At 56.0% G+C, this 69,798-nt stretch overlaps 2 protein-coding genes across 3 annotated transcripts in view; both read right to left on the bottom strand.

The window, feature by feature from the left end:
* Positions 1 to 2,332: 2,332 nt before the first annotated feature.
* Positions 2,333 to 46,746, bottom strand: Timp2 (TIMP metallopeptidase inhibitor 2). Its single transcript, XM_042667143.1, has 5 exons — positions 46,613 to 46,746; positions 12,657 to 12,757; positions 10,164 to 10,272; positions 6,271 to 6,395; positions 2,333 to 5,173 (listed from the first exon to the last, which is right to left on the bottom strand). Exons 1-5 carry the CDS (start codon positions 46,740 to 46,742, stop codon positions 4,976 to 4,978), a joined length of 663 nt encoding a protein of 220 aa, XP_042523077.1. The 5' UTR covers positions 46,743 to 46,746; the 3' UTR covers positions 2,333 to 4,975.
* Positions 46,747 to 69,527: 22,781 nt separating this feature from the next.
* The window catches only part of LOC122096591 (galectin 3 binding protein), a 5,239-nt gene continuing 4,968 nt past the window's right edge, over positions 69,528 to 69,798 (bottom strand). For both annotated transcript variants that reach the window (XM_042667144.1, XM_042667145.1), the window contains exon 4: positions 69,528 to 69,798. This exon is cut by the window's right edge and continues 1,074 nt beyond it. In XM_042667144.1, coding sequence (XP_042523078.1) covers positions 69,756 to 69,798 — 43 coding nt within the window. In that variant the 3' untranslated portion in view covers positions 69,528 to 69,755.

The following is a 69,798-nucleotide window of genomic DNA, read 5'->3' on the forward strand; positions in this document are numbered from 1 at the left end:
TGGCTGAAAGGGGCCCGCGGGCAGGAGAATAAAACCTTGGCTGCTTTGTTTCGGTTTGAATCCCAGCTCTGCCCTAATGAGTCTGTCGCTTTGGCGATTTCCCTTAATTTACCCAAGCCTTGGTTTCCTCATCTGAGGAAAAAGATCTGCATCTCTCCTCTTCTTCAGAGAACAAAACCGACACTTGCTACCATGGATATCAGAAACGAAGGTGGCCACTCTTACCAATACAGTGAGATTTCATCTTCATGGCCATCCCACCAAAGGGTTCATTTTACAGAGGGTGTTATTTTACAGATTAAAAACAACAACAAACAAAACCTGAGTGTGCAAGACCAGGTCTGCCAGGTTCCAAGTTCACACTGAGCTGAGATAGTCAGTTACTTATTTTGGGGGGAAAAGACAGGAATTGTTGGAAGCCCTCAAGTTTGCAAGTAACACCTGAAACCTAGAATTACGGTGGGAGGGGCTTTGACGCCCCCATCTCCACTGCCTAATTCCCTCACAGACAAAGTCCCCAACATGTTCACAGGGCCAAGTTGAACATCTTTTCATGTGCTCAACTCCAAAGGGCACCTGAGAATTGCAAATGAAAGCCACATTGAGGCCTGACAGGGCAGTGCACTACTGTGGTCCCATCACTCCAGAATCTGAGGAAGGAAAACCTCAAGTTCAAAGCCAGCCTGGGCTACATGGCTAGACCTCATCTCAAACAAAACACTCTAACCAAAATTAACTGTATTTGAACATACCTTGAGAAAAAGGTATGTTAACAGTAATACTGTCACCCAGAAGTTGCTTGGTTGGCTGCTAAGCCTGGAAGATTGAGGTAAAATGGACTCAGCCTTTCCTTCAATTTCATTGCCTTCATGAATGGCAGAAGATGTGTGGTAATCTCTGGATAGATCTTTTATTGCAGTTCTAATTGTAGATTACTCCCTTTTTCGACTTCTACATCAGTTGTGGCCCTTGGTCCCTAAGAGTTTGTTCATGCTAAGCCTCCCCAGCCCTGACAGTTTACAGTTAGTAGAAACTTCAAGATCCAACCCCTAGTCTTGCCACAGCTAGTGCATAACAGCCCTGTGATGGGCATCTCTGTGGTCCTGGGTTGCCAGATTCCAGAGAGAAACCCTCATCAGAGGTGCATACCTGTGTCATCTTCCCAATCCATGTCCACGGATCTGTTAGCATTGTTCCAGAAGCCTGGCGAAGGCAGAAGGGCCTGGCATGATCAAGGCCCTCACAGCACTGGTACCAAAATAAAGACCTCTTTCAATGGCCCAGCAGTTTTTTTCACATTTGATTTTGTTTAGTCTCAAAAGGAATCTCATTGGTGATGGTTCTCATTTGCTTGTACCAAGAGGAGTTCTGCAGGGCTAGTGGAGGCCAGGAGGGAGTGCCACATGCCAGGCTCACCCCCAGGCAAGCCCAGGAGCCCTGTGACCTGCTTCCACAAGAGTCAAACAGGAAGTAGTTTGCTGTTTTGTAATTTGCTGTAATAATTTGTACTTTTTTTCTTTTTGCTGGTCCTGGAGCTTGAACTCAGTGCCTGGGCACGGTCCCTGAGCTTCTTTTGCTCAAGGCTAGCGCGCTACCACTTGAGGCACAGCACCACTTCCGGCTTTTTCTGTTTATGTAGTGCTCAGGAATCCAACCCAGGGCTTCATGCATGCTAGGCAGGCACTCTACCACTAAGCCACCCTCCTAGCCCTGTGTTTGTTTAATATCCCTCTTGCACCATTGACTGGAAATACAATAGTAGTCAGTCATGTGGGTTTCCCTCCCCTTTCTGAGACCCATCATGACCAGCTAGGGCGTGTCCAGGCTCTGAAGAACCGCCCCAAGCTGCCAGCTGTTGGCTTGGGCTCCTAGGCTGAGGGTCCCTGCCTAGGTCCTGTAGGACTACCTTCAGCCCAAGGCCACTTGCGTCTTTCCCCAGAATTCACTGGGCTGGGATCCCTTCCCCACAAAGAACTTAAGTCACCAGGGTTTCCCCAATAGCCCAAGTTGGGTTACTTTTCTAAACCTTCTTCAGGCACCTTGGCCATGTAGCTGTGGGTTTACACCCTACCAAGTTTCTTTCCAAGAACCCTAAACTGTCAGGGGGTGGCTAGCAAGGCAGTTTTAGAACTGCCCTCTAGGGAGGCCATCTCCATTAGGGACGGTGCTGAGGGGAACTTCTAATTCTTGTTCTTCAGATGCACATTTACAGATGCGACCCTTCTGCAGGGAGGCTCACTGGAGGTGCTGGTGGTTGGGCCGGGCCTGGCACCAGCCTTTCATTCCTCAGCTAGAAGGTAGTGCATGACAAGCAGTCACACAAGAGCCCGGCTTCTCATTGATAATATTGTTTATTGTCGATTGACAGAGCGATCACTCAAAAATGATACAAAGCATGAGCGACAAGCGCAGTGTGCTTGTTGACTCTAAACAACTCTCACGTGTTCCCAGCACGGGGTGGGGGGGCCTCAGACTTCATATTCCAGCATGAATACATTGTTCTCCCCCTATCCACCAACAACAGAAAAAATCCGAACAAAAAACAAAATCAACAAAGCTTTAAATTATAGCAGTAAGCTCACAGATATTTCTTAATACTTATCAAGCAAAGATTTGGAAACAACTACAATGTAAACTTCATTTTAAATATTTTGAGTTGCTTGCATGATAAAAATAGAGGAGGAGGAGTGCTCAGAACGTATAAATTAAACAATGCCAAATGGAGACTGCTTCTTAGACTATATATTACAATTGTTGGCTGTGAAGGTATGGCGTGGCCAGCCTGGGCTGCTGCAGGCGTGGTGTCCTGATCTGTGGTTGCCTGTTTGCTTTCCACTCAGCATGGTTCTAAAACCAAGGTGCATGGATCAAATAGGAAGGCCATGTTTATGAACCAGCTGACTTTGTAATACTCTGAACCAGAGAACAAAAGATGGGAAGATACAAGCAAATGCTCAAAGAAGTGAAGGAAAAGATCGGAAGGGGCCCGCTGTCACAGGCCAGGGACCACACCACGCCTTCCACTGTGGGTCAAATGCTTCCACGATGCAGAGACCCTGTTTAAAAAGTGCAAGTCTAACACCTACCAAAGGTAATTCAAAAATAAAACAGCACAGGAATGATTACAGCGATGTCAAAAACAAAAAACAAAAACAACGAAACATCGAGGAAGTCAGCAGAAACAGGAGCAATTGTTACATGTGATCACCATATGGGAAGCAAACGGGGTGGGGTGTTCTATGGACCGGAGGGTCGGTGTGGTCTATATACTGAAATCACATGGACTGATCCATTATGACATCTTACCAACTCTAGGTCTCTGTACAGCATGAAAACTCCCTGGGGGTGGGGGTGGGCAGGGTTAGGGCCTGATTCCTGGATTTTCTCCCAGTCTCCTATGAGGGGAAGTCATCAGTTTCTATGCTGACCAGGTCCCGTGGTGCGGGGGGCTGTGCACCGCCCGGGGGGAGTCAGGAGTCTTATGGTGAGTTGCTTTGGGCAGGGTGGGGGGTGATCTGGAGATGGGGGTCGTTGCAAGGATTCTGCAGAAGGACCACTCCAAGCCTGTCCTCATCACTGCCGCGGCACCTGGACATCAGCGCCATGCGCGTGGGGGGCCTTGAAACAGTTTGTCTTTTCAACCCCAGTCAGAGGTAAAAAGAGATGATCGGAATTGTAATTGAGCAACCTCTCATGGTATTGGCATCAAAAGACCATCTTTAGGGGAGCTGTGGGTCCCCTGTTACCCGGAAGGTGTCTTTAAAAAAAAAAAAGTGGGTCATCACTGTGGCGATAGGAAATGGACATAGCCTGTTCTAACCTGCAACTCAGATCCTTACGCCTTCGGAAAATTCACCCTTAGAAACATGAGATGTCTTTTGAAACAGGCCACAGAATGCCGGGGGCTCAGAGAGAAGGCCCAGGGCCGACAGGGAGGCCTCCCCATCCTGCCTGGGCAGGCCTTACTACACTCCACTAAGACACTGGCAGAAAGCCACTCACAGAATAGTGACCATAAGGCTTAGAGGGAGGTGTCACTAAGCCTCTGGGGGCAGCGTCCACACACATGGGGGGGAGGGGGGGAGGAGGGGAAGAGGGGGATGGCTGCACACCACCAGGGGATAGCAGAGCCACGTGGCTCAATCCAGCCACTTGACGCCAGCTGGAAGCGGGGTGTGAGTGACTTGAGCTGCTTAGGCGTGAGCTACAAGGACAGCCAGCCCCTCGCCCGCCCCAGGGCCAGCCCTCAGCGTGGAGGCTATAGTTCCCCTCTAGGAGCTGTGACTCATGGGAGGAATGGGTCGAAAATGACTTGGCTGAAGGGGAAACCTGGTTCTCAAAGCCTCTAGTCTCCACCAGGCCTGAGGGAGGCTCCACCGGAGCCCTGCAGATGCACAGGTCTTGGCGGGTTCGGGGGGTGGGGGGCACTTCCAGGGTCACTCCCAGCTTGAGGGGGTCACGGATGCTGGGAGCCTGTGACGGGCGCGAAGGAGATGGAATGCACTTACAAGGGCCTGGGACTGTCACCCTAGGCCAAAGGGTTGGCCGCCGCCGCAGAAAGCAAGGGCCACGCCCCTCTCGGGAGGAGCAGGACCTGGTAGGCCTGCTACACAGTCTTGCAACGACCCTCAAACATTTCTGCAAAAATGCACATTTCCAGGCTTGGGGGACCCCCAAATGCTGCCTGCTTGGCATCTGGGAAAGCTGAACCCAAGGATAGAAGGCTGAGACACATGGTGCCCAGGTTGGCGGATGGAGGCGGTGTAGGAGGGACCTGTCCCCCCGCCCCCCAGACCCACAGCCATGTTTAGAGGAAAGGAGGGGTTGGGCAGAACCTCACTTGTGTGGGACCTACTCGGAAGATGATTTTTTTACTCATGCTGGTTGCAGGACGGGATGTCAGAGCTGGACCAGTCGAAACCCTTGGAGGCTTTTCAATCGGCCACAGGGGGGAGGGGGGGTGCTGTTGGCCCAATTATGGGTCCTCAATGTCAAGAAACTCCTGCTTGGGAGGCGCCGCCCCGCGGTACCACGCGCATGACCCATCGCTTCTCTTGATGCAGGCGAAGAACTTGGCCTGAAGCCCATTGATGTTCTTCTCTGTGACCCAGTCCATCCAGAGGCATTCATCCGGAGAGGAGATGTAGCAGGGGATCATGGGACAGCGTGTGATCTGGGGAGGGGACATACAGGCGGATTTAGTTGAGGACCAAGGAACAGGCAAGGGCCAAGGCTACTCCGGGGGCATCTCCAGAACCCAGCTGGGCCAGCCCAGGGCTTTTGGCCTTGCTGGCTCTATACGGTAGCAGGCAGTCTGCTCAAGGAGCTGGTGGTGGGAGAAGGCAGAAAGCCTAGGTGTCTACCTGGCTGGGGCTCTCTGCTTTCGGACATCTGGTCTACCTGCTCTACGAGTTAAGAAGGCATGACAGCAGCTACCCTAGCATTTCCTTGAGACAGAGGTGAGCTGAGTGAACTGCCAGGATTCTGCTTTCAAGCGTGAGCTCCAAGGTAATGAGCAAAGCATCCGCTTTAATGACGAAGCACAGCTAAGGCAGGCGTAACTACACAGCCAGGCCTTGGAATTCACGCCTCCCAGGAGCTAAGAGATGGGCAGGTGCTGGGCAAAAGGGAAGGAGACTTCCCAAATAGCTTCCCGTCATGCAGGACAGCTCCTGCTGGCAACTCCGGGTCCCACACTCACTCCTGGTGACATGTGTGTTACCAGCCACCCAGCGGTGCTTCCTCCCTTGTGGATGGGCGGGGTAGGGCAGTGCCCTGGAGGGGATCTCACCCTCCCTGGCCACACTGAGTGCTGAACCACCCCAGCTCTGCTCAGCTCAGTCACCGGGCAGACTGCAGGAAGGGAGGCAGGCACACCCGCTGTTCCCAACACACAGGGCTCAGGTGTGGAAACGTCTGGAATGTTGGTAGTATAATGCCTAGGGTGCCCTCTCACAAGGCACACAAATGTTTCCACTTGCGCATTTGTAGGGGGAAAAAACAACCAAGGGGGTCCATGTGCTTCCTTCAGACTTTCTTTTCCCGGAAAGGCTTTTCTTCCTAGTTGTGTGACACCTTCCAAATGTCCCTGGTCACAGATGCCACTCGAAGCTCTCAAGGCTGTAGCTGGGGAGCTAGAGGAGGTCCCGGGGAAGCCACACCTTCCCAGAGTGGAGGCCTAAATCGCACTCTAGTGAACGGAGGGGCTTTGGAAGCCAACGGTCCCAAAGCCCAGCTGTCCGCCCAAGTCCTGATGAACTGGGTGCTCACCTTGCACTCGCAGCCCATCTGGTACCTGTGGTTCAGGCTCTTCTTCTGGGTGGTACTCAGGGTGTCCCAGGGCACGATGAAGTCACACAGGGTGATGTGCATCTTGCCATCCCCCTCAGCCTTTCCTGTGGATGGAGGGGAATCTCTTAGCTCAGGGTCAGGTTGAGTTTTCCTCCCACCCTCCTCCACCTTTGGGCACATCTAAGGGCTACTGAGACTGATTCCAATATTACCTGTGACTGTTTATTCTGAGTCTTAAAATAATGCATATTTGCTGGGAGTGGGGGCACATGTCTGTAATCCTGGCGGTCAGGCGACTGAAGAAGGAGTATCGCAAGTCTAAGGCCAGGCGCATGGGCTACACAGGGAGACCTGTCTCAAAAACCCACGCATACGTGTGTGTGTATAGATATGCATGTATCTATACACACATGCACATGTGTATATGGTACATACAAGGTAGATTTATGTATGCATATATGTATATGTGTATATGTATATCATGTTTGTTGTAGAAACAACAAAAGAAAACCATGTGGCATATAGATCGTGTCATTTCCTGAGTTGTTTTTCTGTGTGTGTACCAGTACAGGGGCTTGAACTCAGTGTTTCTGCACTCTCGCTTGGCTTGCTTGCTCATGGCTGCTGCTCTACCACTTGAGCCATACCTCCAGTCTTGCATTTTGCTGGCTAGTTGGAAATAAGAGGAACTTTTCTCTCTGGGCTGGCTTGAACTGCAATCCTCAGGTCTCAGCCTCCTGAGAGGCTAAGATTACAGATGTGAGCCACTGACACCTGGCTTGTTTCTGCTTTATTTTACACTGAGTATTTATTCCAGTGGGCACCATTCCTCACTGGACGGTGAATGTGCATTTTTCTCGTTGAGGAAAGCACGTACTTGGAACTCTGAAACATTAAGGGCCTGCCCTCCATGCCCCTCCCGGGGCGCTGGGCGCTGCTGTCCCTATCTGTGGCTCAAGCTCCCAACTCTGCTCCTGCTGCTGATGTCATATCCACACCGAGCAGGAGGAAAAGAAGAGGAAGCGCACATTCCGGTGAATGGCGGCTGCCGGGTGATTTAAAAGCTCGCTCCCCCCAGCTGTGAGAGACCTCAGAGACGCATGGGCGAGCCCCATCCGCCCGCCCCAGCCTGGCGTGTGCCCTCAGCACAGGCTGCACAGAATCCACTAACAGAACTGTACCTCAGTGAAGCAACTGCTCCTCCATCACGAGTAAAAGACACTTGGACCCACGGGGGTCCCGTGGGGGAAGTGTGGATGGGTTTGGAGTGGGCACTATGACACACACGCTGCTGGGTGCACTGTCCCCGTGCAAACGCTGTGGCTTCATATTCTCCTCAATTCATCCTTGGATCAGTTAGATTTGTAAGACATTGCAGGTGAGGAGAGAATCAGAAGTGCTATTACTGTGGCATTTATTCTGAATTAGACAAATTGTATTTGGGTGACCTTCAACACTTGGAAAATAAATGTTTGGCACACACATGCGTGCATTCGTGCGCACGTGTGTGTGTGTGCACTGATACTAGGACTTGAACTCAGGACCAAGCACCGTCCTTTAGCTATTTGGCTCAAAGGTAGCACTCTATCATTTGAGCCATGCCTCTACTTCTGGCTTTCTGCTTATTAATTGGAGATGAGAGTCTCACACTTGTCTGCCTGGGCTGGCTTTGAACTATAGTACTCAGTCCTCCACCTCCTAAGTAGCTAGGATCACAGGTGTGAACCACCAGCGCCCAGTCGATACTTAGCCTTTAATTCTCTGGACATTTTTGGTGGGATCAGAGTAGAGAAGAAAGACACAAAACAGAAAGGTAGTGATTCTTTTCAGTATGCCCGTGTCTTCTGGAACTCCCTACCTGTTCACATAGACTGCAGCCTATTTCCTGCCCAGCCTGCTGGTCCCCATGATCACTGTCAGTCTGGCGCCGGTGACTTCTACTCACACCACTTAACTAGCATTCGTAACCCACTTTGTGCTGTCATTGCCATTCTTGTACCTTGGCTCCTTAACCAGACCTTACATATAAAGAGCAAGGGCTCTGTTATAACATGTTTATATATAGCATATATATATAGCACCTTGCACATAATAATTACTCAATAAAAGCTAACCAGTGATGAGTGTGCTTGCTCTAACAATTTTCTTCCTATTCTTCCTCTTTCTGCAGCTCCCCTTTGGGTCTTTGCCACCAAGTTAAGCTTCCCCAGAAAGCTGGCAAAGGCAACCCGTGGGGATGGAAGGCAGATGGAAACTTTTCCATGGCCCTGGCTCCCGGATGTTGTGTGTGGCACAAGCGTGCTGCAGGAGGACCCCCTGTAGTACACTTAAGACTTGGGCGCATCACATGACATGCCCATCTGTCCCAACAGTCTACTGATGTCTGTCTCAAAAGAAAAAGGAAATGAAGCAAAGCACGAGAGTCTTGGATACAGGAAAACAGGAATTAATTAAAATGTGTAACTAAGGGTAGCATGTTTACTCTTCCTTTCAGAGAGGAAGATGGCAGAAGGAAATTACAGGGCCAAATCTGTGAGCCTTCAGTGTGATCCTCTGGTGCCCCACTGGATATACGAAGCTGAGCCACTGGCCTAAGAGGATGTGGTCTACCTCGGGCCGCGCGGTCACTCGTGGGGCTGCAGCCAGAGCTGGCTGAGCGGTTTGCCGGGCCCCGTCATGTCTCACTAACCCAGGCTAGAAGGCCCCTCCTGACTCCAAAGAACCGCAATAGGTCCAGGCCTGATTCAGGAAACCTGCCAGGAAAGTCCAACCAAGTGATGATGGGTCCTGGTTCCCAGGAGAGCCTCACCCCTGCTCCCCAGCCCTCATGATGAAACAATGCCCTCATTGACCTCACCCCTGCCTGCCCCCCCAGGATGAGACAATGCACCCTCTCATTGACCTCACCCCTGCCTGCCCACCCCCACATGAGACAATGCACCCTCATTGACCTCACCCCTGCTCCCCCAGAATGAGACAATGCGCCCTCTCACTGGCCTCACCCCTGCTCCCACCCCCAGCCATGAGACAATGCGCGCTCATTGGAAGAGCGGCTGGCCCACCAGGCAGGCGGGCTCATCGCTGAGTTATCCCCAAGAATGGTTCTCCAGGAGAGAGAACCTCGAGCAATGGAGAACACTACCAAAGCAGTTATTTCTACCTATGGAAGGGCCTCTGTCCTTGGCGGCCCTTCTACTGGTGCCAAAGCTCGCCCAAGGACACCCCTGCATGCGGCAGCCCGCTACCCATCGGGGCGTGTTAGCTCATGGACGCAGCTTTACCACTGCATGCCTGGAAGATACAGGCGGTGCTGCATGGTGAACTGTCTTCTCACTGAGGCTGAGAGGAGTTAATGGGCCCAGGGGTGGGGCCAGCACAGGACTCCCAGGAAACCTCTGGCTGTGAAAGTGGAGGGTGGAGATCCCATAAGAGAGATACAGTAATGCCCACACAGCTATTGATATAACACGGTGCACCCCAAGTAAAGGAAACAGGAGCAATGACCCAGGGCACCTTGGGCTTCCCTCTGAACCAGGGCTCTCTCGCCTGACCTGCTTGTCTCTAGTGCTTGCCTCTAAGCCTGGGACAAACTTTTCCACCTCAGTTTTTCTTGTCTGTAAAATGGGAGCCGTGACAGCACCTTTGTAGCAGGGTACGCCTGGAAGGAGGCTCTGGACAAGATAGGCTAAGGCTGCTGCACTAGACTGAGGCTTTCTTGGGTTGGGCAGCTCTGCAGTTTGGACAAATGGCCTCTAGAGGGCAGCATGAGAAGCTGGAACCTTCGGGACGAGGGAGGAGGTGGAGAGCTGCAAATTGGTTTGTTAGAGACACTGAGTTCCGGCACCCAAAGCCCCAAGCCCCACGGGACACACCTGCAATGAGATATTCCTTCTTCCCTCCAACGTCCAGCGAGACCCCGCACACGGCTGAGGATGGGGCCGTGTAGATAAACTCTATGTCTTTCTCAGGTCCTTTGAACATCTGTAAAGGAAAGGGGGGTGTCAGCAGCGATGGGATTCTGTCCCCGGGGCATCTTGGTGCTGATCTCCCAGGGGACGCACAAGCGCCAGCCAGGCAGGTTAGACGGCCACTGTTCCTCCGCAGAGTCCTCACCATGCAGCATGGCAAATCTCAGCAGATGGGTGCAATACTGTTGGTGGGGGGAGGAAGGGGGAGGTTCTCAGACAACACGAGTCCCCCCCATGTCCAGGTGGTCATTTCAGAGGGGCTTGTGTAAGTCCTCATCGTGGAGGGCCATGACATTTGCATGTTAGAGAGAGAGAAACGTGTGTGTGACACGCGCACACATACCTGCATGTGTGCTGGGCACTGAACCCAGGGCCGTAAGCCCCTAAGCAACACCCTCAGCTATTTCCAAGATTTTTTTTTCTAACCATGTATCATATGAGCCTGGGTTGGCCTTGAACTCCCGATTCTTCTATCTCAGCCTCTGCAGGGCTGAGATACCCTGCTGACACAGTGCTTTGGCAGGAATCCTCAGAATTCCCTCAGAACTGGAATCTAACCCCAAGGTGCGGAATGTGAGCTCCACCCCTGGCATGGGGCCGGAGGGGGAGGGGAAGAGAGGGCAGATCCCAAGGACAAGAAGGTTTGTTTTTCAACATCTGGTTTATTTACAGCTATGTAGGAAGGCACCCATGCGCAGGTGAAGACAGGTGTCCATCAGCACCCTGGGGTGGGGTGGGGTAGGGACTATGTGTCCTGTTTTCTTTTTTTTTTCTTTCTTTCTTTTTTTGTTTTTTTGGTCGGTCATGGGGCCTGAAAGCTGTGCGTGGGCGCTGTCCCTCAGCTCTTCAGCTGAAGGCTAGCGCTCTACCACTTGAGTGTCAGCCCCACTTCTGGCTTTTTCTGCTTATGTGGTGCTGAGGAATCGAACCCAGGGCCTCATGCATGTGAGGCAAGCACTCTACCACTGAGCCACCTTCCCAGCCCCTATGTGTCCTGTTTTCTTTGAGAGTTTTTTGTTGTTGTTGTTTTTGTGTTTTTTTTCTTTTTTTTTTTTTTTTGTCGGTCGTGGGGCTTGAACTCTGGGCACTGTCCTTCAGCTCTTCAGCTCAAGGCTAGCACTCTACCACTTGAGCCACAGCGCCACTTCCGATTTTCTGGTGGTTCATCAGAGATAAGAATCTAACGGACTTTTCCTGCCCAGGCTGGCTTTGAACCGTGATCCTCAGATCTCAGCCTCCTGAGCAGCTATGATGACAGGCTTGAGCCAGGGGTGCCCAGCTCCTTTGAGAGTTTTGATAGGCAAACCCAACAGAAAGGAGCCAGGACAAATTTGCAAGTCCCCGAAAATTTGCAACCTCAGCATGCCTCACTGCAAGACCTCAGGGGTAGCAGCAGCTGTGGTCCAACAGACACAGGCCAGGAGACAGGACCCCCCACAGGACACCCCCTTAAAGCCCAGCCATCATGTCTGCACCGTCTGTGGCCTTCTGATACCAGGAATTTATTTTCTAGAGACTTGGGGGTTTTAGTAGGGTAACAAAATGCAACAGAGAGGGCTACAACCACTACCATGTTGCAAAGTTGTCTCTCTCTGCCAGTAGCTAGAACTTTCTTCTCTCTAAAACACCTAGTAAATGCTAATCAAAGTAGCGTCGAGCCTTATGCCGTTGGGTCTTGTCCTCACATGCTCTCTCTCTCTCTCTCTCTCAGACATAGATTTTTCCCCCCCTGCATGTTCCTGGACATGAATAATTCTCTGAAAAAGTAACACAATCTTGGGCCTGCAGCAGCTCCAACTCAGGCCATGTCTCATGGGTAAGGCACCTTCTCAGTAAGCAGCCCGCACGCAGCCCACAGCCCGCTGTGCCACAGCCCACCAGCGCGCATCTCCTAAGGAAGCTATCCCTGACCACGCCTACCCAGATCACACCTCCTCCCAGCCGGCCGTTGTCCCGCATCTGGGAGGCCAAGGCAGGAGTCTGATACAGTGAACTGTCTCAAGCAACAACAACAACAAAGACTTCTCCCCATGCCTCCTCCTCTTGGTTGAGAGCACGCCAGGCCAGGCAGGGCTGGGCATGGTGGCTGGGCACACTGGGCATCTTCTCTCACATCAGCCCCACCACAGCTCGGCCATAGAGAGGCTCACAGGACACCCCAGGGACGCGATGTGGCCTAGGTGACTGAGGCAGAGGCTTGTGCCTCTGATTTGTCACCCATCAGAACAAAAGGAACGTATTTCTAAAATAACAGAAAATCCTCAGGAACTCTATTTCTGCCCAGCTTTACAGGCTCTTCTGGATGACAGACCGGACATAGTTGCTTTTGATGGCACTGTGGACACCCCTCTTCCCTCCCCCCGCCCTGTCCCCTGGGATCCCGCAGCAATGCGTCACCTTTATCTGCTTGATCTCATACTGGATCCTCTTGATGGGGTTGCCGTAGATGTCATTCCCGGAGTCCACTTCCTTCTCGCTGACCGCTTTGGCCCTGATCACTGCAAAACACAGAGGTACCAGGATGCTGAGACATCTTGTAGACTCTGCCCAGTGGGCAAGGCACCCCGGCCTGTGGGAGGTAAAATGTAGAGAGCCCATCCCCTCCAAATGTGCCCAGTGGCCCCAGGCTAGCATAAGAGACCCCTCTCACCACTCAAATGCTTTGTGTGTGTGTGTGTACATGTGCCAGTCCTGGGTCTTGAACTTGGGGCCTAGGTGCTATCCCTGAGCTATTTTGCTCACATTTACTACTCTACCACTTGAGCCACAGCTCCACTTTCAGCTTTCTGGTGGTTCTTTGGAGATAAGAGTCTCATGGACTTTGCCACCCGGGCTGGCTTCAAACAGCGATCCTCAGATCTCAGCCTCCTGAGTAGCTAGGATGACAGGTGTGAGCTGCCCACACCCAGCTAAAGGCTTCTTCTTATCCTGGGATTCCTCAGCGAGAATCCTTTGCTGCTCAGCACCCCAACCAGAAGCAGCTCAGAGTCCCCCGCCCCTGTGGGGACAGCCACAGATCTGAGCAAGGCTCTTCTGTTTGAACGAGTGGGGCTCTTCCTCATTTGCTCTGACGCACATTTATTGGTGGCCGGTGAAGCAGGGATACAAATGGCCTGCCCTGCAGTCCTGCTCCAAGTCTATCCAGCTGCCGTCCTCTCTGCCCTCAAAGTTTTCCTGAATGAGGGCGTGCAGCTCAGTGGGGCAGAGCTTGTGTGAGGCTAGGGGGCCCGTGATCAGAACGCACACACACACACACACACACACACACACACACACACACACACACACACACACAGAGCTTGTGTGCTAGGGAGCCTGTGATCAACACACACACACACACACACACACACAGAGCTTGTGTGCTAGGGAGCCTGTGATCAACACACACACAGACACACACACACAGACACAGACACACAGACACACAGACACACACACACACGTTTCCCCAGAAAAGGCTGTATGGAGGAACAAACATGGTAGGAGGGGTGCTATGGGGTGGGCAGTGAATGTCATAATCAGGGAACCCACTGGGTTTGGGGAGGGTGGCTGGCAGACATAAGGGTCCGAGGCTGAGGAATGGAAGGCCAGGATCTCGTTGTGTGTCCTCACTCCGGGGGTTCACAGCCGGTGGCACATTCAGTCTCAATCCATGGCGTTCAAAGCTCTGCCCGGTGACCAGAAGTCACGTGTGGCTTTGGGGATCCGCCCAAGGCTTAGCTCTCATCACTTTCTCCCAGAGTGTGCTTGTCAGATACTCTGCCGTGCCGGATTCAGGACCCCATCCTGCCCAAGTCTGGTCACCGGGGCAGTGCATGCACGTTTGGGGGTATCATTACTTTTCTATAAGTTGTACCAGAACATCCTAAGTTCTTTTAATCTGTACCATTCCTTCAAATAAAGAAATTTGGTACCAAACAAACAAACAAACCAGCTCTGCCCTCCAAAGGCAGCGGGACAGGGTCACGTGAGGTGAGTGTTCCGCCACCAGCCACTCATCTCAACAGAGACAAGAGGAGGAGTCACGCTCAGAGAACGTCTCCTCCCAGGGTTCAGCTCCAGTTTCTTGGAAACTCCTGGCCCGGGCCGTCTTTTCCCACCGCAGCACGTGGGAGCTAGCCACATCTGCCTGGAGCCCTCACACCCCCGCTCCCCCCACCACAGCCCACGGCCCCACCCAGGCCCCAACCCCCATTCGCATTTCTTCTATGCTAAGTCCAGCCAAGGCCACAGCTCCCTGCGTCCCAGGCTGAGCTGTAGCTGGGAAAGCCACTGGACAGCCCACCCCAGAACGGAGCGCTCTGCCTTTGTTCCTATGAAAAGCCTTCGCCTAAAATCCAAGACCCTTTGCCACCTGGCATCAGCCAGCTGCCTGGGCTGCTGTCGGCCAGCAAGTTCCCTCCCAGCTCTTGCTGTCCCCTCATTTTATACACACAGAAATGTGTGTATATGCAGAAAATGATCTGCAATAGCCAGACGGCCATCTTTTCTCCCACGCAGTGGGGTTCGAGCGCCGAGGCTTTATAGAAGCCCCAAGGCCCACACCCATCTGTGTCTGTATATGAAAGAGGGGTTTCACGAATGGTATCTGACCTCCAGACAGCTTTTCCTGGACTTCACACTTAAGAACCATGTCTATACCTAAGGCTCGGCTTGGAGAGGTGGGGAGGGGCTTGCAGCGCTGGGCACAGCCCTCATGCAAACAGCATGGTGGGCAGAAGAGAGCAAACCCCATTCCCAGCCTTGCAGGTGAGGGATCTGGAAGCAGTGTCCAGCTGCTTGGGTACCCAGAGACCTGGTCTCAGCCCTGGCCAGCAACCCAAACAGACTCTCAGGGCCTGGAACGGAGCGGCTCCCTTGTTCAGCGTTGAGGCTACAGATTACAGTTTCCTTTTTCAAATGGTCAGAAAAGAAGAAACACAGCCAAAGTCCCAGGATACACTTGTGGGGTTAATAAGACTAGAAACAGAGGCCAGCAGCTCACAAGGAAGCAGCCAAAGTCCCAGGATACACTTGTGGGGTTAATAAGACTAGAAACAGAGGCCAGCAGAGGAAGCAGGGAGGGGGGTGGGGGGGAGGGGGGGAGATGGGAGGAGGGAGGGAGAGAAGGGCTGCCTCCATCTGTCCGTGGGGACCCAGAACACAGATTCTTTGGAGTTTCTATGAATTCTGGATGGAACCGTCTCCCCTTCTTTGCAAAATGGGGACTGAGAGAGACGAAGAACTGGTCCTCTGAAAACTTTCCCCAAAGCCTGGCCTCCTGGGGCGGGGGTGGGGGTGGGGAGAGAATGACTGGGGCCCTGGCACTGGGGGGCCGTGCACCTGCAGAGGAACAGCAGCTAGAAAAGGGGTTCAGGGTGGATGTTGCCCGTAGAGGCTTTGGCACCAGCCCTGGGCTGGGAGGAACCTCCAACCCAGACAGTACACAGTCAGATGGATGGGAAGATGGAGCGGCACGGTTTCCATGACAGGGGAGGGTAGGGAAGGAGGCAGAGAAGAAAGGAGGCTGCTTTACAGGAAGGCCGGCCTCCCCCAAGTCCCAGGCCACCTGCAGACCAGAGCTGGGGAACTACAAGACCCCAAGGCTCGGGAAGAAGTAAAACTGAGGCATGGTCGGGATGCCTGTTGTGTGCCGGGCGGGGCCGAAGCACTGACCATGCCCCCTGGCCAGAGTGGGCTGCTCGGTCCCACCCAAGGAGCTGGAGGTGAGTGGGAGGGAGGCTTTGTAAAAATGTCTGCTGGCTCCGTGCCCCCACACCATCCCCACCCCAGTGGCTCCGATTCTGCTTTTCCTTCTTTCCCTTCTGCTATTAACACAACATCTGGGTTTGAGATCAAGGGTGATACACTGGCTACTGGAATGCACAACCGTCAACTTAATTGAAAGCACACGCAACCGCAGGGCCCTCCCCCAGCCCCGGGCTGAGGACAGCGCATGGCGTCACTTCCCCTCACGAGGAGCCTGCACAAACAGCCCCAGTGCACCCGGCCAGAACGCGCATGGAAAAGAATGGCTGGCCGGGTGGAAAGTCCAGGTTGTGGAATGTGATGCGGAGGGGATGGGCTGTGGCCAAGCTCCCATCACAACGGCCCAGCGAGGACTAGCAGGGGGCTGGGCCGGCCCATGGCATCCTCACAGGGAGTGGATGGGACTTGCTGGAAACCTAGGGTGCCACCAGCTCATGCCATGGCCCAGGGCGGCTGGCGAATGCCATGCTCACCCAACTCCACCCATGATGGGGCTTGGCCAAGATGGCAGAGCGCCAGTGTCCTGGGCCTTCCTCCTGTATTCTCCTTCCTGTCTACTCCCTTGGCCACCAACACAGAGTGCTATGTTAAGACACCCACACCCACCCAACCCTCACCCCCACACACTTACATCTTTAGGAACACTACCATGGTGCCCAGGGAAAAGAAAAACATGCTGTTCTCTGGGAAATCTCATACACACTATGTGTAAACACACACACACACACACACACCAGCAGGGCACCAGAGGCTCACTCCTGTAATCCTAGCTACTCAGGAGGCTGAGATCTGAGGATCGAGGTTCAAAGCCAGCCCAGGCAGGAAAGTCTGTGAGACTCCTATCTCCAATGAACCACCAGAAAACCGGAAGTGGTGCTGTGGCTCAAGTGGTAGAGTGCTCACCTTAAACTGAAGAGCTGAGGGACAGCACCCAGGCCCAGAGTTCAAGCCCCATGACTGACAACAACAACAAAATTCATCCCATGGGACAGCTCCCTCTTGGGTTCTCTGTCAGGGTGTGGGCTCCCCTCTGTGGAGAACAGGTGAACCTGTAGGTCCCAACACCTGACTTCTAGACCCACACCTCCCCTCCTCAGAGTACTCCCTACTCCCTCTACGACCCCGGCTGAGACCAGAGGGCAGTGGCCTTCAGACCCTCAAATCTACCTGTCTGTCTGGAAAGATGCAGACCTCTCCAGGCCTTGGCGAAGCATGGATTGATCTACATACAAAGTCAAAACACAGCCCAGGACCTTGCGGAGGCTGGTGGGCGTTGCTCAAGGTCATCGGAGGGTGCTGCCCCAGCCCACCCTGTTATGCAGGGTCCAGCTGGGATGTGGGAGAGGCACTCACAGGGACCAGCTGTACCCTGCTCAGAGCCCCAGGGGAAATGCCAGGTGGCCCCTCCCACTTAGAGGCGAGATGGGGCCCCTTCAAATGCCCCCAACACATTTACTAAGATCCTGTTGTGCAAAGCACCAGCCGGAGGGGATGGTCTGATATGGTTTAGAGTCCTGCTGCTACAGGGGCCAGCTCTGTGGGACGCCCCATTTCTAAATGGAAACGCAGCACCTGTGGGCCAGCTGCCAACGTCCGTGCTGGACCAGTCGGTCCATGCCCTGTCCCCTGGTAGAATCGCCTGCCAGCTAGTCCAGCAGAATTAAAAAGCATCACCAGGTGGCTCAGACCTGCAATCCTGGCTACTCAGGAGGCTGAGATCTGAAGATCAAGATTCGAAGCCAGCCCACGCAGGAAAGTCCCTGAGACTTTTATCTCCACCACCCAAAAGCCTAAAGTAGAGCTGTGGCTCAGTTAGTAGAGGGCTAGCTTTGAGCAGAAAAACAGCTCAGGTACAGTGCCCAGGCCCTGAGTTCAAGCCCCAGGACCAATGCCCACACTCACACACGCGTACACACAAGTAAAGCAGTGTTCTCTTCCTGGGCAAACACAACCCCCACCAACTCCTGGGGAGGATCTGACAGTCTCAACACCCACAGGTCACTCAGGGTTAGCAAAATCCAGGGCCCATCCTTCACAGTAAGCTGCAGCTGCCATTTGGGGGAGTCTCTTGGCTTCTCTAGGGGACAGCAGGACACCCAATGGTGGAGGCTGCCTTTGAATTTGGATGAATTTGCCCAAAGCTCCAGGTCTTTTGGAGGGTGCATCTGCCTGGAGGTCACGGTGAGGAGAAGGGAGCCAGCTGCTCACTCCCCACTCCCCTGCCCTACCCCTTCACCAGAGTCAGGCCTTGCCCGTGGACCGCCGCAACACGGGCTGTGTTCTTCAGGGACTCTGCCCTTGGATGGCTGTAGGATGTGAGCGGGGCCCTTGGGGGTCCTAGGAAAGACCGCAGGACAGAACACACTTCCGGTAGCAGGATGAGCGGACACTGCAGGCCGGAGTGGCAGAGATGGCCACATGCTGTGAGGAGTGGCAGATGGCGACCAGGAGGGAGGGCTGTGCGGGGCTGGGCTCACCCCATGACCAGGCCACACCCCTCCCCGCAGAACAGCTGGCATGTGGACACAGGTGTGGTCAGGCAGCTGGGAGGTGTCGGGACACCATAAACCCACAGGTGTGAACCGCTCCACCTGGCACCTTTGGCCTCAACTGTGCCCCCAGACCGTGTCCTGAGTGGACAGCTGGCGATGTCCCCTGAGCCCTCCTTGGCCCTGGCCCTCCGGGTCGGTGGTGGAAAGGACCTGGTGGAAGTCCGCTCCTTTTAGGGCAGTGAGAGGGAAAGGGGCTGTCACTGGGTAATTCAAACCAGCCCTGTGGTGGTGGGCGGAGCCAGGCTTCCCAGCTCCCAGCACCAGCTGAGACAGACCAGGCTCCCCTTCAGAGACCCACAAACTGCTCCATCCCCCAGGATCTAAACCACTGGACTTTTGGGGTGCTGGAAAGTGAACAGATAGCTCTTCCCCCCCTCCCCTGGCCAAAAAAAGCCCCACATGGTACCCAGGCCTTGTGGCCGGCTGAAAAGACACTGGGTCACTGTGGCTCAGGCCAGAGAAAGGAAGGCCTGGACCGGAACTCCTCAGAGTAGATGGGTGTGGGGAAAGTGGTGCTGAGGAGCTGGGAGGGAGACTGGGGGGTGAGCGGGAGAGCAGGGTGCCCCTAGGCCACGCCCCCCACAGGCTGGCCCTTGGGGACATGCCAGGCCTGCCCGTGGAAGACCCCCAGCCTATGGATCACTCGAGATCAGGAGCACCCGGTGGTGAGCAACTGCCCACTGGGTGCCTGTCTCCACGGAGACCGCTCTCCTATCTCCACTTCCTGCCTGTATGTACCTACATAGCTTTGGCTCCTCTTGGGGAAGGCAAGGGAAGGACATTTAGAAGAACCAGCAGGAAGTGTGGCCGTTTTCTGGGGGACAAGCCTTCCAGCTGCCTCCCTTAACCCCTCCCCACCCCCAGGACTCAGCCCTTCCCTCCTCTCTAGCCCCTGGAGGGAACTGGCTCAGGCCCCACCACCCTTCCCTTCTCCCTGTGGACCAGTGTGATCTGAGCCTTGGGCGCTCAGCCCTTTCCTTTCACGTGCTGCTGAATTGTTTGACACACACACACACACACACACACACACACACACACACACACACACACACACACACACACACACACACACACACACACACACACACACACACACACACACACACACACAGGCACACACAGGCACACGCATCCCGCTCCTGGGAGGGTTTGCCCAGAACAGTGCGGCTTTGTGGAGGGAAATGCTGCTCTGCAGTTTCTCCGCCAACAGCCCTCGCTGGAGAGCCAAGCTCAGCCCTGCAAAGCAGAGCCAGAGCTGAGCAGGGCAGGAGGCAGAGGGAGCCTGGAGGGGTGCCCGGAGAACCCCACCCGGCCTGCCCCGCAAGGCACTGCGGCCCACGGGCTGAGGACGCCCCCCCTCCCCCCGGGACTGGCGCAGAAGCAGAGGCAGCACCCCAGGGACCTCCTGGCCACGGAGGCCACGGGACCCTGGGCGGCCACCATTCCTCACGGGCTGACTCATTTTGGGGGGCGGGCTGAACCCTCGGACGCTGCAAGCCCTGGCCCAGGCAGGGGGGCCAAGGCATGTGACTGGTGGGCCGAACCTAACTTGGTGTGTGTCTCCCACATAGGGCTGAGAAGGTGGAGTGCCAGACCGCAGTCCCAGGGGAGGAGCAGTGTGAGACTCGGGGTTAGGGCTCCCACTCCTCCACCCCCCACCCTGCCTCACAAGCCCATCTCTGAAGTCCTGGTTAGCGCAGGTGCCCTGGCTGCACCCTGATCTAGATGGGGAAGGAAAGGTACAAGGACTGAAGACTGCTCCTCCTCCCCTCCTCCGCCCCCTCCCCCTCCCCCCAGACCAGCCCATGGCGTCAGGGTCAAAATCAACTGGGAGTGCACCATGCTGTCCAGGGGATGTGATGCCTGTGTCTCTCCCCCCAGCTTTTGTGAGCTACTGCAGGCCTGCCCCCGGTCTGCAGCTCCAGCTGACCCCCAAGAAACCCCAAGCCTCCTCCCTGCTGCCCTGAAAACCACTTGGGCAGGCAGGGTGCCCCCATCCATGCCCAGGGAGGACGGGAGGTCTCTCTTAGTCCCTGCACTTCAGAGGAGGAGGAGGGATGCATACAGCAGGGATGTAATACTTTGAATGTGGGTGCAGAAGCACCAAGGTGGTAGAAGGTTCTAGAACACCCAGTACTGCAAGGAGACTACCCAGAAATGCTTCAGCAGCGCTGTGCATAAACCTTTGGGGGCCCTGAGTCCTTCTGCTGGTGGGGAAGCCCCCAACATACAGAAGCTGGGCTGGGCCAGGCGGGGCAGCCCACAGGGCCCAGGCATATACTGGGCCGGACGACAAGCCGCCATCTATAACACCTGGCTCTTCAAGGAGGGTTGGAATGTCAAGCAGGTGCCAGCAGGGCCTGGGCAGGGTGCCCTCGGGCCGGTGTGATGGGAATGGGATGGGAGCCTGGCCCTGGCTCCTGGCGGAGGCGCTGGGTGTGAGGAATGGGAGACTCTGGGAGCTCCAGGCTGTCCCAGAGTACTGCCCCGCCTTCCAGACAGCTCAGGGCGGGCAGTGGGGTGGGGACTCTGGGGATGACTGGGAAGCTATCCATGCCCTCCCCCACGGAGGACCCTCTTTGGGGGAGAGAAGGGGTCCTGGGAGGCTAATTTATAACCCACACCACTGGCCAGGGCCAAGGCCAGTCTGCCTCCCTGTAGCCTTCTCCCACACAGGTAGGAAGGGGCAGGGTGTCGGGGGACAGGGTCGGGGTGGCCGTCCAGGCAGAGATGAGTCACCCGCCGCGTCTCACTGCCCATCCTCACCCCTACTTTTAGCTCCAGCGTGGCTGAGGAGGAGGCAGCTCCTCACCTAGAACACAGAGGCCACAAATACCACCTTTGTAAACGGAAACAAAAACCACCGCGCCGAGGGAGGCTGGGCCGCCTGTGCGGCTAAGCTGGCTCAGTGAGGCCTCAGTTATGGTGTGTCGGGTCCCACGGTGGCTACAGCTCTAAGCAGGAGAATCCCATAGCACCTTCCAGGCCTTTCCAGAACATGTTTCGGGTCCCCCTGAAACAAGCCCATTGTGGGGTCCCAGGGGTTGGAAGGTCTGGCTCAGGCTTCTCAGAGGCCAGCATCTCACACCTCATGAGCTAGCATCCCATACCTCGAGTCTTGCTACCCCCTCCCCCCACACCGCCATCTCTGGGGACAGCCACTGGGATGAGGTCTGGCACTTTGTATTTGTAAACAACAACAAAAAAAAATATTAGAAGAGCCAGAGTGATGTCTGGGATCTTTCCCACCGACATCCCAGCGGGGGTCAGTTCACCATCTCCAAAAACTCTTTAAACAAAAGTCGGTGCCCAGTCCCAATCCTGGAATTAAACCACAAAGGCACTTTTTGGCATCCATCCTTTCTAAGTAATTGCATTAGGGATATTAGTGCTCCTTTCAGAAACAGGCACAGAATAAAAACAGCTATGATCTTAGAAAGAATGCTAGAGAGCCACAGATGAGGATATGCTGTGGGGAAAATGACGGGGGGAGGAATGGAGTGGAGAGAGGGAGGAAAGGGGGAGGAGGAGGAAGGAAGAAAAGAGGAAATAAGATGACAAGAGGGGTGGAGGGAAAGACGGAGGGAGGGAGGGAAGAGAGATAGAAGAGAGGAGGAACGAAGTAAAAAAAAAGGGAGAGCAGGAAATGAAATCAAGAGGCTTCTTATTTGCTGTTTTTGTTTTCTCCCCCCCCCCATTTGTTCATTTATGTCTTTGGGAGGGAGTGTAAGGGGGGGCACAGAAATGGAGGGACAAAGGGTGCAGCAATGGTACTCACTGGACACTATGTTGAAAATTAACTATACAACTTGTGGTTGGGGGTGGGAGGGAAGAACTGGCAGAGTGCGAGGGAAGGGATAACATTGTCCAAAAAGAAGTGTACCAGAGCCGGGCACCGTGGCTCACGTCCATAATCCTAGCCAATCAGGAGGCCAAAATCTGAGGATCAAAGTTCAAAGCCAGCCTGGGCAGGGAAGTCTGTGAGACTCTTATCTCCAATAAACCACTCAGAAAACCAGAAGTGTACTGTGGCTCAAGTGGTAGAGTGCTCGCCTTGAGCTGAAGAGCTGAGGGACAGCACCCAGGCCCAGAGTTCAAGTCCCATGACTGACAAAAAAGAAAGAAAGAAAAGAAAAGGAAAGAAAGAAAAAGAAAGAAAGAAAGAAAGAAAGAAAGAAAGAAAGAAAGAAAGAAAGAAAGAAAGAAAGAAAGAAAGAAAGAAAGAAAGAAAGAAAGAAAGAAAGAAATGTACCAGCCAGGCACCAGTGACTTAGACCTGCCATCCTAGCTACTCAGGATGCTGAGATCTGAGGATCCAGGTTCATGGTCAGCACAGGCAGAGAAGTCTCCTTGAGATTCTTATCTCCAATTAACCACTTAAAAAACGGAAGTGAAGCTGTGGCCCTGAGCAAAAGAGCTCAGGTACAGCACCCAGGCTCTGAGTTCAAGCCCCACATCCAACTTTACCTGACTTACGTAATTGTAACCCTGGTGTACATGATCTTTTTTTTTTTTACATCATCTTTATAATAATAATTTTTAAAAAAATTTAAAGAAGGGAGAAAGTAATGGAAGAGAGGAAATGGAGGAAGGATAGAGCTGGAAAGGAGAAAGGAGGAAAGAGAGGAAGGAAAAGAAGCTAGGAGGCTCAGGAACTATTCTAGTTCCTTCTTCCCTCCCTCCCTCCCTTCTTCCCTCCTTTTGTGCTAGTACTAGGGCTTGAACTCAGTACTTCTCCCTCTTGCTTGGCTCTACCACTTAAGCCACAGCTCCACTTCTAGCTTTTTTTCTGGCTAACTGGAGATAAGAGTCTTTCTGCCCAGGCTTTCTTCAAACCAGGATCCTCAGATCTCAGCCTCCTGAGTAGCTAGGATTACAGGCGTGAGCCACAGTGCCCAGCCACGCCTTATTTCTATATCCACCCCACAGTTGTTTTTTAACAGCAAGAGTGGAGCCACGCAGTGACCACAGGCTAGCTAGAAAAGCTAAAACATTTCCTATCTGGTTCTTGGCAGAAAAAAAAAAAATTGTTGACCCCTGTCCAGGTCCTAAGTCTGCAACTGGCAGAGAGCAAAGCTAGGCGGTGTGGCGTGTCCATAGCTGCTGGGCTGCGAGGGGAAGCTGCAGGATGGGACACTGACCAAACACCGGGCCCTCTCCCCCCAACCCCCAAGGCCAGCCCCAGAGGGAGCCACCCAGCCTGGCCGGGTTGTTCCTCCTCCGTGGGTCCCGGGATATGTTGCTGGACGTGGGTCCCGGGATATGTTGCTGGACGTGCTGGCTGGGTCATCTGAAGGAGGTTTTAGTGCAGTGTGGCTGTCTCAGCCAGAGGCTGAGCAACAGATGATGTATCTTTTGAAACTGTGCCCGTTTGACCTTGGATGTCCCCCCCCCCCACCAAAGTCCAGTGCTTATTCATCTAAAACCTCTGAAGAGACGGCTTTACCTGGAATTTCCATGTGTGTCTATACACTACCTCAAAACAGACGCCGCTCGGGGAGGGGCTCAGGGAGGAGAGGCCAGCCTGGCTTCCGTAGTCTCACATGGCCTCCATTTTGGGTTTTGTTTTTGTTTTTGCACAAAGGAGCGGGGCCTGGAGTATGACGCAATGCCCTAAAACTTTCCACCACGACCCAGACAGAAAGTCAGACACAGACAGACCTTAGAGGTTCTGCGACAGTGCAGGCAAACCGTCACCAGTGAGTGTATTTGTCATGGGTGGGCCTCGACCTTAACAAGTTTTCTGAAAGTCTTGCAAGCGTTTCCTGGCTTTGTCCAGAAACTGCTTGTGTAACCTGTTTTGCTCTACAATCTGCTGCTGAAGGTCACGGATCATCTGATTTTGTCTGTCCTCCTCCAAGAGGCTGGTGCCTGAGAGGGACAGGCTTCTGAACTCGGGTCCTCGGCTAGTGGGTGAGGCCCCCGTGGAGTAGGCCTTGAGCAGGGCCAGGCGGATTTTCCTGCGTTCTCTCCGCTCCTCCTCCAGCTCAGCCTTGTAGTGGATCTCCAAGCTCATGTCTGGGTGTTCAGTCTGCCCCAAGAAGGCCGTTTTCCTTCTCTGTTCCATCTCTGCTTTCTGCTTTTGCTTCAGCGCCGCCCAGCTGGATCTGCCCTCCTCTTCCTGCAGGGGGGTGTGGGCGCGGTGCTCCCCCAGCTCGGGCTCCAGTCCCGAGTTCACCTGTCGAGAGTGTGAGCCCTCGTCACTCAGAGATAATCTGGTCCCAGGAAAGGGCGAGTGGTTCTCCTTTAACTCAGGCTTGGCCATCTGCAGGTATTTAAGGTTCTGGGCCTTGCTCAGAAACCCTCTCAACGTGTACTCTGTCGACGATGCCTCGGAAGCGTCATCCGCCTCCTCGGGCATCTCTTCTCCTCGCTGCCTCTGGGAGCCACTGTGGTTGTGGCCACTGTGGTTGCATGACTCTGGGAGACCCTGCTCTTCCTCAGGGTTCAGGTCCCCCCGGAGCCTCTGGTGAAGGTGGGAACTCAGCTGTTTCTTGAGCTTTCGGTTGGTGTTGAACAATTCCTCGAAGGCATTCTCCAGCTCCTTCTGCCACCTGCCCTTTTCGCTGCCCTTGAGTGAACAGCTAGAGGACACTTCGCTCCTTTTGTAGGCCGGGCTGCCTGTCCAAGGCTGCTCTAGGTCGCTCAGCTTGTCTTCGGGACTGTGGTCGCAGGAGCTGTGTTTCAGGCCTTGAACAGAGACAGGGGTCCCCCTCCCTCCTCGCCTTCTCTCACTCCAGGCTGTCTCTATCTCAGGTTCCTCGATTTCCTCCACAGGGGTCAAGAGCGGGCAGAGCTTGGTGAAGTCCAACACTCGGCTGGACTGGGAGTTCACGGAGCGGTGGCTGCTGCTGCTTTTGCTGGAAGGGGTCCGCTTCCCCTTGCTCTTCTCAGGGGCAGTTAGCCCCGGGGGTCTGGTGGGCCTCCGCCTTTCTGAGCCTGCTGTTTTCTTTCGAGACTTGGGGTGCCAGGTCTGCTGTCGGGACGGATCTTCCCTGCGACTCTTCCTCTCTCTCTGGGCACCTTTGGGCTTGTTTCTGGGCCTTGGGGCTTTGGTTGTCTCTCTGGAGACCAACTCCTCCAAGCCGGCCTGGCTCCCCACTGCCTGTTCTGCAACTCCCCCCAGCAGCCGGGCCAGGTAGAGCCGTTCCAGGTCTTTGATTTGTTGGAGCTGGGTCTCCTGCCACTCTGCTTTCATCTCCTCTGCCAGGCGCTGGAGCTGCCGATTCCGCCACTGCTGGGTCTCGGGTCTTCTAGGGAGAGGCTCGTCGCCTTTGTCTCTCACGTGCAGCAACAAGGCCTTCTGCCTGCGCAGGGTGCCCTCCTCCTCCGTGCCCGACTCGATGGCGTCCTCCCCGTCTCTCTGCATTTCCGAGATCTTTTAAGGCAAGGTGGCTTCCGACAGGAATGGAGGGGGGCAGAGCCCGGGGCCGAGGGCGCTGCAGGGACCAGACCTGTTCCACACAGACCTACAGGGGCAGGATGGCCCACGCTGCGTCTCGTAGCAGTCCAAGGAGAGTGTTTGAGGGCCTGGAGGCAGTGCACAGGGCCGGGTCTTAGGGCAGGGACCCACCTGCGAGCAGGCCCTCCAGCTCTCTCCAACACCTCTGCCCACCGGGGCCCGCTTCAACTCCTGGTTTCTGGCTGATACACCTTTGATCAAAGCCTGTGGGGGCAGATGTGTTCCACGGGGTGCAGGTCTATTTCCCAGGGGATGCGTGGCAATAGGTAGGCGCAGGGCCTGCACTCGCCGGGTGCCTCCTGCTCGGGTGGGTGTGGGTGGGTACAAGTCAAAGCACCGGTGAGCAACTCAGGGCAGGGCCAAATGGAAGGGAGGGAGGGAGAAACTGCTCACAGGCAAAAAGAGGAAAGGAAAGGTGTGTACGTGTGTGTGCCTGTGTAGGCAGGGTTGTGTATGCGCACATTTGTGTGTGTGTGTGTGTGTGTGTGTGTGTGCGCGTACACGCGCGCACACCCCCATCCTGGGGCTTGAACTCAACTCTAAGCCTGCGCCCTGTCACTGAGCCTTTTTGTTCAAGGCTGGTGCTCAACCACTTGAGCCACATCTCCTTTTTGCTGGTTAGGTAGAGATAAGAGTCTTACAGATTTGTCTGCCCAGGCTGGCTTCAAACCAGGATCCTCCGATCTCAGCCTCCTGAGTAGCTAGGATTACAGGTATGAGCCACTGGTGCCTGGCTGTGCTTGAATCCAGTGTAAAGCAGAAGAGAGGGGGTGTGGCCTCTCTTTTCCCCACTCTCATCCTTTCCTGAGAGATGATCAGGGGGCTCCTGCAGGCCTCCGGTTTGGAAGTGCACGCCGGCGGAGCTTCCTCAACAGGGCTCAGAGCCTGTGGCCAGGATGCCGGAGGCAACCAGGTTTCTGAGCTGAACCAGCTGCCTCCAGGACCTTCAGGTCACATTCGGAACCCCTTCCTTCCCCCCATCCCCACCCAGGGAACCAGGCTAACCAATCTGAGCAAAAACAGCAGCAGCTATCAGAAAACAGCAGCATATCTACATCACAGCCAACGGGACCTGTGCGCGCTCACCTCAGGGTGCTCCGCTTCCGCCACACCTGCTGCTCCTTTGCTTGGACCTCTATAGGTAGCCCAGGCTGGCCTTGAACTCCAGATCCTCCTTCCTCAGCCCGCCCCTAAGTGCTAACATCACGGGTATACACCACTAGATCCTGTTTTGTATAATACCCTGGGAGGCCAGATGCTATATCACCCCTTGGTTCACAGATGGGGAAACTAAGGCAGGTAGAGGTGAGGATGCTTGAGCCCAAACTCACACAGCTGGCTACAGGCACATAAGCCACTGGCTCTAAGGTACAGCTTTACTGTGGCTAATGTTCCATTCCACCAGTCTGCCAGCTGCCACGATGCAGGAGGAGAGAGAGAGAAGGCAGAAGCATTCCGCGCAGGGACGGTGGCTTAGGAGGAAGGTTACCCACAATGCAATGGGAGGAAGAATGGTCTTTTGTTTCTTGTTCTTCCAGTTTGTTTTAAATAACAAATAGTGCTAAGACAGAACACACAGGAATCCAGAACTTTCCTCACCTCTCAACAATTAGTTCATACTGACTCCTGGACCTTAACGTAAGGTAGAAAAGTGTAGAAGGAAGATGGACGTATACTCAAGACTTTGGCTTAGGCAAAGATTTCTGAGATACAATGCACCAAAACAAACAACAACAACAAAAAAAAAACCAGCTTCTGGAGGCGATAAAAGAAGATGTTAAACCAGATGTCATCCGCGTGAAGACCTGCCTGTGTTTGTAAGTCACGGTTAGTAAGCACCTTAAAAATTATCTCCCAGAAGAAAATATTTGAAGACCACACCTCCAATAAAAGACTAGTCTGGAAAACTGAAACAACTCTTACACCCCAATAAGAAAACAAGCAATCTAATATAAAGATGGGCAGAAGCTTTAAATAGACCTCTCAACAAAGCAGACAGATGCTCGGCTAACATAGCACATAAAAACATGACCAGCTCCAGCACTCACCAAGGAAACGCAAGAAAAAAACTGCCGTGCGGGCAGGAGATACCACTTTGTACCGGTAAGATAACAACAATGCACACCAGATGGAAAGCCAGGCAAGGTGGTGCATATATGCCTGTAGTTTCAGCTACTTCAGAGGCAGGGACAAGGAGGATCTAGAGTTCAAGGCCTGTCTGGGGAAAGTTAGTGAGAGCCTATCTCAAAAACAAGGGCTGGAGACAAAGTTCCAGTCAGTAGGAAAACCCAAGCGTGAGGCCAGTGAGTTCAATTCCCACTAGTGTGGGGAGAGGTGGGGTGGGGGGGAGATAAGTAAACAACATTAAAAACAGGTGGAGGGCTGGGAAGGTGGCTCAGTGGTAGAGCGCTTGCCCTGCATGCCTGAGGCCCTGGGTTGGATACCTCAGCACCACATAAGCAAACAGAAAAAAGCCGGAAGTGGCGCTGTGGCTCAAGTGGTAGAGCGCTAGCCTTGAGCTGAAGAGCTGAGGGACAGCGCCCAGACCCAGAGTTCAGGCCCCACGACCGGACCCAAAAAAAATAAAAACAGGTGGAAAAATTAGAACCCCTGCACCCTGTTGGTGGGAGAAAATGGTCCAGCCACTACAGTTTGGTATTTCTTTATCAGGTAAACACAGCCTCACTAGACCTAAGTCCACTGGAATGCCAGAAGAAATGGGCGCTCATATCCATGCAAAGAAACAAGCTCAGAGGAGACAACGAAGGCTCTTAGAAGAGCCAGGTTTGAATTGGGGTCTTGCAGGCCCCAAACAGAGCTTTTGCCCACCCCTGGGAGTGGCAACCGGGGTGCCCAAGCCCCAACTGAATGTGCTTTGTCTGTCCTGGAATGGGCCTGGAGAGGGGATGGTGCTCAGCCCATCCCTGTCTACCCCAGAGCCTGCCAAGCCTCTGCAGCTCTGGAGGGACCCCTTCCCCACCCCCCCCGCCCCCCGCTCGCTCCGAGACCCCAGTCCTTCCAGATCTTTGGCATAAAGTTTGCAACGTCTGGAGTTCACAAGTCGATATCCCCACAGCAACTGTCATATTCATCTGAGAATACTGCCACCACCAGCCGGGCTAAATGCCGGCCCCTTGTTCGGCACTTCCTCCACCTGGGCAGCCTCCCTGCCCCTCTCCTGACAGAAGTGGAGGGATGGCAGGGCCTGTTGCACCTGGGAAGCTACTCAGATAGCTTTCTGGGATGCATAGCCTAGTCTAAGAAGGAGCCTCCACACTGGTGGACGCAGCTCCGGTCTCTCCCCTAATCCCTGCCCCCAGGTCCCCACCACAGAGCCCCCTGGGCCTGGGCCCCAGGACTAAGGCCTTGCCAGGTGCTCAGGACACAAGGTATCGAGTCTGTAGCTGGCTGGTGGTCACTTCTGCTGGGGAGGCAAAATGAGGCCCCAGGCTCCAGTCCACTAAGATGTGAAATGTCACCAGCCCAGGCCCAGGTCATAGCTGTGGCGACTGTCAGGTGGTGGGTGGTTCACACGGCCAGGACAGTCAGTCACAAACACACACACATGCACGGTTGATCAGCATCAGCCGGAACTCCCCACGCTGTGACTTCTGGTCACAACACAGACAGATTCCCCAATACCACAGGGCCACAGGGTTCCACCTGTCCCTTGGGGCGGACCATGTATCCAGCCTTGAACCTCACACCTGTGGACATTCAAACCTCAGCACACACCATATGCTGACACAGGTCAAACAGCCGGAGCACAGGCCGGCTCTGGGGACACTGCTGACCCAGCCACCCGACTGTGTCCTTGGTCACTGACCCCCCCATCCCGAAAGCTGACCTCACTCCTCTGCTCCTGCTCCAGCCTCTGATGGCCACCCGCGCGGCCTTGGGGTTGTGGGATGTTTTATCGCTCTGTAAGCCAGCCAGGTGACCAAGGTGGAGGAGGCAGGGACAGCAGAGCTGGCTGTGTGGACAGCCCCTGCCACCCCAGAACTGCGTCGTGACCACCCACCATGCCACCACCTCCATATCCGGAGGTGAGGTCCAGTCCTAGCTCCACTTGCTGATGAGAAAAGGTTGAGACTTGGAGAGGAGAGGCGACAGAGCCCCGGAGCAGTGCAGCCGCAGCTCAGATCCAAACAACCCCAAGCCAGGCTCTCAGCCTTGGGGCAAGCAGAGCTGGAAGCCACTGTACGGTGTGTGGCATGAGTGGACTCTGGCTTCACCTGACCTCTGGCCTCCCTGGGCCTCTGACAGCCGCTTATGGATACCAGGCTGTCCTTCCAGCCCAATACCTCCACTGTACCCCTGGGGTTCTCCACCTATATCCCCAGCCCTATCCAGGCCTCAAAAGTAACAGCAACAAACAGCAAGCTCCTCCCCTTCTTCAAAAACTGCAGATGAAGAGCCAGGTGCCAGTGGCTCACACCTGTAACCCTAGCTACTCAGGAGGCTGAGATCTGAGGATTGCAGTTCAAAGACAGCCCAGGCAGGAAAGACCAAGAGACTCTCTTCTCCAATAAGCCATTCAATAGAAGTCAGTGGTACTGTGACTCAAGTAGTAGAACGCTAGCCTAGAGCACATGAAGCTCAGGGACAGCATCTAGGCCCTGAGTTCAAGCCCCAGGACTGGCACATGTGTGTGTGCGTGCCAAACACACACACACACACACACACATGCATGCATGCTACAGATAGGACCTGGGAAGCCTGGTTCACAAGGCTTCTTTGAATAGAAACATCCACCAGCCAGAGAACACTTGTGTAGGGTTAAAACTCACCCTCTCCTGTCAAGTCTTCTGAGTACCACTTTTCCTTTCCAAAAAAAAAAAAAAAAAAAAACAAGACCTCTAAATTGTCCTTGGGATGATAATGAGGAAGTCCCTTGGGACATTTCAGGTCCCCAGGACAGAATTCCCCCACACTCTGCCACGTGGGCTTCGGACCTGCTCCTTGAATTCCCCCACACTCTGCCACGTGGGCTTCGGACCTGCTCCTTGGAGCATCCCAGGCCCTCCTTCCAAGTCATAACTCTCTGTCTGTCTGTCTGACAGCAGCCTGTTTTTCTTAATGGCACCCAAAAGCATGATTTGGAGATGACTGGGTTGGACTGATGAGCAAAGTGGCTGAGACACCACGGAGGCCCCTCGGAGTAAAGGACCTGCGCTTCACATCCAACCTGTGGACACTCACAGGCCACAGGTGACCCACTGGCCACGGGAGGCAGAGATCAGCTGCAAGGAGTGGGTGCCAGAGACTTGTTCCCCCCCCCAAAAAACAGGATCTCACTTTGTAGCCCAACCTCACCTCAAAGTCAAGATACTTCCACCTCAGGCCCAAGTAGCTGGGATTGTAGGCAGGTACCACCATGCCCAGCTCAAAAAAGAATTAAAAAAAAACACAATTTACATAACAGAACAAATGTAACAGAATATACCCCCAACTGGCCAAGCTCTGCCCTAGCCAGAGCTCACCTGAAGGTTCCAGGACCCAAAGGGAACAAAGTACAGCCTCTGGTAAGGAAGCCTAGGACTCTCCTTCAGCGTCCAGCCCCCGCCTGACCTCACTCTGCAGAACCTGGATTGGCTCTGAGAAAAACATTTGGCTCACAAGAGCTCAGGGCCAATGTCCAGGGCACCATGGATGGGGAAAAGCAACAGGGACTCCCCGCTCTGGGAGCGGACAGGCAGGCGTGGGGCCTTAACAAGGTGAGAATGGCCTGCACCCCAGAAATGGTCAGTGTGACATCAGAGGCTCATCACGTCAAAAACCACAGGAAAACTGTCAGCAAACAAGAAAGGAACGAGGCCTCAGGAGGATGAGGGAGGAGCTCGTGGCGGAGAGGTGGATGTGCCGAGAGGAGGGGGGGAGAGGGGGAACCCCAGACTCAAGAGTTGAGGAAGCCAGTGACTGGCAAAGGTCACTGGATGCACAGCCCTGAGCAGCTGGAGAAGAGGACAGAGGCATCTGCCCGAGGCTGAGAAAAGCCGAGCAGCGCAGAACGGTGGGGAGAGGACACCCGCGAGTGGCCCAGGCCAGCCCCTCTCTCTGCTGCCTTAGTGTGCTCATCTGTGAAGCAGGGTGGCAATGGCTATACCCGTCACATCTGAGGACCACCCAGTGCTTGGTCTGAGTTTGGGGACAGGCCGGTACTTACTGTGTGTGTCTCCAGATGACTGAGCTAGACCACTGAGGAGGACACATTACAGGAAGGCAGAGGCTGGCCAGGTGGAAGGAAGCACTGTCTACAAGGTTGTCTTGAAATCATTGGGTAGGTAGTGAGACACCCATCACTGGAAGCATCCAAGCCAAGCCCGGATAAAATAAACATCAGAAATATGTTTGTTTTTAACTCCTCTCTTTGACGTTCAGCCTCTACAACTTATGCTATGTGTTACTCGGGGCCAAGGGGGAGGCTGCTGCCCAGGGCCTGGCTTCTGCCACTTCTTCTCTAAGCTGAGTAGTGGTGGTTTTTCGAGAGCCCTGGGCTGGGTTTTGAACCGGCAGTGTCAGAATCCCTGAAGGGGGGGCCGAGCATCACAGTATTAGGGGCAGAAACTGGTGAAGCTATATTTCACCTCCCTGATGCCCCGGCTGGGGCATCTCTAGAGGGGTGGGGTGGCCGGTTCTCGTGACTTCCTCTACCATCTTTCAAGCACAGGCCCTGGGCAGACTGATCCCTGAACTTACACCCACCACTTATGGCAGGGCTGATACAACTGGCACCTTGCTAAAGGTATCAAGCTTGTCCCCAGGTCAGAGGCCTCCAAACATCCACACGCCCTCCCCCCTCCATTCCCCGGCCACCGGTTCCCTCCCCGCCTGTCCTCCAGCTGGCTTTGCCTACGGGGAGCCTTTTGGGCAGGGGCCTTTGGATCAGCCTCTGGACGTCTGGCCTGGGGCCTCACCGACCAGCCAGGCACAGAAAAACCCAGCCCCACCACAGGTAAGAGACCTCGCTTTCAAGAGGCCCACAGGGGCCTCGGGGGCCACTGACCCTGGATGGCTGCTGGGATCCAGGCTGCTGGAATGGCTTTCCACCTCCACAGCAGCAGCCCCACTCCGGCCCTGGCTAGTTAACTATGGCAGGCTGTTGCCATGGGAACAGCAGAGCTGTTGTGCTGTGACATCACTTCTAGGGTGAGGTCAAGAACAGCAGCCAGCCAGCCAGAGGACTAACCCAGGGTGGGCCAGAGGACCAATCACAGAGGCCTGCTATGAGAGAGGGTGGTGTCACGACAAACAGTCCCTCTCCCCGACCCCCACTCCCCACTCCCAAGCCTGGAAGCTGGATGACTTCCTGCCCCCCCCTCCCCCGTGTGGTTCTCCCAGCTGTCAGAGCACCAAGTGGTTGTGCTACAAGGTCAGAGCTCCTCCTAAATGCTCTCCCCTCCCCTTCTCCTGGAGGGAAAGCATCAGGCCTAACTCAAGCATGTGTGTGTGTGTGTGTGTGCGCGCGCACACACACGCGCATATATATGTGTGTGTGCATATATATATATGTATGCAAATAGATATATGCTTCTGCTTTCTAATAGCTCAGGAGTCTGCTTGCCCACCCAGAATGAGAAGCTGGACACATTCGACCTTGCTTCTTGGGTTGGGACAACCTCCACAAATCTGATCACTGAGAAATCAAGTTTGGGGAATAAAGCAACCAACTGGGATGGGCCAAGGCGTGGGAATCTTGGAGGGTTCAAGTCTCAGCAGAACATATCCTACAGCTAGGCTTTGTCTGGGCTGGGCCTTGCCCTGGGAGAGGCCACAGGCCCCTGACCCTGGCCAGCACGGCAGTTCTCCTCACAGGAAAGTTCTCTATCAAATATCACACACACACACATACACACACACACACACACACACACAGTTTGTTGATCCTTCTTTCAGTCTTTCATGATGGCTACTTTTCTGGGCCCACTTGCCTGAGCTAAGGGATGCCCAGATAGCTGCTAATCTGCTTTCAAGGGTATCTGGGAGGTATTTCTGAAAGGGATTAGCACTGAATTAAGTAGACTTCCTCCACGATACAGACAGCTGCCATCCCACCTGTTGGAAGCCTAGAAGAAAAGGTCTCTCTGCGTGAGCTGAGAGAGGTATCCTCAGTCCTCCGGGGCCGGAGCGCCTGGTTCCCAGGCCTTTGGACACCAGGACTCATACCAGCCACTCCCTTGTTCTCTAGCCTTTGGACACTGACTGAATTACACTATCAGCGTGCCTGGCTCTCCAGCTTGCAGACAACAGATTGTAGGACTTCTCAGCCTCCCTAACTGTGTGAGCCAGTTCCCATAATAAATCTCCCCCCTCTCTTCCTCCTTCTCCCTTCCGTATTTCTGGAGAACCCTGATGAATGGGGAGGTGGTGGCTCAAAGCCACAGCACAGAGCCCTCGATGGCCCCCTATCAGAATGACTGGCACCCCTTCCAGCACCACCCTTTCCAGATGTGTTCTGGATAGTTCCATCAAGCTCTGCCCTCTGGACACCGCCCACATAATTCCTGGATTGTCAGTCCCGCTCTGTGTCAACCCCCAGGGCCCTCTGTGTGCCCTCTGTGTGGGAGCTGCCGATGCCCAGGGTGGCCAGGTCTCAAGGGCTAGGTTCTCGGCACTGCTGTGCTGAGACCCACAATCCAGCATATGCCAACTTGAAAAATAATTATGGGCTGGGAAGGTGGCTGGGTGGTAGAGGGCTCGCCTCGCATGCATGAAGCCCTGGGTTCGATTCCTGAACACCACATACACAGAAAAGGCCAGAAGTGGTGCTGTGGCTCAAGTGGTAGAGTGCTAGCCTTGAGCAAAAGAAGCTCAGGGACAGTGCCCAGACCCTGAGTTCAAGCCCCAGGACTGGCAATAATAATAATAAAATTATTATTATTATTAATTGCGTGCCGGGCACTAGTGGCTCACTCAATTATGTCATCCTACCTACTCAGGAGGCTGAGATTGAGGATCCTGGTTTGAAGACAGCCCAGGCAGAAAAGTCTTTGAAACTCATCTCCAACTAACCAGCCACAAGCCAGAAGTATATAATTCAAGTTCACTACAAGAAGTCTGTATCTAAACTTATTACTTTTCAGTTTTAAACTCTATGCCAGGTCATTCAGTGGCACAAGGTTTGCCTGCCATGCGTAGACCTGGGTGCATACCCCAGCACCACACATTTACACACACTCTCTTCTCTTTCTCTTATACACACACACACACACACACGCGCACACACACACACACACACACGCACACGTGCACACACACACGCACACGCACACACACACACGCACACACACACGCACACACACGCACACACACGCACACACACGCACACGCGCACACACACACACGCACACGCACACGCACACACACACACGCACACACACACACGCACACGCACACACACACACGACACACACACACACACACACACGACACATCTGTCACCGGCATGCGGACAGTCATCTACCTGACCACGCCCTTGCTATGTACGCACAGACAGGACATCCAAGATTTCCCTAAGACAAGTGGGCTGGGGCTGAATCTCCTCGTGACCAAAGGCTTATGGGTGACAAATCCCAGTGGCAGGGCTGCCTGATCCGAATAAACGCTTATTTTTAGTGTCCTTGACAGCTTTGGCTGAAATGCCCCTCTGCGATTCCACGCGGCTCCCGTTAACGCAAAGTCTCCATCTCATCAAGCGTCTGAGAGGAGAGCCAACCTCCCTGCCGCGGGCCCGGTGTGCTGGCGTCGGAGGCTGTAGAGCTGGGTCCTGTGCCAGAGACTCGAGCCAGGACTGTCTCCATGGGGTCCTGGCACTGCCATGCCACTGGTGACCTTGGGCAGGTCACGGGTTCCTCCCACCTGAGAGAGCCGACCGCACCTGCCTCACCGCCCTGGGACAGTCCTTGAAGGAACCATCAAGCTCCTTCGGCAGCAACTGATTTGCATGGACTTGCCTGGTGTCCTAGCCCCGCCTTCCAGAATTGGTACAGAGAAAGCAAAGGCTACCCTAGACTGGCCCACTGGTCCAACTCCTTGGCCACAGCTGAGGGCAGCGACCAGAGATGTTCACTCTAGCTTCCATGCCAACCCCAGCATTCCAAAGGCACCGGGCCATACAAGGCTGGACTTTTGCTCTTAAGATGTCTGAGGGTTGAAGGTCAATTGCCAGGAAGCCAGAGAGGAACCCCAGAGCTGAGTGCTGGTGGCCTGTAATCCTAGCTACAAGGGAGGCTGAGATCTGAGGATCAAGGTTCAAAGACAGCCGAAGAGACGCTTATCTCCAATTAACTACCAATAAACCAGAAGTAGAGGTGTGGCTCAAGTGGTAGAATGCTACCCTTGAGCAAAGAGGGTCAAGGAGGGCGCCCAGGCCCAGAGCTCGAGCCACGGGACAAGAAAGAGAAGAGAAGAGAAGGGAGGGGAGGGGAGGGGAGGGGAGGGGAGAGGAGAGGGGAGAGGAGAGGAGAGGAGAGGAGGGGAGGGGAGAGGAGGGGAGAGGGGAGGGGAGAGGAGAGGAGAGGAGAGGAGAGAGGAAAGAATCCTGGCGATACTGGCTGGACAAGAACCAGGGACAAGGAGAGGCATTGGGGGCAAGTCCACTAAGCCTCTGCCTCCCTTCTGTCTCCAAAGCCTCTGCCACAGCTCAGCAAACCTGAACACAGCAGTCCACCAGGACCTGAAGCCCAAGAAGCTCTCTTTGATCCTTTCTCCCAATTGTGCATCACGGTCACTGAAGCACTCGGCCCTGTGTCTGGGCGGGGGCCTGGCTGCGGTTGCCCGGGACACCCAGCAGTCCTGGGCCCCACAGTCCTGTGACCTTCCGAGGACTGGAAGAGCTGGTGGAGAGCAGGCCTGCCATTCAGCAGGGTGCGGGGAGGCTCAGAACTCACCAGGTTTGTGCAAATGCCCCAGACGGAGAAGAATATCACCACCTCAGGACTCCATGGCACATCCTGGCTTTCTCCCAAATGCTCTTGTTCTTCCCCCTTCCACATCTCAGAACTCAGGCGAGGACTGGCCTGGGCAGGGCCAGGAGCTCACCACAGAGCACTCTGGGAGGAGTGTGGTACACAGAAAAGATGGAGGAGCAGGCCATCGTCAGAGAGGCTTCTCTTCAGACCTGGGGCCAGCATGGGGATGATAAGCCCCCACTGCCCTCCTGCTGCTACCTGGGCTGAGCTGCTCTCAAGACCCAGCGTCCTGTTCCCAGGGCCCTAGATCTGGGCTGAAGGAAAGAGGGCGAAAGACTGAGGCTTGGAGCAAGGAAACCACAGAGCCACGGAGGATGGAATCAAGTGGATCCCAGGAAAGACAGACACGGTGCACTTCTGGCTACCAGGCTTCTGCAGAGGGGAGGGGCCCTTTCCCACCCCAGCTGTGGGCCAGCCTGCCTGCCTCCCAGCCTCCATGCCTCCCTGCCTGTCTGCCTGCCTCCCTCCCTTTTGTTGGTCACAGGGCTTGAACTTAGAGCCTAGGCACTACCCCTGAGCTCTTGAGGCTTAAGGCTAGCACTCTACCACTTGGAGCCACAGCACCACTTCTGGTTTGCTGGCGGTTCACTGGAGATAAGAGTCTCACAGACTTTCCATCTGGGCTGGCTTTGAACCACAATCCTCAGCTCTCAGCCTCGGGAGTAGCTAGGATGGCAGGTGTGAGCCACCAGCACATGGCTTAAGACCACTGAGGGTCTCAACTCCCAGCGGTGGTAGGTGGGGGTGCCACATATGGCAGGGCTTGCAAAACTCACTTGCACATCAAAACTTACTGTACTACTGTAGGTCTTGTCCCTAAGACGAGGGGGAGGAGGAGGAGGAGGAGCAGGAGCAGGAGCAGGAGCAGGAAGAGCAGCAGGAGGAGGAGGAGATAACTCAGAAAGACACAGGATTCAGAACCAGCCTCCCAGACTACAGGGAGAGAGGGCCAGCCATTCTCAACCCGAGGCAGAGGCTGCCTCTGAAGCCCTTGGGATGGGACTTCTCAGGCTCCCCTTTCGTGGGACATGCCACAACAGAAAGCCAGCCTTTGGCCCTGGAGGCCATCCTCCCCTCCTGAGTTCCCTCGTGGGCTCGAACCTAGAGCCAGTGGCAGATGCAGTCAGCTTGGAGACTGGGCCCTGCAGAGACCCTTTCCTAAGCCCTTCTGGTTGCTTCCGGAAAGGAGCAAGCGTAACCAGGCGAGACCTACGCCAGCCATGGACAGACCAGGCCCACGTGACACAGGCCAGGGTCACAAAGGATGCTCGGCAAAGGGCTACAATGAGATGACATTGGCTGTGAGGCTCCATACAGCCCATGGCTCTCTGTGACTGTGTCTGTGTCTCTGCCTGTGTCTCTGTCCCTCTCTCACACGCACACACACAGAGCTATTGTAGTTCAAAGGCAGCCATGCATTGCCAGTAGGCATGGCCGTGTCCCAATAAAACTTGATTTATAACAACGTGTGACTGGCCTGACATTAGGTGTCATTTGCCAGCCCCTGAAAGAAGCTGGCCTCTGCCTCTATGGGATCCAGTCTCACCAGTGGAGATGCAGCACGCCCAGCAACAGGGTGCCATTTGGGGAAGGGCCCAGTGCCCCTGGCAAAACCTCTAACATAGACGCGCCAGGCAAGCCCATATGTGTGCCAGATGCTTTAAATCAGCGGCCATGGCGGCATTCATTACGACCGAGCACACACTTTAATGGGGTGCCTGACATGGCACTGCATTACACCCCGATAATGCTCCTGAGAACCAAGCCTTGACCGCGTGTGAGGGCGGACACCTGCCATCTCAACTCCTTGGGAAGCAGAGGCAGGAGGATTGAGTGTTCAAGGCCAGCCCAGGCAAAGTTCGCAAGATCCTAGCTCTAAAACCAAACAGAAAAGCAAAAGCTCTTGGGTGCAGGTCAGTGGCGGCCTGCTTGCCTAGCACACATGCAATGCTCTCGGTTCAATCCCCAGGGTAAAGCAGTAGGTTTAATCTATGCCTCCAGTACGCAGGAAGGGAGGTGAGGAGGGCTCTGACCTGGGCCAGCTCATCACCCACTGTGCATCCTGCAATGTCCTCCTCTTCCAGTTCCTTTCAAATGCCCTGGGTTGGGAGGGTCTGGGGATTGAACCCAGGGATTCATACACATTACTCATGAACTCTACGACTAAGTCCTACTCTCTAGTCCCCAAATGCCTCTGAATTTTAAAAGTTTATGTAAGTGGGGGGAACAAATGTGATTTATGTTAACAGAAAATTTAGATGATATTCTTTTTGTGTGTGTGTGAGTTTGTACGGGGATTTGAACTCAATGCCTGGGCACTATTCCTTAGGTTTTTGACTCAAGGCTGGCTCTCTACTACCTGAGCCACAACTCCACTTCTAGCTTTTGTGGTGGTTGATTGGAGATCATAATTTCCCAGACTTTCCTGTGTGGACTGGCTTTGAACCGTGATCCTCAGATCTCAGACTCTTGAGTAGCTAGCATTAACAGATGTGAGCCACTGGTGCCTGACTGCTGGATACTACCATATACCTTTAAAAACTGTGACATTTGACAATTCAAAATGGGAAGGTTTATAGCTAGCACAGCAATTTGTCCCTTGGTCCCTCTGTACCATCTGTGGAGCCCCCAGCTGGCTCCTCCTGGGGCCAATCTCTCTGAGCCAGGGCGGGTGTGAGTTCACTGCATCCCGGAAATGCTTCTGAGCTGTGTGGTCCGGAGTGAGCCTCCTTATCTGCCCAGGCCTCGGTGTGCCTGTCTGTCCAATGGGGACACAGGCAGGCACCAAGGAAGTAGGGACATGGTTCTTCTGCCATTCCTGCCGCTGCTGCTGTGGCGGTCGCTATGGGTCTTCTGTCTTTCCCTGCTCTCCAGTCTCTCCTCAGAATTGGCCTGAGCTCATTTTGACCCGCCACCTCTGACAGGACTTTCATTCAATTTTATTCCAGCCTGAGGACAGAGGTGGGTTACTTGTTTTTGTGCCAGTTCTGGGGCTTGAACTTAAGGCCTGGGCACTGCCCCTTACGTTTTTCGCTCAAAGCTGGGAGCCACAGCTCCACTTTCGGCTTTGGAGTGGTTCATTGGAGATGAAGAGTCTCGCAGACTTTCCAGTCTGGGCTATAGACCCTCAGATCTGAGGAACTCAGATCTCAGCCTCCTGAGTAGCTAGGATGACAGCCGTGAGCCACCGGCGCCCGGCTTCTCCACTTCAGAGAGGCAGCGTGACCGTGGTCGCTGCTGGGCTAGGCCGGAGCTGCGAGCATCTGGGCACACTTTGCTGTAAATGTGGGCACCCTTCCCCGCTGGCTCTTCCCCTGGTCCAGGGTCCATCCCCGCCCCCACGGTCAGCTGATGTGCTGATTCAGTGCTTGCTTGCCTGGATGGAGTTGTCACCAAGTCTCAGCGGAACTCATGAGCCTTCCTCCTGCCTGACTGGGGACACGTGGCTGCCGCACTGACACGTCCCACACTATGTCCCTCGTGAGCCCTCGGCGGTCAGCTGCAAGGCTACCTCTGTCTCCCAAGGCCTTCCGGTCACCCAGGTGCTGCTCTGCCCTGGGGTGGCCAGGCTCTCCCAGTGTCAGCCCTTGCCCGGCATAACAAACAGCTGGCCTTCCCCAGTGTAGCCCCCCAGGGGCCACAGAAGACTGACAGGGGCTCAGGCCTCTCTTCAACGCCCCCCCTACACCCCCCCTCCCTGCTCAAGGCTATCTACACTCAGTGCCAATGCCCCAGGTGACCATTTTCCCTCCTGGGTCCCCCTGCTCTGCTCTCCTTCCCACCCCAGGCCCTGGGGCCTTTGCCACATGACCCTCTGTCCACAGGGTTCATTTCTCTTGTGACCAGACCTACCCCTCAGGCCAGATCTCAACATACGGCCACTGCCCAGACTGATGCAAAGCCTGGCCATGTGAGTGTGCGCAGAGACACGCACGTTGCATTTTTGCCTCTATTTGCTTTATGAAAGCAAAATGGCTTGGAGTGTGGCTCAAGAGGTAGAATGTCGCCGGGCACCGGTGACTCATGCCTGTCATCCTAGTTACTCAGGAGGCTGAGATCTAAGGATCACGGTTCAAAGCCAGCCTGGGCAGGAAAGTCTGTGAGACTCTTATCTCCAATAAACCACCAAAAACCTGAAGTGGTGCTGTGGATCAAGCAGTAGAGTGCTCACCTTGAGCTGAAGAGCTGAGGGACAGCGCCAAGGCCCAGAGTTCAAGCCCCAAGACTGCCCCCCCCAAAAAAAGAGGTATTGTGTCAGACTGGGAAGGTGGCTTAGTGGTAGAGTGCTTACCTAGCATATATGAAGCCCTGAGTTCAATTCCTCAGTACCACATACAAAAGCCGGAAGTGGCACTGTGGCTCAAGTGCTAGCCTTGAGCAAAAGAAGCTCAGGGACAGTGCGCAGGCCCTGAGTTCAAGCCCTAGGACTGGCAAAAAAAAAAAAAAAAAAAAGAGGTATAGTGTCTGTCTAGCAGGTTCAAGGCCCTGAGTTCAAACCCCAGTACCACCATTTACATATTCCCCGACAAGTATGCTGCATGGAGAGCAGGCCACTCAGTGACCCGGCTCGGGGTCTGCATCCTCCAGGTAGAAGGCATTGCTCTGCTCGGATGGAGGTCTGAGGTGAACAGCAGCCACAGCCGACAGCCCCTTCTCTAGCATCCACAGACCCTCCGGAGCCATCTCCCAGCCCAGGCCCCATCCTCTCCCCTGCCATCACTGCAGCCCCGCCTCAGCCCTCCCCTGGCATAGGAGGGAAGAAGACAGATGCTGGCTGTTTTCCTGGCTCTGAAACCCAGCTCCAGCCCTGAGCTGTGCAAATGCTCACAGTAAACAGGAGACCCACAAGAAGACTCGTTTCCACAGACTAACGAGACGCCAGCATCCACACACCTGGGCTGTGACCCCTCTAAAGCCCGTGCCTGAATTTGCTTTTGAACAGTCAGCCAACCTACTCTTCCAGAGCTTCTAAGAACTTTCCTGAAAACCCCCACCAAACATAACCTATACCCTCAACTCCCTTGCCTGCACTGGTTTTGAGCTGTGACCCTCAGATCTGTCTCCTGAGTGGCTAGGATGACAGGTGTGAGCCACCGGCGCCCGGCTCTCCTGTGCGTTTTCTTTCTCCGGCTATTTTTCCATCTTCCTAGCTTCCCGGGGTGTCCCAAGCCTGCAGCCTCTGGCAGGTCTGTAGATCTCCCATCAGGCCCAGCATGGCCACGCCCTTCTCCACTCCAGCCTGGGTATCATTCCCCACCCCTGTCCTCCATGAGTTCAGTGTCACTGAAGGATCTGGCCAGCCAGCACAGCCGGCACCAACAACCTCCACCTGGCAGTCTAGCCCAGATGTGCAAGGAGGGAAGTGGGAAGCAAGACCCTCGGCTTGGTTCTGGACCACAGCCCAGCACTGCTCACTGGCTGCGCTGCCAGGACGGGCACATTCCAGAGGCCTGATTGGTCCCAGGCTGGCACTGACCTCGGGCCAAGGGTGGAGGGGGAAGGGAGGGAGCTCCCTTCCAGAACTGGCCACACCTCCCCCCTCTGCAGCTCCAATCTTGGGAGCTGCCAGGGTCTTGGGTGCCACCCCTCCATTGGCAGGAGACTCCCTGCCACCAACCCAGTCCACACCTGAGCCAAGGAGCTCTCAGCCACCCCCGGCTCTTCACACTACCACCACAAACACATTTCAACCTGTTACACCCCACCTTCTGCATTTTGGTTACTTGAAGAGTTACCTAACATTTGTCTGAACAGCACTGGGTCTCAATTTTCCCTTTTTTGTGTGTGTGGGGGGTGCTAGTCCTGGAGCTTGAACTCAAGGCCTGGGCACTGTCCCTGAGCTGCTTTTGCTCAAGGCTAGTGCTCTACCACTTGAGCCACAGCTCCATTTCCAACTTTTTTTGTTTTTGTTTTTGGTGGTGAGTTGGAGATAAGAGTCTCACAGACTTTCCTCTCTGGGCTGGCTTTGAACTGAGACACTGATATCTCAGCCTCCTGGAGTAGCTAGATTACAGGGGTGAGCCACCACGTGCTGGAGGTGAATGAGAGCATGCCACTCACCTGCATTGACTGTCTACTTAAACCCACATCCACAGTACTTCACTCCAGATATCCCTTGGGGCTGAGCCGGCCATGGTGGGATTTCTCAGTGAAATGCACAAGCCAGGTGAAAATCAGGATGTACAAACTTGAGGACATACATCTGTTGTGTCAGAAGTAGTCACACACATTTCCCCAGAGAGTGGTCCCATGCATGGAAGGTTTGGCCCAGCTCAGGGATCTGATGTCACGCTCTGTACCCATGATGGTGAGGACAGAGCTGTGATTGAGTGCTTACTGTTGGCTTCCTGGTGCAGCCACTTCTACCGGTGTGATTCCTGTCACTGCGCACAGAGGCCCCACAGCAAGTCAGGATGCCCTGGGAGCATCACATCATCCTGGGGGCCTGGCCTATGGGCCCCACGCAGGCTGGGGCTGGAGAACCGAGGTTTGCCGAAAACAGATTCTGGGGAGGAGACAGCCGGCACAAGCTGGTGCAGTGTGAACGTAATGTGGCTTAAGGCACCGCCACCCAGACCAGACTTTATTCTCTGGGTCCAGAAAGCTTCTGAGAATTTGCCCTTGACTTCAGAAAGGAGCCAAAAGGAGCCAGAGTCTGCCAGATGGCTCAGCCGGCTGGGCAACTCCAGGCTCAACCACACACGGGATGGTCTGAATGGCCAGCCTAGGGCTGCTTTCCAGGTTCCTGTGGCTACACGGGACTTACAGGAGGCGGCAAGGATGCCTTAGGTGAGAGGGAAGAGGACCCACAGCCAAACCTAAGCAGAGCACTGATGGAGATACATTTCCTATTTGTCAAGACCTTTAGGAAAGGCAGGTACGTGGGCCTTCCAAGAGCAGGCCGGCTCATCCCTTCGTGCTACAACCACAGAGTGAATCTCCCCTGCCAGCTACAGTTCTAATCCTACTACTGCCAGTAAAACCCTCCCTGAAATCCTTCCAGGGGCAGAGAGAAATCTGACTGATTCTGATACCAATTGCCTTGTGCACAGAGCCAGGCTGCGTGCGGCCCAGCGAGGAAGAAGCCAGCACGTCATGAGCAAAGTCAGCCCTCCTGTGTGCACGCTCACCAGACCCGGGGGCACAGGCCTGGTTGCACAAAGTCTACAGAGGGGCTATTAGAGCTACAGAAGCCAAGGTCTGAGCTATCACCGGAGTAAGCTTTAGAAGCCACCAGGCAATCCTGTTCCCAGCCAGAACAGGGACCCATTGTTGAGCAAGTCTGCACCATGTAAAAGATGGGCTGTCACTCCAGAGTCCTCCCCTGGGATCCCTTCTGTTTTTTTTTTTTTTTTTTTTGCTCTAGTTGGTCATCCCAGGAGGGCTGGACAGGGCAGCCTGGCTGTACTGGGCTGAACAGTTCCCCTCACCCACATTTACAACCTGTTGGATCTGTGAACATAAGCCTACTTGGAAATAGGATCTTGCTGATGTAACCACATCGAGATGAGATCATGCTGGATGAGGGTGGGCCCTTTTATTTAAAAAAAAAGATTTTACTGGAGAGAGGGCCACATGAAGTCAAAGGCAGGTCTGACAGGGATATGTCTATACCTAGAACAACGAGGACTGCTAGCCTAGCCCCCCCCCCCCCCCCCCCCAGAGGTTAGAAAATGGACACAGGCCTCCAGAAGGACCAGTCCTCTTCACACATGGATTTAGATTTCTAGCTTCCTGACTGTGAGGTGATCAAGTCTCGTTGTCTGAAGGTGCCCAGAGATACCCAGCCGTGGTCATTTGTCCCAGTGATACAAGAGACAAATACACTGGGCTTTGCTCTGTAGTACAGCTCTGGCCTCTGCATCGGATAGGGTAGGGTTAAAAGTTGGGGCTTTACAGTGATTTTGCCACAATGATTTGGACACCAATGGCAGGAAACCTAGGCAGTGCCCAAGGCCCAAAGAAAGCACAAAGCATCTGCAAGCGCCCTTGGACCTCAGCAAGCCTCGATCCAAACCAGACCAGAAGCAGCACCCAGCTCGGAGCTGCCTCCTTTACTGCTGGGCAAGTCCAGAAGTGGATGCCTGGAGACTTTCCAGGTCAGCTTCTAGGAGCCCCCAGCCCAGGTGCCCCCAGGCCTCGCCTAGGAAGGAGCGGACCCTAGAGGAAGGCCACGCACTCATCGCACCCCTACCCCATTGGGAAGACCCTCTTCTTTGCCCCCAACCCCAGTTTTGCTGAACACCAAAGCCAAACTGGACAAAAGACTTCAGTCCCGGAATGAGGTTTTATGGAAACTCTTGAGCAGGCCCTTGACACACTCTACACCCAAATGGCCTCAGCCAAAGTTCCCACACATCGAAGCCTTGAAAATTCCTCAAACTGGGGTGGGGCCGCTGAGGGGGGGGGTACGGAGGGAGCTGGGGTACCCTGGCTCCACTCTGGGCAGGTGAGGAAGGCCTGCCCCGCCCCCCCCCCCCCCCCCCCATCAGTCACACTGTTCAGCTGGCTGAGATTTCGCTCACCTGCTGGGGATCTGATCCGGAGAGGCCTGCAAGGGTCTGGGAGACCCTCCGGTTCCTCCCGTGCTGTCCTGACCAAGGACGGGTCTGCATCCTGGTGGGTGGGAGACAGCGGGGCCTCCCTGCCTCCCCCCTCTTCCCTGCCTCCCCCCTCCTCCCTGCGGATGCCCACCTTTGGGCATGTCCTGAGATTCATGTTTGCTTGCTGGCAACCCAGGCACCTAGACCATTCCACTTGTCCCCCGTAGCCAGTGAAGCCTCCAGTTTTGAATTTTTTTTTGGGGGGGGGGGGTTCCTGTAAAACTCACCAGCAACATAAATACTCAGGGTCCTGGCCCCTGCCTAGCTGTGTCTGTAGGGGCTTCCTGGGTCAGAAGCCCCCTCTGCAGGCTTTGCTGCCCTGTCCGAGCTAAAGGACCCTGGAATGGGGGGGGGGGTGGCTTTACATCTTGCTGGGATTAATTCCCCAACCCCCAAATGGCTGGTGGGAGAAGCACCCCCACAGGGAAGCTCATGCCCCGCCTCACCTGTGGAGGGGGGGTCCCTTGACCTTTGGCCTCCCCACCCCACCCCAGCTGTGTCCCCCACTTCCCCGCCTCCCCCCTCTGGCAGCCCAGGGAGGCCGCCTGCCAAAGCCCAAGCCTCCTGGCTGGCTCCCTTCTCCCTTCTCCGGGGCTGGAGCGGCTGCGGAATTTCGGTGGAATTTTGAGGTCGCAAAGCATCTTGGCGGCGAAGAGAGGGAAAGAAAGGGAGAGGCGCGAGGGGAAAAGAAAGTGCGGGCGTCCGCTTGCGGGATTCCGGAGGGCGGGCGCGGGGTCCTCGGGGAGCCGGGGGAGGGCGCGGGGTCCCCGGGGCCGGCGGGCCGGGAGAGGGCGCGGGGTCCCCGGGGCCGGCGGGCCGGGAGAGGGCGCGGGGTCCCCGGGGCCGGCGGGCCGGACAGGGCGCGGGGTCCCTGGGGCCGGCGGGCCGGGGGAGGGCGCGGGGTCCCCGGGGCCGGCGGACTGGGCAGGGCGCGGGGAAGCCACCCCGGAGTGGGGTGAGGGGGGTCACCACGGCGGGGCCCCGATGGGGCGGCGGGGGGCCGGGGGTCGCTGCTTACCCACGTCCGCATTGCAAAACGCCTGTTGCGGGTGCACCGGGGAGCAGCTGCAGGCGTCGGCCGGGCGCAGCGGCGCCGCCAGCAGCAGGAGGCCGAGCGCGAGCCGCAGGCTGCGGGCCGCGGCGCCCATGGCGCGTGGGGGCTCGGCCGGGCCGGGCCGGGCCGCTGCCGCGGGCGGTGGGCTCCTGCGCGGCGGGCACGGGCCGGGCACGCCCTCCTCACCCGCGCCGCCCGCCCGCGCAAACTTTCCTGCTCTTTGTCTCGGGGTGGACGCGGGGAGGGCGCGGGGAGGGCGCGGGGCGGAAGGGCGGCGGGCGGCGGGCGGCGGGCGGCGGCGGGCGCAGCCCGGACTCGGCCCCTCCACGGCCTTCTACGGATGCGCTCGCGGCGGGCTCGGCCGCGCCGGCGTTTTATGGCGCTCCGCGGGGCCTCGGCTCCTCCTCCCGGTGGCTGGCGGCCAGTGCAGGCCGGGCGGGCGCGCGGGCGGGCGGGCGCCCCGGCTCCCCTCCTCCCCGGCTCCCCTCCTCCCCGCCCACCCTCCCCCGAACCCGGGCTTTGTTGTGCCCGGCCTGGCACGGCGGCGGCGGCGGCCCCGCAGGCCTCGCGCACGGCCTGGCCCGGCCACGCGCGCCCTGGCTCCCGCGGGGCACCCGGCTGGGCCCCGTCCCCGGCCAGCCTGGGTCTGGGGGCTTGCCCGGCTGCATCTGCTCCCCCTGAGCCACAGGTAGAGTGCTTGGGGAGGGGTCCCCTGGTCCCCCGCAGTGGGCACTCCTGGTGGGCTGGGTGCAATTCCTCTTTCAGATGGAGGCCGTGGATTCGCCTGTGGTGCATGGGCCAGCACCGGGACTTGAACCCAGGGCTATGGAGCTCTTCGCTTTTTTTCCCCCCCTCTGAAGGCCGGCACTCTCCCCCTTGAACCACACCTTCCACCCTGTCTTTTTGTTGGTTCGTTGGAGATAAGAGTCTCATAGACCTGTCTGCCCAGATCTCACCTGACTCACTGGGATTATAGGCCCCAGCTACCAGCCTCCCACCACCCGAGGCCTTAGAATTTTAAGCCTTCTTGGCCCGGTTAAAATGGGGTGTTGTGGGGAAGGATGTGATTGCTGGGCACCACACAGGATTTTTCTATGAACTGGACATAGTTTAGGAACAGCCAGCAAGAGAGAGGGGTGGGCCCAGGAGCCAGGAGGAATGTGTGAGTGGCAACTTCATTTTTTAGTAGATTCCCAGCCTTTTTGTCCATACCTGTGGGCACCTGAAGCGCTTTTCACGAAGCAGTTCTGGATTCCAGAAAAGGCCTAGGATCCGTTGGGCACAGGGAACGCATGGCGGCCCGGGCCTTGCCCGCCTGCCCGCCCGGAGTGTGTGCCAGCAGGGCCTGTCCTGTCCCCACAGGATGCAGACCATCCATCTGGGATAAACAACATGAGGAATAGTTTCCCACTAGACAGTGTGGTGCTGACCTGAGATCGAAAACTTTGGAAAAAACCGAATGGACGGAAAAACAGCTCCTTTTCTGCTTGTGTGAGCTTTGAAACTAGACAGCACAGGGAGAAAAAAGTGAAATAGACAAGGAGAGTTATTTTTAGCACCCGGACAGTTCCAGAGTCACTCCCTGCGCTTTTGTTAACCTAAAATAGAGTTGTGTCGCAGGTGAAATGATGCTGGATGCTAACTTTGAAAAGTACAGCTGCTTCTGAAACTCCCCGCTGCCCGGGCGGCCTGTCAGCTCTTCACAGCTCTTCCACCACCCCTTTTTTTTTTGTCACCAGTAGGATAAAAACATATCGAACTCAGAGCCCAGAATGAGTTTGTCAGTGGATGAGAGAAACAGGCAACTCAGCACTAACTCCCTTAGTCTTTTAGCTAAGTTGTGCACACCACTGACCAAGAATTTGTTAGAGTGATAGCTACCTTACAGCTGGGATGGAAGGCGTCACATAAAGGGTAGACACAAAGGAGGAAGGAGAGGCCTGGGTTGCAGCGGACGGGAGGCAGACAAACCTTCTTCTAGAGGCTAGCTCCTCCGGCCTTCAGTCTGCACCTGTGCCATGGTTTCCCTGTTCATGGACATCTCTACCAGCGCATAGAGGTGCTGAAATAGTGCCCCCCCTCCAATTCTGCCACCACTGAGTAGTCTACAATTGTCCACAAACAGACTTCTGTTTGGAAGGCATCTGGAGGCAAATGGCTCCCTCTCTCGTTCTCTTCTTCTCCCTTCTTCCCTCCCTCCCTCCTGCTTCTCCATCAACAATGCCCACTTGAGCATCTGTTGTGTTTGGCTGCTGGGAGGGAGCTGGGAGAAGGACACTGCGAAGTCTGCCAATCAGACCTGCAACTTTTGGAGGTAGGAAGACCTCCAACCCCTGCAGTTGGATGAGGTGGCCTGGATGGAAGGCAGGGAGCGGCTTGTCAAGGATCGTGGGGGAGAGGGGAGAGGCTGGGGGGCTCAGAGGTCTGGGAGGGAAGGAGAAGGGAAGGTGGACATTTTCTTCTCAGTGAGTTGGAAGGGTTAGTTTTTTTAAAAAAACAAAACAAGCCCCCTCTCCCCCCCACAAACCTGCCATTATGAAATCCAGCAAATCATCAGCACACTAGAGCTAGAAGGGTTCTGAGCAGGGACAGACAGGACAAGATGTATCTTCTGGAAGGACAAGAAGGAGCTGGTGAACAAACCAGTCCCAGAGGCTCAGCCACATACGCCCCTCCCCCCCATGACCTCCAGCCTTTTAATTTGGAAAATGGTGAATTAAAAACAAAAAACCATTTCTACCTGGGCATTGGTGTCACCCACCTGTCATCCTAGCTACTTAGGAAGCTCAGATCTGAGGATGGAGGTTCAAAGCCAGCCTAGACACAAGTCCAAGAGACTCCTATCTCCCAATAAACCTGCAAAAGACCAGAAATGGAGCTGTAGTTCAAATGATAAGAGGGCTAGCCTTGAGCAAATATGCTAATAAACAATATCTAGACGCAGCACTGGCATGGGTACACCCATGCATACACACACACACACACACACACACACACACACGCCCTTCTAGTGGGTTGCTGTGAATGGAGATGGAATGCTGTAAAGCTGGGTGGTCATTCAGCAAGCATTCAGGAAGGGCAGGGAGCAGGGGGGAGCACGGGCCAGGCCTGCGCCCATGGGGCCCCAGCTCAGCCTAGCTTCCCTCTCTGACAGCCCTTTGTCCTCCCCTGTTGTCAGAACACTCACCCCCAGTCCTGACTCAGGCTTCACACCAGGAAGTGACTGAAGACAGGACAGAGCTTTGAACCTGCTGCTGGCATCTGTCTCTCTGCTCCAAGGCCACAGCCTGGGGAAAGGCTGCAGCCGCAAGAGGGAGCATGGGTCAGGACAGCAGGTTTCCCCCCCACCCCCCCTTCCAGAAAGAGGGAATGAAGTAAGAGGACCCCAGCTGCTCCTCCCCATTCCCTCTACTCCAATCCAGCCACCTTCACCTTTCCTCCCCCTCCTCCCCCTCTCTGTAAGACATAATACAACTTCTTTTAATCCACTTAAATACATGTTACACTATACAAGGTATGTGACTTTTTTGCTCTTTTATAATTATCTTTTTACTGTTATTATAAAGGTGATGTGCATAGGGGTTACAGTCACACAAGTCAGGTAATGAGCACATTTCTTTTTGGACAATGTCATCTCTTCCCTTGCTCTCTCCCAGTTTTTTCCCTCCCATCACCAACCACAAGTTGCTGGGTTTTTGTGGGGTATTTTTGGTTAGTTGTGGGGCTTGAACTCAGGGCCTGGGTGCTGTCCCTGAGCCTCTTTGTGCTTAAGGCTAGTGCTCCACCACTTGAGCCACAGCACCACTTCTGGTTTTTGAGTGGTTTATTGGAGATAAGAGTCTCACAGGGACTTTCCTGCCCAAGCTGGCTTTGAACCACAATCCTCAGATCTCAGCCTGCTGAGCGGCTAGGATGACAGGCGCCGGTACCCCACCCACAAGGTATGTAGTTCATTTTCCACATAGTGTCCAGTGAGCACCACTGTACCTCTCCTCATGCTGCTGATTTGAGGGTAATTGGAGGCCATATCAGGGCCCCCAGCCCTGTTTCCACCTGCGAGGCTGTGTCTTGTGTCTGGCCAGAGCAGAGGTCCTTAGGGACTCCCCGCGCAGGTAGGAGGGGACAGTGCTTCTGAGCAGGGCTTTATGGCAGGAGGCTTTCAACTGAGCACACCCAGCAAGCATATTCTGAGTGTACCTGTGAATACTGTCCGGGCCATGAGGAAGTGCCCAGACCCTCTCCTGGCCCTCCTCCCAGGTAAACAGACTCAGGGCACGCCCCAGGCGTCCCACGCCCTTGGGTGTAGCTGGAGCTCCACCCGGAAGAAGGGGAGTCTGCCTCTCACTCCGGCTCTCGTCCTCTCCATCTGGATGAGCTCCATCTCTCTGGAGACAGCTTGCGTGGGGAGTGGAAGCCCCCCCCCCTCCTTCCGGCGGGTTCCCGGAGAGCCAGCCGTTCTTGCTGGGAACAGCCACTCAGAGTGGCCCCTCGTGCCAAGGAAGGGGTGTCTCGGCTCTGGTGGAGAGGGAGGGGGGCCGTGGCAGAAGCTGGGGCCGCGGCTGTGACCTCTCGAAGTTCAGGCAGCCACGCAACACGGTGTTCCCCCTCGGTACCAGGGTCGGCTGGACATCCGAGTCTTGGTCACAAGAGGCAGGTGATGTCTGTCCCCAGGGTCCTCTGGTGGGGTTGCTCTCAAGCAACGGCTTGACACACTGACAGGCAGCAAAACCTTGCTCAGATGAGGTTCTGACCTGTGGGAACAGCCCCGGGGCAGACCTAGTTTCTATGGTGAAAGGGGCAGGTGGGGGGGGGCTTTCTTGGCCATAGTCCCCACGTGGCCGTTTTTGGGTGATCTCACTGGTGGCCTGAGGCTTCCTTTGTGTTTTCTGCCATCGCATTGCTCTGTGTTGTCTGCAGTCATGTGGGTGTGTCTCTTTTTGGTGATACTGAAATTTGAACTCAGTACTTCTCATTTGTTAAGCCTGCGGCACTCTGCTTCTTAGCTCACACTCCCTGTCCTTTTTTTGGCATCTCCAATGTATGCCCAGGCCAGCCTGGTCCTTGCTCTGTTTATTTATGCTTCCCACAGAGCTAGAATCACACACACACACACACACACACACACACACACACACACACACACACACGCTGTATCCAGCTATTGAGATGAGGGTCTCACGTGTCTGCTCAAGCTGGCCTTGAACCTTGATCTTCCTGTGAACTGCCTCACAAGCAGCTAGGATTGTAGCTGTGAGCCATGGGTGCCTGGCCATAGAGTATCTTTAAGATAAGGACTTTCCATCTCCCACACTCCTGTTTCCCGTCTCCCACCCTGCCAGGCCTCCTCCCTGGCAGGACTTTCTGGCCCTGAAGGCCAGTGTGAGCCCTGAGCATGGACTTCAGCCAGCCTGCCTGGATGTCAGCCTCTGTGGGCCCTGGTACCAGCCCCGGCACCCATGCTGGGATGAAGCCTCCAGTGATTCCGACTGGGGAGGAAGAGGAGGAGGAAGGTTGTCCTGTCCACATGGAGAGTCTAAAGCATTGCCACATCTGAACTAAGCCGGCCAGGTGTCCCCGCCCCGAACACACACGACCCCTCCTCTGAGGCTGCTGGGTGGGGGGCTTGGCCGTGCCCCTCCTCCCAGGGGCCGCCTTTGCCCCCATCAAGGGGCTCTCACCCTACCAGGGTGTCCTGGAAGAGCCCCTGGCCCCCCTCTCGGGAGGGAGATGATGAGGAAGGGCTGGGGAGCAGATGTCTGCAGACTGGGCTCCCAGGAGTTTATGTGTCCTCCTTCTTCACCTGTCTGCCTCCTGAGCCCAGCCCCAGCATCCTGGGCTTCCAGAACTTCCTGTAGCCCAGTTCGATGACGCACACGGGAAGACATGGGATGCTGGGTGCCCTGAGCCAGCTGTTCCCCATTTCCTCATGCCCAGGCTCCTTCCTTCTGGCCCCTGCCACGTGGTCATGTGAGTCTTCTCAGGGCGGCCTGGAGCCCAGGGCCCCAGCCGTTCCTGCTTGCTCTGGGTGGGTGGAGAGGCTGGCTGGGAGGGACTCACGGGGGGAAGCTGGCTGACCCGTGGGGAAGGCTGCCGGTCACCGGTTCAGGTTCCCTTGGCCTTGGAGCCCGGCTAGGAGGCTCAGGTTTCCAGCCACCCTCCCTGGCTTCCTCTGGTGTTGGGGAGTCGGGGCCACCGGCATGACGTCATCCCCAAAGGCACAGGCAGGGAGGCCGGGCCTGCGGGCTGCCAGCCAGTGCTGAGCGGAGCAGTAAATCTCAACGCAAGCCTGTGATTAGCTCTGGGCCCCAGAACTCCCACTCCCCTCTCCCCAGTCCCATTTTCCTCTCTGTGTTCCTGCCTGGTCTTTGTGCTCCCTCTTTCCTCTCCCCCCCAAACCCTCCTTCTGTCTGGGGTGGGGAGGGGGGCTGTGCTTCAGGCTCCCGATGAGGTCAGCCCTGCGTCTGCCGGTTGGCAGGGCCATCCAGCCAGGCTCCTGTCACTTCTGATTCCAGGCCGGCCTCCCTCCCTCTGCAGCCAGCTCCAGGGGACCAAGGTCTGCGTGCCGAGTTCCCCTAGAGAGGCACGAGGGTGGGGGAGTACACTGAACCCCAAGGCTCCCATTCCTGGCGCTGAGTTGCCATGGGAGTGGGCATGCGCAGCCGGAGAGGGAGGTGTTGGATGGAGTGTCTGATGGACCATGGCTGCTCCTGGAGCCTGGGGTTTGGGCCTAGCGCACCAGCTCCACCTGGGCCTGGCCACCTTCCCCAGAGAGACTTCCCGAAGGCAGGGGTTACACTCAGGGCTGCTCACTAGCTGCGCAGGTGCCCTACCACTTGAGCAGCGGTCCTTAGCCCTTCACGCCTTACTTATCTCTCAGGTAGGGGACCTCGCTCTTCCTTCCTGAGCTAGTCTGGACTGTCGCCCTCCTACTTTACACTTCTAGCATAGCTGGATCGTGGGCACATACCGCTGCAACCAGTGCTTTTCATTGAGATGAGATCTCGGTAACTCCTCGCCACCCCCCCCCCCCAAGCTGGCCTTGACCCACGATCCTCTAGATCTCTGCCTCTCAAGTAGGTAACTAGGGCTACAAGCATGAGCCACTGTGCCCAACCACACAGTTTCTTTCTTCCTTCCCTCCCTCCCTCCTTCCCTTCCTTCTTCCCTCCTTCCCTCCCTCCCCTCTTCTCTTTCCTTCCTTCCTTTTCTTTCTTTTCCCCTCTACTTTTATTTTTATTGTGAAAATACTGTACAGAGGGGTTACAATTACATGGGCAAGATAATGAGTACATTTCTTATCAAGCATTGTAGCCTCCTCCTTTGTTTCCCCTTCCCATCCCTGCCCAGCCTCCCCCCTTCTACTTTTCTATCTTTCTTTTTCTCTCTCTTTCTGTGTGTGTGCGTGTGTGTGTGCGTGTGCGTGTGTGTGTGTGTGTGTGTGTGTGTGTGTGTGTGTGTGTGTGTTGGTCCTAGGGCTTAAACTCAGGGCCTGGATCCTGTCCCTGAACTTTTTTACTCATGGCTAGAGCTGTACCACTTGAGCCACACCTCCATTTCTGGCTTCTTGGTGGTTAACTGGAGATAAGAGTCTCATGGACTTTCCTGTCCAGGCTGGCTTTGAATCTCAATCTTCAGACCTCAGCCTCCTGAGTCGCTGGGATTACAGGGGTGAGCTCCAATGCCCGGCCACACTATATATTCTTAAGTTATAGTTCATTCATTCAACAGGTATTCTTGGGCACTATCATGTGCCAAAACCCTGCAGAAGCAGAGGGGGGATGGGGCAAAAGGTCTCCTCCCCTGCTCCACACCAACCAGGATGTACAGAGTGCGGGTACCTCGGCAGTGGTGATGCCAGGGTCGTGGCAGAGGCTCGGGGAGGAGGTGGGCTGTGGAGGTGGAAGGGCCGGCATGTGGGAAGGGGAGGGTGGAGGACGCGGGCTGCCCTGCGGGCGTGGGAGGGGGCGGGGCTGGCGGTCAGCGGGTCTGAGGTGAGCCTGAGCCGGGGTGGCTGGAGCCAGCAGCAGCTGTTGGCGGTGACTCACTCGGAGAGGAAGATTGGAAACACATGTTCCCACCGAGAGCGCATTTATTACTCAGAGCTGAGGGTTCCCAGGAGTCAATGGGAGGGGGAGGGGGGGAGGGGAGGGGGAGGGCTCACCGTCACTGTCACAGTCAATGCAGAGGCATCCTAGCCCAACCTGATGCCACTACGAAGTGAAAGGTTTCTCTTTGGCAGTACTGGGGCTGAACCCGGGCATTTGTTCTCTAAGCTCTGCCTCCTGAACTGTGCCCCCAGCCCTTCTTGCTTTCATTATTTTTTCCAGTAGGATCTTGATTTCTGCCTGGCAGCCTGGAACAAGATCTCCTATCTAGCTGGGGTGACAGGCATGTATCACTGAACCCAGCTTTTTATTGGTTGAGATGGGGTGGGGTCCGGCAAGCTTTCTAGCCTAGGTTGCCTTCCAACTGTGATCCTCCCAACTTGTGTCTGCCAAATAGCAAGGATTACAGGCATGAGCCACAGCACGTGGCTTAAAATGCTTTTTTCTTTTCTTGGGGGGTGGGGGTGGGGAGGGAGGGGTTCTCAAGGCCTTGAACTTGGTAAGCAGGTGCTTTCCCATTGAATCACAAAAAAGCTTGTGAAAAACCTCAAATCTACCCACAAGGGGTAAGACTAGTGAGGTACTTACCTTGAAAATGATCAATTCTGTTTGATCAATATTTACCCTGAACACAGGGCAGGGGTGGAGGATGGTAACTGACATTCAACTCAGGGCTAACTAAGCAAGCAGTCTTCCCCTAGAGCCATGCCCCTGTTCTACCCTGAAAGGTGTGGGGTGTGGGGTGTGTGTGTATGTGTCTGTGTCTGTGTCTGTGTCTGTGTGTCTGTGTGTGCATGCACGCGCGCGCGCCCACGCTGGGGCTTGAATTCACCAGGGCACTGTCCCTTAGCTTTTTTGTTGTTGTTGTTCAAGGCTGGCACTGTGCCGCTTATGCCACAGCTTCATTTCTGGCTTTTTACTGGTTAATTGGAGAAAAGAGTCTCATAGACTTTGCTCTCCTAGCTGACTTTGAACCACAATCCTTAGATTTTAGCCTCCTAAGTAGCTGGGATTACAGGCATGAGCCATTGGCATCTGGCTTCCAGTGGATTATTTTGCCAGCGAATTTCAGGCCTTTCCAAGCCAATTCAGAACAACTGTGTTGCTGGTGGGTTTTTTTTGGTTGTTTATTTTTGTTTTGTTTCAAATGCTGCAGGTTTACCCGCTCTTTGGGGTAGAGAAGTGGCTAACTTTATTCCATGAGACTTTAGCTTTGTGCACAAGACTTTTCTCTTGGGACAAAGCCAGGCTGGTCACTCTGCTGAGTCTCTGTCTTCTGTGACAGATCAGAGTCTCACAGCTGTGTGCACGGCCTGTGCTTGTCTCCAGAGCCGAGGATGTAGCCACATGGTCACGCAACGCGTCTTATCTGCGCTCAATCAGTTGCTGGATTCTTCAGGCCTCTGCTTAAGGTGTCTGCTAGAGTTAAAGGCTTAGAAGTTCCCCCCAAGCCTTGAAGTTTCCTGGATGGGCAAGGGCAGACATCTGGAACATTATTACCTACCACCCGTGGAATGCCTGCCATCCCCACCCAACCACTGTCCAGTTCAAATTCCACTGTCATTCGGTACAGAAAGATGTTTTGTGTCACCAAGAGCTGGGGCTTGGGGACTGTGCCTGTGTGCTGTGTGATGTCGCCATTTCTGCCTCCTCATTTGGAAACTGGGGTCCTGCCAGCTCCGGGCTAGGCTCCAGCCCAGGGCAAGTCCTCTGTGATACTGGCTCTGCTGAGATCGGGAATCAAAAGCAGGCTGCTTAGCTCAGAACTTGCTGAGCGGAGGCCATGGCAAGCCTGTCACACTGCAGGCTTCTTCCCTTCCCCAACAGCCGCAGGCCAGCCCAGCCTTCGTACAGTCCTCCGAGCCACAGTGGACGTGTAACTTTTAGTCAAGGCCCTAAGTCCTCTCTGGCAGGGTGGGCACACGCGTGCGTGCACGGTGGCTCACGCCTGTTGTCCTAGATACTCAGAAGGCTGAGATCTGAGGATCAAGGTTTGAAGCCAGCTCAGGCAGGAAAGTCTATAAGATTCTTATGTCCAATTAACAAGCAGCAAAGCTCCAGAAGTGGAGCTGTGGCTCCAGAGGTAGAGCACCACCCCTGAGTTCAAGCCCCAGGATGGACACAAGCGTGCACATGTGCACACGCGCGCGCACACGGAGCAATTGTGACTTTGGGCCTTGAAGGTGGATTGCGTTGAGCAGTCAGAGACAAGAAGCCGTTGTGATAGAACAGCTTGGGTGGGCAGGAGGTCAGGCGGGAGCCTGCTGATTGATGGGCAGGTGGGAGGTTGGCATGGTAACGCCAGAGCTGGCACAGGAGGGCTTTCCCCTCCCACCCCCAGCCCTACCACTTCCCTACAGTCCAGAGAGCACTGGGGCAGACGCTGAGGGAGGCAAGTGAGCAGGAGGTGGGGCTAGAAATGGCTCCTCCCACCGGCTCCCAGGAAGCCCCTGCCCTGCCCCGCACCCCAGAGCCACCAGAGGCTGTGGCCACCCAACCCTGACTGCTGAGCATGGCCTGCCTTTTCCTCACCCTGCGTTTCTCTAAGCCAGGACCCGGATCTAACCAGGAAGAGGGGACGAGGTGGGAGGCAGTGTCACCGCCAGCTGCCCCAGGGGCTCCCGAGGGACAGGAGCGCCCCCGGGAGTGTTTGCTACAGCTGAGGAGGGAGACACACTCCAGGGGAAGGGGAGAGCAGGGCCTCACGCTTTGGGCTGGAAACAGCGTGGCTGGCAAAGGAGCCAACAGACTTAAACCAGGCCAGAGGGAGGGGGGAGACCGGAGGCAAGCCCGCTAGGTGAGGAGGAGATGGTTTGGGGGGCACCGAGGGGGGCCTGGGCGTGACACATGGGTGTTGCAGAACACTGAAGGCAGCGTGCTCACTGAAGCTCCCCAAGATGCCAGTCACGTTGTAGACTGGTGCTCATCTTTTTAAATTTTATTTATTTATCTTTGTCGGCCGGGGGCCTGAACTCTGGGCTCGGGCGCTGTCCCTCAGCTCTTCAGCTCAAGGCCAGCGCTCTACCCCTTGAGCCACGGTGCTGTTTCTGGCTTTTTCTGCTGAGGAATGGAACCCAGGGCCTCATGCATGCGAGGCAAGCACTCTACCCCTGAGCCGCCTTCCCAGCCCCCATTTTGAGGGCAGTTTTAACGCAGACAGCAGGGCGGAGTTCCGTTCTGTCTCCTCCAGTTGATTGGCCTCGTGGAACCTGCGTGTTCCTGGGGGCTGGCGCTTCCGGGGCTTATTCTGAGGTCTTTGGTGCACGCAGGGGTGTGACTGCATGGAGGGTCGCCCCACAATCAGCCAGCTGTTGGCCTGTTGCCGACGTGTTCGCTGCTCCCCCAGAATGAGCGGTTTGCTTGAGCAGCATCCGCCGGATGTTGCCTGTCCCATGATCCCCGGGGGCTGCCCGTGGCTCCCTGTGTTCAGCAGCTTCCCACCTCCGTCCCCGAGTCTGGGGTCTGACAGGCTCTCCCCCCTCTCCCACTCAGGCCAGACAGACAACCTTGCTTTCAGGCCACAGAGGAAAGCAGGCAGCCTGGAAGGCACACGGCTGGGCGGGACTGCCCTGGTGATGCGGCCTAGAGCCTCTGTCCATCCCAGCCCCGCCCATCCCGGCCTCCGTCGTGCAGTGGCGCAGGAGGTAGCAGGGGAGGGTGCTTTGTTCTCTGTATAAAGGGAGTGTTTGGCCGGTCGATGGTGGCTCATGCCTGTAATCCTAGTTACTCAGGAGGCTGAGATCTGAGGATCGCGGTTCAAAGCCAGCCCGGGCAGGAGAGACCGTGAGACTCCTATCTCCAATAAACCACCAGAAAACCGGCAGTGGCGCTGTAGCTCAAGTGGTAGAGCGCTCGCCTTGAGCTGAAGAACTGAGGGACAGCGCCCAGGCCCAGAGTTCAAGCCCCACGACCGACAAAAAATAAATAAATAAATAAAGGGAGTGTTTGGTGGGCAGATGTGGGGTACAGAAAGACACATCACAGCTGTGACCTCAAGACTTACCTCAAGACTTAGTGCTCATACCTCCACCCTCTGCCGATTCCCTTGTGGTGGCTTCTGTGTGTGTGTGTGTGTGTGTGTGTGTGTTTATGGGTGTGTGTAGGTGTTTATCTGTGCATGTGCCAGTACCAGGGCTTGAACTCAGAGCCTTGAGCTCTTGTTTGGCTTTTTTTACTCAAGGCTTGTGTGACTTGTATGTGTGTGTGTGTGCCAGTCCTGGGGCTTGAACTCAGGGCCTGGGAATGTCCCTGAGCTTCTTTTGCTCAAAGCTGCCACAGCGCCACTTCTGGCTTTTTCTGTGTATGTGGTGCTGAGGAATGGAACCCAGGGCTTCTTGCATGTTAGGCACATTCCCACATTCCCAGCCCAGCAGTGGCTTTTTGATGGTTCCTTGGAGACAAGAGTCTCCCAGACTTGTCTTCCTAGACTGGCTTTGAACCTCAGTCCTTAGATCTCAGCCTCTTGAGTAGCTAGCCTCACCGATACGAGCCATGGGTGCCGGGGCATCTTGGTAGATGTGATACTGTGTGGCCTCTCCCTCCCTGACAGGCAACCCACGGCCCTCCATCCTTCCTTGTGTTGGATTCGGCTGCGTGGGGCGGACAGTCTGGCCACGCCCCCTGGCCTAGCTGGAGAATGCGATTCCCTCTTTATTCACATCCAGCTTCCGTGGGTAGCAGCATGCCAGCTTGGTGCATCTCCGTAGTGTGACACCCAGGCTGGGGGTGTTGAGGGGCACCGATCACCCCTGCACTTGCTCAGGTCCCTCTTGGCCACCCCACATCTCGGAGGGTACCACACTCTGACTTCTGGCACAGAAGAATGATTTCCCAGGCCTTCTATTTAGGTCAGACATTCTCACACACACACACACACACACACACACACACACATACACACACACCCTCAATTTGCCAAAAACCTGTCCAATCATTTCTGTAAGAATCATTTTATTGAAATAGAAAAGGCAGTCAGTGTCCAGCTGGGTAAAAGTCTCCTCCCTTGGCCACAGCTGGCCTGTGAGTGTCCACCTTAGGGCGCTGGCTGGTCATGGGGAACCAGTCCTCAGTGTCTGCCTGAGTGGGTCAGCATCTTGGGCAATGCTGGTTGATAGTCCTGTGAAGGATGTGACAGACAGCAGACAGAAGCCAGGCATCACCACAGCTGCGTGAGGACAGACAGGCAGAAAACTCAGGCCCTGTGGGCTTTTGCTCCCATGGGCACTACAGGAAAATGTCCACCGTCAGGGTACCACGTGGGGCTCCTGAAGGGAGGCACCCTGGAACTTGTCGGCCACTGTTGCGCGACACCTCAAACCATGCTTCATGCTTGGCCTGTGGAGTCGGTGGTTTGCTGGGGAAAGCTAGCCACAATGCAGGAACAGTGGCCGCTTTGTCCGCTGAAAAAGTTCAGTTTGTCCAAGGTGCGTCCTTTCCCACAGTCAGCTCCTCTCTCTCCGATCTGAGGCTTCCTCTCAGGTAGAGCCCTAGCTGGCCCTGGCCTTTGAACTCGGCTCCCCCAAGCAGCCCATTCCCAGGGACCAGAGAATCACATGCTGTGGCCAGGGAGGCCTGGTACTGGAGGGGGAGGTTTGGGAGGGGAAGACACATTCAGGAACATTCGAAGAACACTCTGCTATCTTTCCAGGCCTTCTATGGTGAACTCAGTGGGATTTGTTTTTGTGCTGGAGCTGTGTGGCGGGCCTGGTAAGCGGGAGGAAACCAGGCTTGCGAAAGCTTAATCTTGACAAATAAAACCAGAATGGCAAGCCAGATACTGGGGCTTGAACTTGGAGCCTTGCATTCTTGGTTTTTTTTCCCCCCCTGGGCTGTAACCCTTGTCTCCACTTTGGTGTTTTGCCAATGAATTAGCAATTTCCTTCCTCCCCGTCCTTCAGGACCCCGGTCCCCACGAGTCTGCCCACGGGCACACTCCAGGCCCTGCCTCAACATCTTTATTGTGGGGACAGTGACAGGGTTTTCACAGTCAGGACCAGGTGACAACCTGAACCCTCAGCCCTTGGGCCCATGAGCCCTGGTCACCCAGACAAACCCAGGGACTCCCATGGGCTCTCCTTCCTTGGCTGGGAGTGTATGTCCCATGTCCCCAGGGGGTTAATGTCAGATCCCCAAGACCCAGTTCTTAGATTCCCTCCCAAGGCCCGTCTGCCCGGGCCTCAACTCTGAAAAGGAGCAAACACAGGAGCCCCGGGGTTTGCTAAATCCTGGCCTAGACCCCCTTGCTGTCTCCGAAGGAAGAAAAAGATGCTTTTTGTTTACATTTATTTTTTTTTATCATCTTGAAGTCATTGTACAAAAGGATTTCAATTTCATGTATCAATTTTTTTTTTGGTCTGTTTTGGGGCTTGAACTCAGGGCCTGGGTGCCGTCCCTGAGTTTTTTCGCTCAGGGCTAACACTCTACCACTTGGAGCCACAGGTCCACTTCGGGCTTTTTGCTGGTTAATTGGAGATAAGAGTCTCCTGGACTTTCTTGCCTGGGGCTGGCTTTGAAGTGTGATCCTCAGATCTCAGCCTCCTGAGTAGCTAGGATGACAGGCGTAAGCTACTGGTGCCCTGCTAATACATCAATTTGCTAGTACAATGTGTCTCAATCAGTGTCACCTCTTCTGAAGATCATTCTTAACTGAAGCTTTAGCCAGGAGTGGTAGTTCATGCTTACAACCTTGGCTCTCTGAAGGCTGAGATAGGAGGATCTGGAGAGCCCAGGAATTGGAGGCCAGCCTCGGGAGGATAATAAGAAACCATCTGAGGCCTAGCCTGACCTGTGGTCTGTGTTGTCCATGCTGTTCCCAGGCCCAGGCCTCCAGGGAGGACGCCCCGGCTCCCCGGGCATCTCCCCTCATCCCACCCCCTCCTCCGTCCCTGCCGAGGCAAAGCCTTATAGACAGCATTGGAGGCCGAACCCCAAATGTGGAGCGCGGTCTAGAGTCTGCAGCCAGTCCTGGGTGGCTCTAGGGTTTCAACCTGTGGCTCTCAGCACTGACTACGCCCTGGGGAGGGACAGCCGGTACCAGGACAACACGTATGCGTGCCGCCCACTGCTGTCGTGGAGGTCTTGGGTGACGCAGAGATGTTTTCCCGCTTCTCTTTCTCCATCCTCCACTTCCTCATGCCAGGGAATTCAAAAATGACCCTACAGCTCCGGGCCAGGCCTCCTTGTCCTCCGCTTATCTTGCTGACCACAGGAACGGAGGAACATTTGCACAGCAAGGATACAATCCTGGGGACTCACCCAAGGACACTGGGAAACCAAGGAGCCCAAGGCCGCCATGGAGTGCAAGCTCGCTCGCGGAAGCCTGCGTCCCCCCCCTCCCCCCCAGGGAGGACTGCGCCTCTTTCTAAGATAACACCTCACATGATCCTCATTTTACTTAACCTTTGTTTCCCTTCCTCCAAAACCCTGACCTCGTGATTTGGGGAGCTCTGTGGGCTGAATTTCCGATCTGTGCACACCTGCTTCAGAGAACCAAGCAAAGGCTCAGTGTAAAGTCACACCGCTCAGAGGCCTGGGCAGGGATGCCAACGCTCCATCCTTATGTTTTGTGGTGTCCACCCTACTCTGAGATTCCCCACTCCCCCCGCCCTGCTCCACAGGCCTGGCTACAGGAGCCGAGTGATTCGGGGGATGGGGGGGGTGAGGATGGTGCTGGGTCGGGGGACAGGACATCCAGAGTACGCAGGAGCACGGTGCTGGCAACATGGGCTTTGGAGCAGGGAGCCTCTGAGCTAGTTTCCCGGGACAGGGCATTTCAGAGTTGTTTATCTCACAGGTGCCAGAGCTCCCAGGCTGGCCCAGCGGCAAGGCCCAAGGGTGGTCCCGATGAAGGGACAGGGAATCAGGAAGCCAGCAGCCCAGGGAAGATGGCGGACGAGGTCAGGCCCAGCCCTGATTACCATTACGTGCCCAGCTCCCCCCATCTTTATGTTGCCATGGTAACACCACTCCTGAGCTGCCATCCTCCTGGCCTGGCTGCAACTGAGGCTCCACTGAAGGTGGAGGCTGGCCAATGGGAAGCAGTTACCCAGCAATCGAGGAGGGGGGACAGGGACAGCAGAGAGCTTCTCAGGGTGACCCCGGCCCTGCCTGGCCCTCTCTGCTCCCAGGAGTATTCCCACAGAAGGGGGGGGGGGGTGGCAGCCTCAACCAGGAGATGCTGTTGTCTCCTCTCCGTCATCTCCAGCGGCCGCCCCCTCTTTGTGGAGTGGTCCCTGCTCCCAACACGTGACCAGCTCCCTGGTTCCTCTGGCCCAGCTCCCAGGTCGGTGGGCAGGGCCGGGGCAGCAGACAGAGCTGGTCTGAGGAGAGGGAAGTGGGGGACTCGGGGGGCATGGCAGCCTTCAGAGCTCCTGGAAGCTAACACACAGCCCAGCAACCAGCCACCAGCAGTGGCCCAGAGCTCCATGAGGCTCTGCAAACACAGGTGGCGGCCCTGGCCCTCCACCCCGGGTGTGTGACTCGATAGATGGGTGCCACCCCGAGGACTCGCAGGCTGGCAATGGGGCCCCATGGAGAAGCTCTGATTTAGACAGCTGTCACCGCCTGCTCACTCCTTCCTCGAGTGACTCAATGGAAAGTCAGAGGCCAAGTCACCCCCCCCCCAGGTACAGACATGGACACGAGGGTGGACGGAGGTCTGGGCGGCACATACCCCATCCCAGGATCTCTTGGTGGAACATCTGGGGTTCTTCCGTTCATCCAGCAGCGACTTAAGCTCTAACTACATTTCCACTCTGTCCTGCTTGCGAAGGTGAACTCAGCCCTGTGTGGCCGAGGTGAGGTGGGGGTCAGCTGTGCCCTGTGGGTGCACGTGGCATTCTGTGACCCGGGGGACACGGACAGGCTCTCTCAGGTGTCATGAAGGCTACGGCCCCGGTCCCCACGGCATGGCCTGAGGATTGGTGGCCATGGTGTGACCGGCGACTAGCTAGAAAAGCAGAGGCTCGGGCCTCTTCCAGCAGGGCCCAGTGGTCCAGGGTGCGAAGGCTGAGCGTGTAGGAGGAGAGTGAGAAGGAGGAGAGCGTTGCAGGCAAAGAGAAGTCATATGCAGAGAGCTTGAATGGCCCAGACGTGGGGATTGGGGCTGGCGGATGGGGGTGGGCACAGGGCAGCCCCGCCGGCCTGGCCTCTCCACCACAGCCAGTCAGGCGGACTTGCAGCTGGTCGCACACTCAGAAGGAGGGCTTGTCCGTCGCCTCTCGGGTCTTGAAGTGGGGACAGCACTGGGCTCTACCCTGCGAGTGGAGACCCTAGCCAGGGAGCAGGCGGGGACGTGGGTGACAGCAGCGTGAGAGGGGACCGTGGGGCACAGGTGGTTCTCGCTAAGCCATCCCAGCGGGATTCTCACTGGAGCGGAGGGCCTGAGGATGGCGTGGGGTGAGGAGCTCAGCCAGACGTCCAGGGGTGTGTGTGGGAGGGGGGAAGGGTGGGAGTGGGGGGGAGGTGTGGGGGTGGGGTGAGGAGGAGGCATGGGGGTGGGGGTGGGGGGAGGTGTGGGGGTGGGGTGGGGGTGAGGTGTGGGGGTGGGGTGGGGGGTGGGGGTGGGGGTGGGGAGGTGGGTGTGGGGGGAGTCGTGGGGGTGGGGTGGGGGGGAGGCATGGGGGTGGGGGGGAGGTGTGGGGGTGGGGGTGGGGAGGAGGTAGGGGGAGGCGTGGGGTGGGGGGGAGGCGTGGGGGTGGGGTGGGGGGAGGTGTGGGGGTGGGGGTGGGGGGGAGGCGTGGGGGTGGGGGTGGGGAGGAGGTGGGGGAGGCGTGGGGGTGGGGGGGAGGCGTGGGGGTGGGGGGGTGGGGGGTGGGTGTGGGGGTGGGTGTGGGGGGGTGGGGGTGGGGGTGGGGGTGGTTGTGGGGAGGTGGGGGTGGGGGGGAGGTGTGGGGGTGGGGGGTGTCGAGAGGGGGAGGTAGGTCTTCTTGTAAAGCTGGCTTGGTGGGTTCCAGATGTGTGCCCAGCTGCCCCTGAGCCTGGCCCGGCCCACGACGGACACGACGTGGGGCTGTGTGTCCCTTTGTCTGTCCCCACATCCCAGCTCCCCTGGAGAGAGGGTGGCTTTGGGTGCGTGGTGGGGTGGGGATTGGGACACAGAAGGATTCTCGAAGTGCTCGGGGAGCGCCATTCACAGAGGCAGAGCCTGGAGGGGTCAGGCCTCGGATGCTCAGCCCCCGCCCAACCGCTGCCTGGTTGTGGGGCCCCATGCCGGTCCCCAGCAAATGCAGCTGCTCTCTCCCTGAGGCGCTGGCCTTCTGAGCCCCTGGGCCCTGGGCACCCTCTCCTTGGCTCTCATTAGGCCACAGCCCAACCCAGACAGCTGCTTCCTTCTGCCCGGCCTGGTTCCCGCTCGCCTTTCTCCCATGGCTCCAGGGCCCCAGCTGAGGAAAGCTGCTGCTCTGCCTCCTTCACGCCAGGTGACCGTGTCCCCTTCACCAGCCGGGCGTCTGCCCTCCCAGCCCAGCCCCACATGAACTGCTTTGAGCCCATGCTGAGCCAGAGAAAGGGCCGCTCGGCAAGACTCCCCAAGACTCCCCAAGTCCAGCCTGAGCCGCCGGAGCCCGGTGCCCCCACCCCTGTCCCACTGGCCCAATTTCCTTCTCTCTGTCTGTCTGTCTGTCTGTCTCTCTCTCTCTCTCATCCTCAGTCATTACCCAGAGCGGCTCACAGAACCAGCATCCACTTGTTTTGCCTTTGCTGGTTTATTACCAACCATGTCAGACACACAGGAACAGCCGCAGGTTCGAGCTCACAGGTAAAGGTCCGGAGGCCTCGGGACAGAGATGCTCTTCCTGTGCAGTCTGGAATGTTCACCAGCCCGGCGACCCCCGCCCCGGCCCGGGTCCTTTGCTGTGGGGTCTGTGGGTCCAGCCTAGCACGGCCACTGGAGACGGACTCAGCTATCCCCCCCATCCTGAGGCTGCCTGGGGCGAGGCTCTGGGGCTCCCCGCGCCAGCGTAAGGTTGGCAGGATGCCCCCCCCCCCCAGGAAGCCTCCAAAGGTCTGAGGAGCTCAGAGCCAGACACAGGGACGAAGGGCAGCTGTGTATGTTTGTCATTGTTCACGTCCCAGCCCGGTCCCCTGGAGCCCCCTGGCGCTCTCCCCTGTGGGCCTTGGGGACTTGCCCTGGGGACACTCACAGGCAGGGCGTGGGACACTCGCAAGGCTGGCGGCCCGCCACCTCTGCTGTTGAGTAACCTCGCGGGCTTGGCTCCACCAGCCGCGCTCACTCTAGATCAGCTGCTGCCACATCAGACCTTTTCTGTCCAGCTCCCACGGAGGCCCAGGCCCAGCCACCTTCCTCGCAGCCGGACGGGCGGGGTGAGGGGCGCCGGAGCCAGGAAGCTCCCGGATGCCCGGCCCCCACGCCAGCCAGGTACGGCCTGCGTCTGAGGCGGAGCTCTAAGGAAGGACAGAACTTTCTGGTATTATTATCATTATTTTTCTCATACAGGAACTGGGGCTTCGTTTTTGTCAAGGCTGCTCTTCTACCCCTCGAGCCACACCACCGCCTCCAGCTTTTTGCTAGTTAGTTGGAGATAGGAATCGCATGGACTTTCCTGCCTGGACTGGCTTTGAACTTTGACCCTCAGGTCTCCAACTCTGGAGTAGCCAGGGTGACAGGTGTGAGGCGCTGGCGCCCAGCGAGGAGGAGAGCACTTTGGGGGAGCCATATGCACAGCAGGAGGGACCCACGGGGAGCCCCTTCCCCAGAGAAGCTAACGCAGGTTTTGTACCCTCCCGCCACAACACACCCTGCCAGCCCTGTCCACCCAGACTGGTAAGTGGAGGGCACTGCACGAGGAGGTCACTGCCAGGGGCACGGCCTCCGTGGGCAGCTCTCGCGAGATGCGGTCTCCTCATAGCGCTATACTGTCTCCAGCGAGGGCCCTTCTCCCCAGCTGGATGGTATTCCACATGGCGGTGGCGGCGTAACACACTTCCTCCGTGCGGGAGGCGTCCTTCCTGTGCAGAGGGTCCGCAAAGGGCCGGGCAGTCCCGGCCGGCGAGGCTGGCGTTCCCGGCAGCCACGGAGGCGAGTGGAGGCTCCGTTCCCCCCGGACCTCCTGCTCCAGGCCTCCTCCTCCACCGCTGGTGGGACACAGTGACCCCAACGTGACTTGAAAGATCTTCGTGGGCCTTGTTTTGTAATTCTGGAACGGGGAAGTGCGTCTTGACGTAAAATGGAGTGTTCCAAGACTTGAGTAGAGGTTGGGTTTCTGGACAGAAAAGCCTGAGGACAGCAGGAAGAATAAAAAGCAATCGGTCATTTCAAAGTCAGTTGTGGTGTAAATGTCCAAAAATATAGTGTCTCCCCCCGCCCCCCAACCCCCGGCCAAGGGCTCTTGTGTGGAAGTCTTGGTGCCAGGCTTTGGAGAAGTGCCCTGGTTCTGAGCACGCTAACTTAAGTGACAGGTTCACCCATTGATGAATTCGTAGCCCAAAGAGCCATTAGGAGTGGCTCAAGCATGCAATCTTCACTACTGAGGAGGATCATTGTTTGAGGCCAGCCTTGGGAAGAAAAGTCTGTAAGACTCCTTCACCAAAATAACCAGAAAGAGTTGGAGGCATGGCTCAAGTGGTAGAGCACCAGCCATGCAAGCAGAGCTCAGTGAGCTCAAGACCTTGAAATCAAGCCCTGGTGTGAGAAAATAAATGACAACCACAAACACAGCTCAGAGAGAAACTTGGTGAAGTACCTTTTACCACAGTAAAAGATACACTGTCCGAAGGCATGCCTCAGACTGGAAAGCCAAACTCGACAGAAAGTGTTCATCATAGCTCTAAGCACATAGTACGTACTCCACTCCGTATTTACTTAAAACATGTATCCTGTGTTGTATACAAGATAACCTAAATGTAAGCAACCCTAACGCACAACAGACTGATTAACGATTGCGTAGTCTAATCATAGTGTGAGTTTCTAAGCTGGCTGCCAGAGTAACGGGACCAATGGCGCTGCGTTCCCTTGTGTGAAGTTCATCTCCGTGGAGTGGGGGGTGTCTGGGGAGCGCAGAGCCCTCAGCCTTCTGCGGTGCAGCAAAGGAGAGCGTCCAGCAGCTCGCGGGGGAGTGCTCACCTGGGCGTCTAAGCAAATCAAGCTCCTTGCTGCGCCAGTGGGCTCGGCTTTGTGTGTGCTACTCACCCACGGCATGGTTTCTGCACCCTAGGATCTGTCACTGCCCGGGCGGGCTGGCCTCTCGAGAGGCCCAACATGGAAAACCAGAAGCTACTGCTCCCAGGCTGTGTGGAGAGGGGGCTGCTTCTGACCAGCTGGGGGAGAATCAGAGGGACTGGCACAAGCTCCAATTCCCAGCTCGCACCCAAATCACCCTCTGAAAGGTCACACTTTGTATGGCTCAGATCTCACACAGAGGCAGCACAAGGGGAAGCTGAAAACTGAGCACAGTTTGATCCAGTGCATAGTAGGCTAGGAAGAAAACTTAAATAGACAGTCTTGGCTGATAGGTATCCTTTTCTGCTACCTCCATCTGTTACCTGAAAGACAGATGTGATGGCCAGAACCCCAGCAGCCACTGGGGACCACAGGTCATCTGAGGCTGATGGTTCCAGGTGAAGACAGTGGTGATTTGCCCACCGGCAGCCCCCCTCTTTCTTCCCATTAGAATATAAGGAAACCCCTCCACGAGTCCTTGATGTTCCAGGTTTTCACAATGTGACGCTACAGACAGCCAAACAGCGGGGGGCACAGGCGCCTCCTCCAGAGAGGTCCGGCCTTGTGTGCAGGAGGAGGGCTGGGGGCGGGGCTCTCGATCTGCTGGACAGGTCTGCAGCAAGCCAGACTCCCTGGGGACCGGAGACTTCCTCAGGGTGAGGCAGAGACAGGACTCCAGAAATCCTGACATGAAGTGTGCTCTCCACCCCCACACCCCAGAAAGCCGCGATCTCGCTCCCCAGGTTCGGGAGGCCGCGGGGCCATCTCCGAGGGCCAGAGCTTAGAGAACGCTTCCCACACCCCCAGCACTGGAGACACCTCAGACGGCCCAGCCAGGCCAGGCGCTCATGCCTGCAGCCTCAGCCGCTAGCCTGGGCTTCTCCATCCCACGAAGTGGGGAGGGGGGTCTGGCCACCACCTGGCTCTGGAGTCAAGTTTTCTCTGAGCCTGAGGGAGAAGGGCCGGCCCTGGCCTCTGCCCTGGTCAGGCCCCGTTCCCCCTGCCCGGAAAGGCCATGTTAGAATCCCCGCTGCCGTGCAGGCCGTGGCGTCCAGGCCCACGCCCTGGCTCACCCCCGGCCCCCATGGGTCTCCCAGCGCCTCCCCACACACGCCTCTTCTGCCTCACCCTCACCCCCTGTGTGTGACTCTTACTTGTGGTCAAGCTGCCGGCTGACGCCGGCTGGTTCCAGTTCTTCACTACGAGTGTCACGCGGAGACGTGACGCTTTGTCCCTGTTCCTTGGACACCCATGCAATGGCTGGCAGAGGACTCTGCCCAGGCCGCTCCTCCTCAGCCTCCCCGGCCCAGCAGGGCCATTGCTTCCCAGGGACCTCCCTGGTCTAAGGGGGGAGGGCAGCCCGGCCCTGGCTACTCTGCGCCCCCCGCCCCCCACCCCTCTTCTCTCTTTGCAGTCCTCCCCCCCAGCCCAGACTGGGGCTTCCGTTTCTCTTGCCCGTTTCCCCTGCTGGCCCCCAGCCTCCTCACAAGCTGGGGCCCCAGCTCCTTCCCACTCATCAGCACCCACACATCTGACGTCCAAACACATCCGTGCCTGGCTAAGCCCAGCACCCCTCCCCGCACAAACACACGCAGGAGAAGGGCAACGAGATTTTAATGACCGGGAGCAGCAATGGGGGTAGCACAGGCTGCACCCCGGAGGTCCCCGAAAACCAGCACAAACTTTCTAGTAATTTCTGTAAGCTCAGGGAGAGGGATGGGAGCAGGGGGACACCTAGTGGCTGGTGGGGGAGGTGGCTGCGGAAGGAGAGGGAGGCTCCCCGCACCTCTCCTGGCGCCCCCCCCCCCCCACCTCGGGTCACCATCTACTCTAGGCCTGTGGAGTTGATGAGGTAGAAGGGGCGGATG

Source organism: Dipodomys spectabilis, unplaced genomic scaffold, assembly GCF_019054845.1.
Source record: "Dipodomys spectabilis isolate Male_0828 unplaced genomic scaffold, ASM1905484v1 ptg000379l, whole genome shotgun sequence".
In the NCBI taxonomy this organism is placed as follows: Eukaryota; Metazoa; Chordata; class Mammalia; order Rodentia; family Heteromyidae; genus Dipodomys; species Dipodomys spectabilis.

What these genes read in the sequence shown, in the direction of transcription:
- Timp2 (XM_042667143.1), bottom strand. Translation starts at nt 46,742, where the DNA reads ATGGGCGCCGCGGCCCGCAGCCTGCGGCTCGCGCTCGGCCTCCTGCTG. An exon ending in GAAGGAATATCTCATTGCAG is followed by an intron (nt 6,396 to 10,163) that starts GTGTGTCCCGTG and finishes CTCCATCCACAG; the next exon opens with GAAAGGCTGAGGGGGATGGC. An exon ending in AGATGGGCTGCGAGTGCAAG is followed by an intron (nt 5,174 to 6,270) that starts GTGAGCACCCAG and finishes TCCCCTCCCCAG; the next exon opens with ATCACACGCTGTCCCATGAT.